Here is a 72089-nt window from a genome sequence, read left to right on the forward strand (position 1 = left end):
TTAAACTCTGAATTTGTAAAATATAGTAATGAAAAGTAAGCAAATTCACTTCCCTTTTACTCTCATGAATACTCACACCAAGAAAAGATGTTGGACAGATGCAAAAAGATTTTGCTGGCTCTTTGGGTTCATATGTCTTTGTTTCTTTTTACTTTTTTTAACTCTCATCTGGTTCAACCTACTGTCCTGCCGTTTATACAGTTTTAATGCTTTAAATGAAAAAAGAAAATGTGGGTTGTGCTGTGTGAATGCTGGTGGAGTGTGAGATGAAGGGGTCCCGCTGGAACAGGAGCAGAAGTGACGGGAGCATCGCCAGAGGACTGGCACAGGTGGCTTCCACAGGAGGGAAGGATCCTCCTTGTTGCACCAGGCCTGGCTAAGAAAAATATTTTTGATCTTTGTTCCAGCCTCTATTTACATCTCATTTACCACTGAGTGTGTGTGTGTGTGTGTGTACAGCAGCAGTTATTGCACAATGGCTGGCAGGGTTGGGTGTATGTTTATTTGAACACTTCGGGGTACTTGGCTGTTTGCAAATTTGCAAATCCCAGATAACTCTTAACAGTCCAGCTCTGCAGCGCCGAGGCCAGGAGGAGTGTTGGGGAGGAGTGTTTTGCATTTGAGGAAATGAGTGCAGCTCTGCATCAGTATAGAAGTCAGCCAACACAAATCAGCTTTGCTCACAGTTGCACAAGGGGATGAGAAGCAATACTGTTGCATCAGCTTCTCTTTTCTAAGGAGCAAATTTTGGAAGCTGAACCAACTACATGTCTTTTTTTGGGATAGCATTTATTAACTAGCTGGGAAAGAGGATCTTAAAATAACCTAGTTTATTAACGTGGCATGCTAAATTTAAAACCTCAGAGCTTGTTAAAATGATCCATTCTTTGTTCATGTGTGTACTTCATCCTAAGCCCATTAATCTTCAGTGTGCATTCAAGTTCAACAAAATCTTGCTTGAGTAACTTGTCAATCAAGCAAACTTTTGGCTCAACAAAATCACCCATTTGTACAGCAGAAATCTATTAGTCATTCTGTGTTTATGCTGGAGTTAGTTTGAACTGTGGCCAAACATATCATTTTGTCTCCAAGTCTAGATTCCAGCTCTGAATTACTAATAGTTTGTGGCTTTGAAACGTTGCCAGATGTTAGCGCTTACAAAAGAAGCTCCTGTCAGTGTAAATTAAAACGGAAGATTCTCCTCTTTTCTGCCATGTAAGTTCAAAGTTTTGTTTTCTAAGAACAAGACAGAGACGTTTTCTTCTTAAAGCAACTAACAGCTTTCCTAACTCTGGTGCTAAACACGTGTGCCTGTACACAAACATCCATGCGTGTCAGATAGCTAATGCAGAGATTGGATATATGCATTATATAGCTGTTGTAGCTAATAAATGTATTAAATAAAGAATTGCTCACAAGATAGCTTAGAAGGAAGGTACCATAAGGTGACAGATTTGCCTTTATGTAAATGATCATGATATAGCAAAGCAGGGTGAATAATTACGTAACAGCAAATCTCCACAGGGAAATAAAGGAGCTCTCAACCCCAACAGTGCATCTTCACATTCGTGTAAGCTTACCAACCTAACTGAGGAGAACTACCCTGAATGTACGTCAGGCAGCAGCACTGAGGCATGCCTGCCTAACGATGATATTTGAATCCCTCATGGATCTCCATTCCTTTATTACTACGTCTTTGCATTAGTTGTTCCAAGCAGCTTGTGGTGTTTCCTTAAATAGGAAGCATGCTTATAGAGATGGTATTTGGCAATTGTTTGCCCTTGTGGTTGCAAACTTGCATACTCCATTGATACTCCACTTGGTATAGAACAGGAGTGGGGTTTCATCGCACCCAACTGTTACTCTGAGCTGATAAATACCAGCTATCCTGACAGTAGGTCTGATATGAAAATTTTGAATTCCTGTAGACCTCCATGGGGAAGTTCAGTTGCTGGGAAGAGCTGGAAGCATGTTGGGATGCTTATGGAAGCTTCGTCAAAGCTATCTTTCTATTTGAGCTCAGTTAAAATCCAGCTTGACACAGAGTTTTTCAGAAGGCATATATTATAGAGCAGTGAGGTTAGAGCTGCTTGTGTTAGTGGTCAAGGGCAGCTTTGAAGCCAGTTAATACATTCCTAACAGTAGAAAACTTCTGTAATTACTCTTTAGGATTGTGTTGTACTTTGACTATTGCATTGAACATATGAAGAGGAACTTATTTTTAGTCTCACGCACTTAAGATTTACTGATATTTCTTTATAACCTTTATGAACTATGTTTGTTATAGTCTATATGGAGTTTCACTACCACACAGTAGTAGCAGCTTCAACTACTCATAGAAATTACTAACTCACGTGGATCAGAGCAAAGTTGGAGGTCCATTTGGAGGAAGAATAAAATAATGTGATGCTCTTCCATTAGCAGCTCAAGCTGGCTTTTAGAAGACTGTATAGCAAATCAAACCCTAGTATGTTGCCATTCTAGGTTAGAAGAGCTACTGCTTTTAACTTACTTTCCTTAATATTAAATATTTTCATAGATTAATTGTCCCCATCTGTATTATCTGCATTTTGAGGTTGACTCAATTCACTTCTTCATATTTTATTTATGTTGTCTTACTGCTTGTCCTTTCCCTAGTGTGACGATGGACCCACTTACTGAAAGAAGAAATAATTTATTTTTACCTGTTAATTTTTCTTTGGAGAAGTGTGCTTCCTAATCCAGGCTTCCCTGGAAGACTTACAAAGTAAGAAGGATATGACTTTAAAATCCCCAGCTGTTTTTTTTTAATTAACCTAAAATGTAGTTTCTTTCTTTCATAAAATTTTTTGTTTTGGAGTATTTCTTTTTAGAGAAAAGACTCGTGTGATTCTGCCAGCTGATCTCTCATGGATAGTGCCAGACAGGCCATTTTGACACTTCTTTTGTTTCTCAGTAAAACATGGGAACACTTAGCCATTTGTGGTAACACTATGGACATGCTGCTTCAGAGAAAAGAAATTAGGTGCATCATTTATTTTGTTAGATGACTCTGTCCTTTGTTTGCATCTATTATCTCTAGGAAAAGAATGTGTGTGTATATATATATATATACTTAAGAGTTTCATTGTTATGGTACATTTTCAGCAGAGTAAGCTTCTGAGTGTAAGCAATGTGTGAAATATTGTTTTACAGGTTACGTGTCTTGCCTGTGACAATAAATCAAATACCATAGAACCTTTCTGGGACCTGTCACTGGAGTTTCCTGAGAGGTATCACTGCAACGGCAAGGAGATGACGTCGCAGTATCCCTGTCTGCTGACAGAAATGCTGGCCAAGTTTACAGAAACTGAAGCTTTGGAAGGGAAGATATATGCATGTGATCAGTGCAACAGTGAGTAAAGGCAGTATGTACTCACACATATGTTCTCTGTGTAAAATATGATGTAAATTGACAGTAAAAGCATAGAAGTAAAATACTATGAGTCTTACAAGTACGTTGCGTTAGAAGGAAAGTCTTTCCTATGTCCTGCTGTGATCACTGTGGCAGCTATTACTGTCTACAAGGGGAATTGTTCAAAGAATGGTTTAACGTGTGATGTTTCTCCTAATCTAAGTCAGATCACACACTCATGGGGATCCTACTACTCCCAGCTGAAGAACGCATCCTTTTTTTTTTTTTTTAATTTAGAAGAATAACCTAAGTGACCCCAAGTATTTCACTCTAAAATAGAATCATAAAATAAGCCTTGCGGAATGGATCTCTGAGTGTATTCTTTCTAAGGAAATGCATTCGGTAGCCATTTAGGTTCACACAAATACGGTGGCTAAATCTTAGAATGAAATACAAGGCTATTAATTAGCAAGATTTGTATTATGTAACTGTGTGTTTGGCCTCAGCAAAACGCAGGAAGTTTTCTTCTAAACCAGTTATACTCACAGAAGCTCAGAAGCAGCTTATGGTGTGTCGACTACCTCAGGTTCTCCGATTACACCTGAAACGGTTTAGGTAAGTACTACCGTAACAGTGTTGCAAACTGACCCATTTTTAGTCCTGCTCTTCTGTTGTTCGGGATCAATCTTGTTCAACAGCAGCTTAATTTTCATTGACTACTATGATGAGTAATAGAAACTTGTTTTCCTTATTTAATTTAAATGTCAATAAGATACAATGTAAGTAGAGAATTGACCTTTTGGATTCCAACTACTTACTACTTTACTATTAAAATTATCTCATCCTTCTTTTCAATCAGAATGTACTAATCCTGCTGTGGACTCTGTTGGTAAAAACAGTGTTATCTTCAACAAGAGCGAACACTCATATTCACTAATGTACAAAATGAGATTGTATTCAGTCAGATGTCTCACGTAGCCATCATATAACCAAGTACATTTAATTTAATGCATTAGCCTGAGAGTAAGGAAGTGAAGATTGCACCTCTGTGAACTCGTAGTCCAGGCATTGGCACAGAATCTGTCCTGAATAGGAAGAAAATTGAAAATGGCCTGGAGTATGTGGGAAACACCAATGAGAGATGATGTGTGGGAAATACTTCCCACTTACCATTACTGTCAGATTTTAAGATGTATCTTTCAGCAGATGAGAATTGTAGGTATCATAGACATGTTCAAGAGGTTTTGAAATAAAGGAGAAGTGAAAAAGGAAGCTTGGGGAAAAATATGCAAATTCACATTTATTTTGTGCACAAAGACAACAGCAAAGATAACTCTTAAGAACACAGCATTATGAATTGTTTTTTTGAAAAAAAAAAAAAAGTTTCCATGTGATTTAATTTTCCAGGTGGTCAGGACGCAATCATCGTGAAAAGATTGGTGTGCATGTGAATTTTGATCAAATGCTGAACATGGAGCCTTACTGCTGCAGAGAATCCCTCAAGTCTCTCCTACCTGACTGCTTTATCTACGACTTATCTGCTGTAGTAATGCATCACGGGAAAGGATTTGGCTCAGGGCACTACACTGCCTACTGCTACAATTCAGAAGGAGGTAGAAACCCAGTTGTGAATTAAGAAGTGGGGGAGAGGGGTGTTGGTACTTCTAATCTGATAAGTTTACTGTCTCTTCTTGAAACCAAAAGGGGAGTTGCTTGTAGCTGAACTGCCTGGGATGAGAATTTCAGTTTTGTAGACCAACACAGTCCAGTTTTTGTATTGGCTAGTTCAACTTGTTCTGGCTATAAACTCCCTTGTAAATATGATGAAGGTGGGCTTTTAATACTTAGATATACTAGATCAACAGAAACTGAATACTATTTCAAAGCAACTCTTGTTAAAATTGACTAAGCACTAATTAAGTACGAAGCAGTTGCCTCCAATCAGTGTCCTGACGTGTTTTTGTTTCTATGGTGTTTTCCTTCATTCTAGGATTTTGGGTACACTGCAATGATTCGAAACTCAACATGTGCACTATGGAAGAAGTATGCAAGGCTCAAGCCTACATCTTGTTTTACAGCCAACGACTTACTCAGGCAAACGGACATGGTAAAGTATGTCCTAGCACAGCTCAAAGTCAGCAGCACACAGAATTAGCTGTCTGCTCTGTGGACAACAGTAGCAGCTAATCCAAAGTCAATTAACTGTGTGTATGGTAAAGTTTGAATTGTCATAACTATATATTTTTAAATGCAAGTACAGTATTGTACTTTTTGACTTTGTGTACAATGTTTATATACTTTTGTATTAGGTAAAATACTCTTTACAGTTGTTAGTAAAAGTTTTTATTGACAGTAAGTAACTTTCTAAGTAACTAGAATTTCAATACAGCTATTTTTTTAAGAAAAAGATTGCCATTTGCATTTAACTCTTACCTCAGGCTGGTTTTTTAAGCTGTTTTTGTATTTTGATAATCTTTTTGAATTGGTTTAGAAAAATGAATTTCAGTGGACAACCGATGTTTCTCTGGTTAATTTTCTATATATGCTTGTGTACATTTTATAGTGTAGTTTTAATGGTATCAAGACTCTTACTGTCTGCAGGAATTGTCACTAGGTCTTAGAATATTAACATTCACCTGCAAAGACTCTTCTACATGTCAAATAGAAACTGAACTTTTTGTAAGAAACTTTTTGTATGTTCTTCATGACTAAAATGAAATTTATTTGCAGGCTTCTCTCCAGGCTTTCAAGGGAGCTACACTAAAGCTACACTGATAGAGTTTCTTAAAATCTGAAATTAAGGAAATAAACACATACTTATTTTCATATAAGTATTTAAGGAGGAGTGTTCAATAGCACAAGAATTCATGTTTACTAAGACTTGCGTGTTTTAGCCTTAATGAGTCTGATGATTTAAAATTCAAGTGCCAAATCCAAAGTACTGATTTTGACAACCAGGGCCTTTTTATTCCTGTAACTTAAGAAAGCTTATTAAGAAAGACAGCTCCACCCTGCCCAGTCATTGTGACAAGAATGTTAGCATCTCCTTTCTTAAATTGGACAAGCTTACTTAAAATTGTAGCATTTTCTGTTTTACAAGCCATTGAAAAGAAGCTGTAAGAGTTGCAGCTGATGAAACCAGTCAGGTGCAAAATGCTTTCATACAACTGCTGTACCTTTTCCATGGTCCTACCACTAGCATTAACAGAAATGTGCATCGAGGAGAATCTAACAAGCAGGAATCATCAGTCTTTCTCCACATGCAGTAGTTAATGCCAAGAAAATTTTAATTGTGAAATTATTTTGCATAAGTCCTATGCAAATTGTTACCTCATCTTCTGCAAAGTTTATACCTCAATAAAATGCCTTGATGTGGACAGAAAGCCAGGTGTGTACTGAAATTATTATTTCTTTTAAAAATTGTGTCTAAGGGGGGTTGAGGCATTAACTACAAGACTGCTTTGGATATCTGTCACTGATTTAACGCTAGTGCCATTGTTATTTATGTTACTGAACAGTGCTATATTTTAGGAAGCACATAATCACTTTATATCTCAAACTTTCTTTGCCTTCTGCTTATCCTAATTAAGTGTGCAACAGCAGCTTGGTTCTTTTCTTTAAGCCAAGGACTAGCTTTACCTAGAGTAAAGCTTAAGCACGATCTAAATCTACCTGCTTATCTTCTGCCTGCCTTCATTCAAGTGTTCCATGGAGAGCTCTGCTGAGCCAAAGTCAAGTTCACTTTGCTTTTGCAAACTGCAGTCAAAAGCTTATGCCTCACCACGCTCCTTTTGCACAGACAGACAGGACAGGCTTCAACAGTGTCAAAAACTGGTAAAGGTTGCCTCAGGCTGGCAGTGCCTCAGGCTGGCAGTGCCTGCTGCCCACACCACGTACCTTGCAGTGCAGTTAAGTCAGCTGAACGCAAGGCAAAGCAGCTTGGTTATTGTAGAGTCAGAAAACTAGCACAAGACTGCATAAAGGTAACAGGAGACTTTATTTGGCTGAAAGCATTCAGACGATCAAAAAGCAGGAAGGAAAAAACCAACCAGCCAACACCCCTAAGAAGAGATGCATATGTGTTGAGTCTAAAATCAATCTCCTGGTTGGAAAAATCTTGAGTCATGCCTTCATCAAAACGTAACAGACCACATGAGGATATTCCCCAGTGACATATCTGTCTCACAAGACCTGCATGAAAATCAACAAGCCCACTGCTTCGACACTTGCAATAAATGTGCTCTGCACACAAACCATTACCATTTCTGGTGCGGCACGGACTGGAGAAGCTTTGTGATGATGCCAATCTTCTGGATACTTCAGGAAGCCAGACTTCAGTATCTGACTCAAAAGTCTGGTTTCATCAAGTGACAAAGACAGTAGTGTCCAGTTATCAAACAGCACGGCCAGGACTTTGTGAGGACTTGGTGATTACTTCCAGCAATAGGAAAAGGCAGCCTGAGGATCATGAAAGCATGGAGGAATATTTTTTGTATGTGATGCAAGGAGATGAAAATAGAGCTTGCTTTTCACCCCTGGCATGTAAATGCAGAATGGGGAGCAGCACAGGAAGCGTGCATCCAAACTCAATTAAAATTAATGGAAACAAATAATCCTCATGTATTCTTCTGAGGCAGGGTGCAACAGATGCAAGCCATTTCCGCTAGGATTCGTTACACGGTATTTACTTCCATGTGTGGATTAGCAAACAGTAAGTACATCAAAAAGTTACAAGGCTAGACCCATCATTCCAAGTAATTCTGCTAGTCTGGATCTTCCTGTTACGTTCTGGGAAAAGAAGAGACAAAGGGAGGAAAACACATCTCTGAGCTGCAGTACCAAGTGTTCTTCATGAAAGTTAAAAAAAAAAAAAAGCTTTAAACTGTAGGAACAAATGCCAATGAGCTGCTAACAGACTAGCGAGAAGTCTGGAAGTAGTGGCTGAGAACTGAGGTAGGTTTGGCTTCCTTGTTTTTAGCAGTATCTGCAGTAACCACGCTTGTTACAAAAATAGGGTGAGCGAGCTGGAAACTGAATTCTAGCAGAAGCTGTTTGTATTGAGTCAAAAAGCACATCAGCAGTACGGCCCTGTTAGCATAAATAAAAATAGCATCAGCCACCGTATCCAGCAACCCTGCTCATCACAGATCCTTTCTAATGCCAGTTTTTACTCTGCAATGTACGAGCACAGGCACTTGCTGGTGTGTGCTTGGAAGTTGAGAGACGTGCCCACACAGCTGCTCAGGTTACTTTAAACTCATTGCCGAGATGCCAGTACTCCCACATGGCAACAACAAATACAAGTTTCAGGATCCTATTACATCCGTTTCTACGAGCACTATAGTTTAAACAATATACAGATAAAACCCAACCACTTGTATCTACTACGTCTAAACAGTAGACAGTACGTGACACTGAACTTCAGCTCCCATAATGTGACCTTAAAAGATAAAAACAGCTTTTAACAAAATGCAAAGGGGGAAATAAATGCTACTTCTAAAATAATAGGAAGTTTGTAAATACAGGCTGTCACTACAAAGGAGCAGGTGAAGTCTCCCTAAACAGTCTTCCTAAGCAGTGAAGCTTAAGGCACTACTACTGAGCTATTAAAGCAGCCCTCTTTTTGTTACCAGTAGCTATGTAAAATTTAATATGAGAGCCCTACGGTGACTATACAGCACGGGAACACATACTGCGATCTAGGCCTGAAGGGCCATGGGATTTAATTCAGGTTTGCAAATGAGATTCACCAGCACAGATAATGAGCTCTCATGTCAAGGCAACACCAAATGTTCTGATCAGTTTGCTGTATGAAATATCTTTCAACAGTAAGGGAAAAAAAAAAGGAACATTATTTTCCCCACAACTCGTCCAATCTAATGTTTACTTTAAGGAGACAGGGAACCACATCAAAGCCAATTGTACTCCATGCCAAAGGGCACGCCAGTGACAAAGGATGTAACGGGATAGAAACTAATACTCACAGGTAGACTTCAGGAAGAAGTTGCACATTGCTGGTAACAGCAACAGAGACCACAGAACGCAGGCACCTTCCAACACAGAGAAAGTCAAAACTGAAGACCAGCACACTCAATCAAATTTCATCACAAGTCTCTAGTTGTCAGGTTCTGTCCTGGAACAAGGTGATAACTTACTGCCCTGAATCCCAAGCACAGACAATATTATTCGAACAATTGTGCTGGGTTGACCTTGGGCAGCCACCAGGTACCCACCAAGCCACTCTCCCTTTCCTCAGTTAGGCAGAGGAAGAAAACACCATGAAACAACTCGTAGGTTGAGATGAAGACAGGAAGCTCGCTCTCTAGTTACACTCATGAGCAAAACAGACTTGTCTTAGGGAAGATTAAATTAATTTATTGCCCAGTAACAGAGTAGGAGAATAAAAATGACAAGCAAACTAAAGACGCCTCATCCCCAGGCTCAACTTCGATCCAAATTCCTTTGCCTCCTCCCTCCCTGAGCAGGGCAGAGGGATGAAGAATTGATGTTGCAGTCAGCTTATAACACCACATCTCTGCCATTCCTTTTTCCTCTTGCCCTGCTCCATGTGGGGACCTTCTGTGGCATGCAGCCCTTCACAAACTGCTCCAGCATGGGCTTCTCACAGGCTGTAGTTCTTCACAGCTGCTCCAGCACAGGTCCCCTAGGCTGTAGTTCCTGCCAGACGACCCACTCCCACGTGGGCTTTCTATGGGCTGCAGTTCCTGCCAGAAGCTGCTCCCTGTGTGGACTCTCCACAGGCCAGATCCACCTGCTCCAATGGTCCTCCCCAGGCTGCAGCCTGGTTATCTGATCCACTGTGCTCCTCCACACGCTGCATGGGGGCAGCCTGCATCAGCATGGTCCTCTCCATGGGCTGCACCAGCACCTGGAGCACCTCCTCTCCTTCTTCACTGACCTTGGCATCTGCAGGGTTGTCTTTGTGTTCTTTCTCTTCTCTCCCAGCTGCTGCAGGGTGGTACAGCAGTGTTTGATTTTTTTTTTTTTTTTTAAAGCCTTTCTTAAACATCACGGAGGCACAAGCAGAATCACCCATTAGCTCATCTTTGGCCACTGGGGGGTCCCCTTTCCACACAGGTTGGAGCGAGCTCTAATCACGATGGGGCAGCTCCTGAACTCTTCTCAAAGAGACCACCCCTGCAGCCCCCCACTACCAAAACCTTGCCACAAACTGAATACAACATCAAAACGCAAAACTTTAAGGGTAAGAAAGTTCCAGTTTTGAGACAAGAAATGGCAAATCAAGTTTGTAAAATATTTAATAGAGCAGTTTCCCAGTAGACTCCTGACCAGAATCATAACCAGACTTCTAAAAAGTATATATATTTTTAGATCTGAAAATTTGTCTTTATTTTTTTTTTTTTTACAAAATGGATTCCAGGAAGTTTAAAAGGCAATATCAGAGGACTTAGGCGCAGAAATCAGGTGTAGTCATTCAAAGCATTCAAGTAGGAATATGGTAATATAAATATTTGAAAAGCATCTTTTATCATAAATGTTCAAAACAAAATGTATAACTCATTCCAAACTAAAAATTGAGCTTTATAGCACATATTTCCCTGAACAGAAAAAATAAGTAACTTTTGAAATATTTCTAAAGGCCTGAAAGCTTTTTCCTTGGTTAGTTACATTAGAAGACTTGCCTTTAATTAAATTACTTCCTTTCCAAATATGGAAAGTATTACATCAGTCCACTGTTAAAACAGACAATATGTTGCAAATTAATTCTGGTATAATATGTTCCAACAAAGCCTAGTGTATAAAGGTGCTGAGGTGGCTTTGAGTTTAGTAGTCATCTCCTCGGCTGACAACCTCTTTGCATGTTGGGCGCAACAGTATAGTGTGCTCAAACTGTGCTGTGTACGAGCCTTTGATGTCGCATAGGGGAGGATATGGATCCACTATACCCAAGTCGCACAGGTTCTTCAGTGCCATTAGGTATTTACTCTCTCCCAGGCGATCTAGCCATCTGCGGCAGAAGGCAAGAGTACCAAAGTTTTCATTGATAACGTTTAGCAAGTGTTTCGCTCTTGGAAGCCTAGGGGAAATCAAAGAAGAACATGTTTGAGAAGAAAGGGCCAACACCAACAAGCATGCACCACAGAAATAAAAAACACTTATTAAAAAGTAGTTCAGGTTCTGAAGCGTGTTAGGACTGTGCAGTCCTGGGATGTTTTTCTACATAGTCAGCTATTCTATTCACAAAAGAAAGTGCATTTTCCTACTGAGAAAAGACATCCTTCAAAACAAGCCTGAATGCTGCCAAGCACACTGGCCAACCATACCAAACAGACGAAGTTTCACTGTGAACATATCGCCCTCTAACTACCCAGGCAAGATGAAAAGCAATGACAGGAATTAGTCTCTTAAATATTAAAGGATGTCTTTGTTTTTTTTTTAGAGAAAAGCAGAATTCCTCCCCATCCAAGGTGGTTAATATTCTGAACTGATTTGGTAGTAAGTTCCGTGGTTTAAAATACTCAAGTTTTCCTTTTGAAGTCAAATACTTGATAAGTTTTTCATTCATATTTCTTACAATATATGAATGTCAACATTAGACATTTGTAGATAGACTAAGAAATAAACTAATGTCCAAACATCAGCGGTTCCTTTTCCAACCACTATGTTAAGTATACTCCCACCCCGTCTTTTTTCATATGATTAGATTGTTCTATGGAGACAGAAATATCTGGAATAGCATCTCCACCTGCTATGTTTCTAACCGTAACAGTCTTCAGAAGTCACAGTCCTAGAAATGTTAAAACATTTACATTTTCAGTGAAAACTGGAAAATAACATGCCATTTCATTCTACAGCAATACACCAAGCCTGAAATTTAAAAACCGCAAGATACCTACACAAACAAAACAAGTGACCTGAATAGCTCAGTATATTCTGGGAACAACACTAAGACAAAGACTATGGCACAAAACCATAATATTGATTTTTTTTTGTGTGTGTATACATTTTATATAGACTGATACACCAACAAGGCCTATATATTATTATAATGACCAAAATTCCTGAAGATCATGCATCTTCTCAATTTTCAGGGATGTTAGAATAGTTCTGCGTTGTTCCAGATTTACAATCTGAGCTCAGGTGCTTGTTTCAGAACACATTTCATAACAAGAACATTGCCGACAATACCCTTTGAATCCTTTGAAAGCATTCTTAATTAGTGAAGAAACGGTATCTTATCAAAGCTGAACCCAAAGAGGGTGGCAGCTGTAGCGCAATAAACTGAACAACAAAGACTCCAACCTTATTGGCACGTGCCCAACATCAAAGTTCTTCATATAATGAGAACACTCCATATCATCGTGAACAACACCTTTTCCTGTGCTACCAAAGGTTTCTATAGCATATACTTCACCTTCCTAAGAAAGAAGGAAAACAAAGGAACATGTTATAGTATGAAAATAAGCGACACCAGGCCATTCTGATAGAACTGCCTCAGTATAACAACCTATGAATACAAGTAATTACATGCAAATAGACTCAGTCACCAAACCAATTCAGAGGAAAAAAGTCAGCAAGGACACCTCACATGGTAAATTTGAAACAAAATTAGATATCAGCATGTTTCTAGTCACAGTTTGTCACGTCACTGCATCTAGAACGTTGAAGCATGTACCATAGCTATGAAACTACACTCTGCTGCAAAATATTTGCTGAGTGGGAGCAATTCTCCTTTGCCATTCAGATAGCAGTTCTAAGAAATGTATAGTTTAGACATAGCAAATAGAAGCTGATGACAAAGAATTACTGCACTGAGGAACTTCCTGCCCAATTTCTGCAAGAATTTTCTGGTAGCAGCTGCTAGCATAAACCCTTAACCTGCTCAATTCCATCCCAGAAGATGAATTTCTTCACCAAATGAAGGTGATCTACATCTGCAAGGGCATTATCAAAATTCTAGCCAAGAACATGCTGAAATGCCATTACATAAACTCCCTTCTGCCAAGTGCATTCACATATCCTTATTTGCAGGACTGTGAAAGGGACACAAACAGGATGGGGCATCAAACAACTGGAACCGTGGTTTTTTTTTTTTTTTCCAATTTATTAGAGTACTTTGAAAATAGGAAACCATATGAAAAAGAGTAACGCAGGCTTCAAATTAAATACAAACTCTTAAAGATGTCACTGAATACTCAACTGATCTAATAAAAACAAAGACAACCTACTCAAAATGTCACAAAAAAAAAAATTCACACCCACTTTTTCAGAATAAAGAAGCTGTATTCCTCTGTCACAAAAAACCTCACTGGGTTGCAGTTCAATACTATACTTAGCACAGTACAGTAAGAGCCTGGCAATGCTCCACATTCTTCACTGGCAAAACTCACTGTCTTTAGAGCTGTCAGACTGTGTCCTAAGTAACCTCCAGAAGCTGAAGATATTAAAAAAGAGTCTTCTCCCCAGTGTCTGGATATGCAATTAAAACAGCCTTAAAGCTCTGAAATCTTTAAGTAAGATTTTCTTAAAGAACACAAGTTTTATACTACTGATATACTAATGACAGATGATAAGCAAGACTTAGCCATTCATAAAGCTAAAACAAGGAGGGCATGATACAAGCAAGGGCTTTTTCCTCCTTGCCTTCCCAGTACTCTTTACCTTTTCTGAACACTCCTAGAAACAAGATGACAGCTAAAGATACATTTTTCTGCTCACAACATTAAAACAATAACTTCCGGGTAATGAGAGCAAGCCTATCTCAAAAACCAATGCTGTCCAGCCCATACCTGCTCCTATTCGGCTCCTACAAGTCTTATTTACTCTGACAGGCTTACTAGTGATCACTGCTTATCAGTGGTCAGGCTTAGAATTAAATTAAAAGCTTCTTACTGCATTACCAATCTTTTAAATCAGCTTTCTCATCTTGTTAGAACACAACCTTACATCAAAACAGTGGATAAATCTGAAGTTATGCATCTTATTACTGTCTTTTTAATTGGTATAGCTTGCTGCATCGTGTACAACAATCCCTCTTCCTCGATCCAAAACACTATTCAAACAGCACCTTTCACCTACCCTCTCACGTTAACTGAAGTATGCTCAACTATTTCACATCCGCAAAGAAAAATACACTGGAAGCTTTTCAAGACAGATGTCATATCTAGCCCTATTTGCAAAAAGTCATCCATAGCTACAACATTGCAGAAATATTTCCCAAGAATTACCTAGCAAGTGAAAATTGTTATTTTGTCTTTTTTACAGAGCAGACAAGAAAAAGTGAGTAACCAGCAAGTCCCAATAGTTTCCGTGCAGCCTCTGGTCCCTCAGGTTCACCCCAGTCTGAGTCCCTGTCCTTATCCCTGCTCCTAAGTGCAACATTCCAACTAACACATACACACTGAGAAATAAACACGACAAAGGTTTCCATAAGCATCACTAAGGGTGTTCAGACTGTTTCTCAGTGTCCATTAAAAAATTAAAAACTCAGTCACAAATCTATCACTCCGTTACAGGAACACTACACATTTGGAGTTTTCCTCTACAGTTATCAACCACCAGGATCACAAATATGACACATTAGGACCACACAGGAAATACTTGTTCTTGAAATGACAGTTGGGAAACTTCACAAAAAATTTACAAACTCTACTTACCTCCATTCTTGTGGCTTCTCCTCCTTTCACAATGGGCACGGTTTTTCCAGCATGTATCCTGTATGGCCCAATTGAGTGTCCATTCAAATTACGAATTGGTTTCACTTTTGAAGGAAAACATTAGTGTTACAGGCAGCTTCCTAACAAATCCTAAACCCTTCAACATAATTTGTCTTATTGGTCTGCATTAAAACTACAGCAGTGCCCCACCATATTGCATAGCAACTAAACACAAAACTACCCATACCTCTTGTACAAATTCCAGCCAAGTAGGACAATAGGAAGAGTTATTGACAAGCCAGACAGCAGGTATCACATTATTTGTGTATTTTGAAACAGTTTCTTATCCTTCATCTTACCTATTAAAGATACACTACTTGGAAGGAGAAGCAAAGAACATTCCTTCCAAGTACCACACGCCAGACAGAAACATGTATTTATGCAAGTTATGCATACCGTGCTTCTAGTACAGAGGTCTTTTCAGCATGATACAAACATATAAACCCTGAGAATCACTATCCTTACACAGTAAAGAAAAGAACCTGCCTTGGTACGTTTTGCCATCAATTTCAACTTCGTAGGACTCCATAACTTCTTGTATGGCCTCCCCCACATCACAGAGACGTACGTCTATTCCCGCACACTGAAAATGAAGCGCAAATATAAATGGAAAAATATTTGCACAGCTCACTGTAAAAGACTCGGTAGACAATTTGCATAACGATCATACCTTTATTCCAGTATTAGTGGCATCCTTTACAGCTTGTAATAGTCTGTCATATTTCGGATTGAATGTGACTGTAAAAGCACAGTCAATAATACGACCTGAAATCAGGAGAAGTTAATTAGTTTCGTAGTTTCTGCATTGAAAAATGTTTTAAAAATGTAATTCAAATGAGAAACTAACCACTAATATGTGTCCCAAAATCTATTTTGCAAATATCATCATACTGCAGCACTGTTGGATCTCCAGCGTTGGGCGTGTAGTGGGCAGCACAATTGTTCAGAGAGCACCCAGTAGGAAATGCAAGGCCTGCATTTAAGCCATTTTCCTTTATCAGCTTACGTGAGCAGTCTTCAAGTTTTTCACTGAAGGGCAGAGAAAAAGAAAAAAAAAAAGATAACAGGTTTCGTTATTTTTTATGATGACTTCAAATAAATTAAAGCAAAAACAAAACCTCAGAAAAATAGTCTTCATTTGAAATCTTTAAGTACTTCTACGCTAATTAGAAAGAGACCCTAGACTGGAAAACAAGCAGTCATTATCTTCGGTTCTGTGCTGTTTTTTCCACTCTTTTGTGGGCAACATCAAGCACTTCACTACTGTTTTTAATCTGAATTGAAAAGATGCATCTTTTATAAGCTACGTTTACCCTGCTCTTCCAGAGTAACAGTTAAAAAAATAAAGTTTGCCCAAACTGAATGCCCTACTTTTTTTTCTTGAAGTTATATCCTGGTAACTGTTAAAACAGCAGTAATAGTCTTCTAATTCATTAAAAAAAAATCCAATTAAAGGAGGACGGTATATTAATTTAAGGAATAACTGCAATAAAAATAAAACCTTACGAGACTAGCACTTGTCCTTGGTTTTTGTCTACTCTGAAGTTTTTGGCCACTGGAAGGCTACAGATGGCTGTCCATCAGTGTGTACCCCTACAGTCACTGTGAATGATGCAAACTGCAACTTGCATCAGTGCGGCATATTCTGATTTCATTTAAGAAAGCTATTCACTCAGAGCAGTCTGGAAAAATAAAAGAGCTTATTTTAATAGGCAAGTCCCCACAGCCTTAAGTATTCTAGGAAGAAAAGTCATGTTTTGAGAAAATCGTTGCTTATAACTAAAATAGTCAAACTATGCACTCAACGTGACAGATTTGTTTCAGCCAGAGTACTGATTACTGAGGCAGCTGTCTTTCGCTTTCCCTGATGGCATATTATTACCTTCCACTACCCCTCACACAGTTGTTTTGGGGCTCAGCTCTGATAAGCTTTCTTCCTATCTTCCTTGTCAGCACAGTCCTCTGCTGTATCAGGCTGAAAGCACCTGTATTTGGAAGCTAAACTCTCCTGGATTTGCGTAATACTCTGACAGTAGACATTCACTCCAGATAAACTGAATGACAGAGAAAGGAATAGCTGGAAGAGTCAAGAGAATCTGTCTAGGCATATTATTTCTTTAAACTGTACCTTAACCAAATTCATGTATATTTTAACCAATTTGTTCAGTTATTTCTTACCAACTGAGAATAATACAAGTAGTTTTTTTGTGTTCCTGCAGAAACGTTTGTCAGGGAAGATGAAATACAGATGAAATGCCCCTGCCCTGGACTGCATGTGTACCTGTGCAGTTACTTCCCCAACTCCCAGCCACAGACTGCACCTGCAATGCTTGTCCATGTAACATTTCACTTACAATTCTGACAGAGTGAGAAAAGCTACTGCTAGCTATCACCGCTTCTCTACACTGCTGCAGAACTTACATGCATGAGTAGCAAGGGCAGAGAACAATAAAGTCAAGCTCAAAGTAACTGAGCATAAATGAAAACTGTTTGGCATTCAGTATGATCTCAGGCCCTGTAGAGCTGCATAAGCCATGAATCTGCTATAAGAGGAAACTTGAAATAACTCCGTGCATACTTCAAACTAAAATCTCTGCAACACTCATGACACAGTCAATTAAGTACACAAATTTGAAACTAAATCCCTCCCTATGCTGGAGAAAGAAGAAAAATCAACAGCAGAAGTCTTTGAGAAGATTTATGTCCTCACCAGATTTCTATCATCGTCATTCCAGGTTTTATCCAGCTCATAACATATTTCCTCACTTGTCTGTGTGCCTCTGCAGCCTCCCGAAAATCATTCCAGATCTCCTCACTGGCTTGGTCTAGCGCTTTCTTTTCTTCACTGGTTATTCTCCAAGCTGCAGTTCGCCTTCAAAATAAAGCATGTCATGAAAAGTTATTGCAACTATAACCACAGTAGAAGTTACAATTTCTGTCTAAACTGCAAAGTGGTTATTAACCAGTCAGGCCTGCATTCTAGCTCAACAGAAGACATCACCATTTATACCATTTTCAGAATAAAGGAAGCCTATAAAAATTAATCAGCACCACATACTGGCACCTGTGAAAGGTGTTAACCCTGCAGCCAAAAGAATTAATTATGCATACATGTAAGTTTAACTCGGTTATACTGCAAACCAAATTATTCCCCTTAGGTTTTTGAAAGCCTTACCTTCCAACCTTCCCCAAATCCCAAAGCAGTGTTTTTGAACGATGCATGCTGCTCTTCACAGAGACAGAACAGGCTATAAAATTCATACCAACGCGCTCAATTGTACCCTGAGTGCAGCAGTACAACTCGCTGCAACACGCTCTGCTCAGGCAAGAGGTTTCTTACCTGCAAGATTTTACTTTCATTCTAGCAGTGCTCAGAGAAGAATCTTGGCACAGAAGCTACTTGCCCAGAAACTGTCACGGACGCAGACAATAAGCTCCTTCAAAATTTAAAAGCCTGCAGTGTCAGCAATGTTTTTGCCCAACCTCAGAATATTTATGCAACTATACTTCATGCAGTGCACAGTAACTATGACACCTGCCAGGAAGCTACTTTCTGGATTTGCTGGACTGTGAATTAACATTTGTTACAGGAAAATACCATTATCCCGGAACTTTCTCTCTTCTCTCTGATAGGTTCACAGAACAAATACAAGAATAATTTTGAATACAACACTAAATATAAGATTCATTTTGAGTATTTTTTATTCTACAAGAGACCATACAACTACAGTTCCAAGAGGAAAAATAATTTAAGCACTCTATCAACTGTCAGAACCTAATTAAATGACTAGTTTTCTGACTATGAAACAGAGATTACCTTCAAATAGTGAAGCTGAAGCCCTGTAATGACAAAGAAAACCCTAACGATGACTCAAAGAGCTTTGTACACCTTGTGCGGGAGGAATACTACTAAAACCAATAAGCATCTGCACATCCTCATGGGTAAGTCATAAAGGAAAAGCAATGGAGGACGAGATAGGCCAAAGATGCTGAACTATGCTAAAGCTTCTGAAACGTGAAAGCAACTTTTACCTTTATACGAAGTGGGCTGATTCCAAGCAATTGAGTATGCAGAGTTAAAGGATTACTTTCTGAAACCCGGAAGTGTAGTAACTTATCAGTGTCATAGATATTTAATTCAGCTCCACTATCAGAGTTTTCTTCATAGCCAAAGAACAGGTATGAGTGAGCAGAGAGACTCAAAGAGTTGTAGTAAATGGGGTTGTATCAGCCTGGCAGCCAGTCACTAGTGGGGTTCCTCCACAGAGCTCCATTTCAGGGCCAGCTCTCTTCTGTGTCCTCATCAATGACTTACATGCAAGACTAAGTTTGTGGATGACACTAAATTGAGAGGAGCTGCTGACTCCTTTCAGGGCAGAGGCCGCAGAGAGATCTCAACAAATTAGAGGGCTGGGTGATCACGAACTACATGAAGTTTAACTACAGCAAGTGCTGGATTCTGCACCTGGGAAGGGGCAACCCTGGACATGGATAAATGAGGGGAGATGAGAGGCCAGAGAGCAGCCCCACGGAAACGGGTCTGGGGGCTTTGCTTGACAAGAAGTTGACTCTAAAGCAAGAGCAGTGCAAGGAGAGAAATTCCATTCTCACCGTTCTGAGCAGTCTTCTTGCTCAAATGAGCGCTGTACGTACTGCCCTTAACTCACAGAACTTGCCTTAAAACTGATAAATTCCACCAAAACAAGGCAACATGGTGCAACACCTGAGTCTGCTCGCTGCACTTCGAAATTGGACTACAGCCAGCAGACTAGTCATGTCACATGAGACAGAGAAAGCACGCTGCAGAAAAATGATAGGGAGATGGACGCAAGGGTCCTTCCCAACTGCCCCGGGTTCCAGCAGGGAACACCCTCCGGGAGCAAGAGCTGCTGCCAGCCTGGGCAGCTGCTCTACCAACAGTCGTGGCCTTAAGTGCAAACTCCAGCACACTGGCAGGAAACTGTTCTCACTCTATCATACTCTATTTCAGTGGACAGTCACTTTGTGCGAGACAACTAGGGGACAAAGTAACCTTTACAGTTAGAAGTATTTTATCAGACCCCAAGTATTTTGCTGCCAAACTGCCACCTGGGAGCTTAGGAAAGGAGGCTACTAGAAATCCTGATCCACTTCAGGACACATGAAGGTAAAAGGAAAAGATAAAACAAAGATCAGTTAAACAGACAGAGGTCCACATCAAATATCCCAACAGCTAACAGGTATAGGAGTAGGTAACAAGCTTTTCTGAAGAGTTTCCTAATGTGCTGGCTACCACATAAATCAGCTTAAGAAGTCCACCTCCTGCTCCAAGCTGTTCCTACCTTTCACTCCAGTTCACAGCCCTCAGTTGTCACTAGTACAACTTTTCATAGGATTGTGCTGTAAAGTAGATTTTTAGTGATCAAAGATACGAATCCTACAAAAGAATTCCTTCAAATTAATTAAACCCAGATAATAGCATAGAGACAGAAACAAACAAGTAGGGACAAGAATTTCTTATACCAGCTTTACCAAATCATGAAAAACTGCTTATAGTTTTCCTGCCCTTCGTGCAGTCATTTCAGTTCTAGCATCTTTAAAAATGCAAGCCTTCAAATAGAACTCAATATCCGAGATATAAAAACATCAGAGCTCTTAGTCTGTCGCCTATATAAAAATTGATTCTTTGCTATTGTTTCCCCTGAAAATTGAACGATACCCATTTTTAGTTCAACTTCCCACACAAAATCAAGAATTCTAGGTTGATGAGAGGTAACTTTAGAAAGTATGTGACATGAAGAGTTAAGAGTACAGACCTTTTTTGAAATCAAAGACAAAAACTGGCTGACCTCAGCACAAACAGCAGAGGTGGCACGAAGATGCCACACCAATATAAAAAAAACTATTAATCTGAATAGGAAATATTTTAGTGTTTATGTCAGCCACTAATTTCAGTAACTGCTTATGCTAGGAAATGCTGAAGTAGCACCATTAAGATTTTAGTATTTAAAGTAGGAATGAAACTAAGCAAATTTAAGCAAATTATAAAAAGAACCTAATTCAGGTTCCTTAGAAGAGTATATTCTTCTTTCACTCTCAGAAAAAGAACATTTTCAGTTCAGAAAAGATGCTCCACTTATATCCTGCTAGAAAAGCTTTTTTCAAATGAATAGTAGCAAACCCAGAGCTAAACATTTAATCTTCAATAGCTGGCTAAGGAACTGAGGTGTAAAAATCGTATGTCATTTGTTAAAAAGCTATGAACATGCTTGCTATGTTTATAATCTAATGTCCTGAAGTACTTACACGATGCCCTTCTGACATATGCATACACAAACACATGACTCTTAGGCAAGAAAGAGTCATTCCTGGATCAGCCCTTCAGGACTACCCTGTGAAAGCCCTGTCATTAGCATGCCGCGCATACAAAGAAGGCAGTCATTTACAAATAAATATGAACATACCTTGTGATCAAACTGGAGTCATTAGAGAGAAGAAAAGGCTTCCTCAAAAAGATGTTTTAATTTCTTGAAAGTGAAACCATATTATCTGTGAGTACCTGAACACCACTTATAGGATGTACTGGACTCTGGACTACATTGCATACTCTCTATAAAAAATAGGCAATGGCTTTAAACAGCTCCTAAGTGTTTCAAAATACTTTTTGAAAAAATAACATTTATATTTTGGAAAGCATTGTTTAACCTCTGCCCTCCCATTTGTACTTGCATTTCCAGAGTTTTGATCCAAAACTTCCTGGGAAGTTTGTGAAATCTTATTTGGTCTTTTCGTTCAGACTTTCATGCGTTTCAAGCTGATTGCCTTCCCCCACCCTCCATACAAATAAAAAATTACCTTCCACAACACTTTCCATAGGAAGAGTCAGGAAGCTCGCTCAAGCTGGTTGGTATATTTTATTTACTAACAAAGCATAAGGCAATGGTAGCACTCTGTGAAACGTAAGGATGCAGATCTCTGTTCTAGTACACCACTAGAAGGTATTGCTTGTTTAGTGAAATTGCACATTATTCCCATGCCACTATGAAGTGTAAAAGACAGTGCAAGTTGTAATACCTACATATCCATACAAAGACAAGTGAATTACAGAATATGGCACTTAGGCTTTTAAATTCAGCTCTCACTAAACTCTCTTCTACTCCGTGACTGACATGTCCTTACAAAGGAAGAAAAGAACAGGAGACAAACTTTTTAGGCTACCTTTTCCTCTTTAGTTTAACCACAGATCCAGTTTGGGACTACAATTATTAGTTTCCATTATCTCAATCAAACAGCCAGAAGTTTTCAAACTCAGGACAAACTATCTGTTATAAATAAATTGTCTCCTTCACTCACTCCAATAGTTTCAGGGAAAAATATTGTTACATTTTAAGAACATTTTCCCCCTCCCATTTTGAAAATAAGGTATAAAAGGCCTATACATAGAGGAAACAAGTATAAGGAATAAATTATATTACTGACAAAACACTAATTAGTGACATAAGAATAGGAGTCCACAGGGGAACAGTGAGCTGACAGCATGCAAATTCACTGCTGTGTATCTGTTACCACCTTTAAGAGCTTAGAAATGGAAGCTACAGAGGCCAGTGAAGTGACTACCGGGCAGGTCTTCCCTCTTTGTAGTGCACAGCAAAGACAAGAGAGTTCCACACATGAGAAGGATAAATGGAGGAACTTCTTTCAGCTGCCTGTTTGTGCAAACCAGAGCTGGAAATGCATATGAAAAACAGCCCTGTTTGAGGAGCTTTCACTAATCATCCCACAACCATTGAAATTCCCTTCTACACCAAACCTACAGTTAGCAATTTGATGTGTGGAAAGCAAGACTAATAATAATAATAATATATATATATATTTTTTTTTTAAAAAAAACAACCTTCAGTAAATGTTCACAACTAGGAAGAAAACTATTAAGTGTTGGAGTACTTAGACATCCATACAGATCATCTGGTGGTTTTAGAAAAAGGAGTATTTTATTATGTTCCTTCTATTCCTTTAACATGACCTGGAACATTTCATTTTTATTTATCTCAAATAGCCACAAAACATGTCCCATAAATTCATTTAATCAGGGGGGAAAAAAAGGAAAACTCGTAGGAAGAATCCTGTTAACTAGGGACTTGACTTTGAGTTGGATCAAATCATTGAAACAAGATTTCCTTCTTAAGCACTGATTTATAAAGCAAAAAAAGAGCAAGGTTTTGTTTTGTTTATGGCTATTAATATAAATTAATGTAATTAATTCTAACAATATAATAATATTTTCCTGGCAGTTTACCACCTGGCACATCAATGAGTACCTGCCAAGAGTCCATCTTTATTATTCACTTTTCCTAAATCCCCCAGGATTGGGGGCATTATTTAGCAAAAAATAAATAAATAAAACAGAAACAAATCAAAAAATTTAGCTGTTCTCTCAGTCAGTTAACATCAGGTTTATTCACACTCCACAATTGCCACCTAAGACTCTCCATACTGTTTCTTCTCTGTCTAGAGTTCTCCCTCTTTTATTTTTTCAATATCAGGAGGGAGGGGGAAAAAGAAATGAAGAAAAAAAAACTGAGCTCATCTGTCATACTAGGAATACACTAGAAAGATGCAGTTATTTTATGATCAAAATCTCTCTCCAACCTCTACCCTTAGAAAAATCTCTTGCAAAATTATTTGTGTTCAGAAACTTTCACCTCAAGGAGTAAATATACTATGAAGAAAAGCAGTTAAAATCATATTCTACACTTCAGTTAGTACTTCCGACTACAAGAAAGCAAACTCCAGAAGTTACTAAAATATGAAGTTACTTCTGGCATGCAACGTGAGAAATTCTCCCCCAGAACTGCTGCATAACTATCTCCCATCTCTCTAAATTTCAAACTTTCTCACAACTCCCAACAAAATTTCTCACAAGAAAAGTTATACCACATTTTTCTTGCAAGCAGTCTACTGTTGGTCCCTTGGCCTCAAGGCTCCCTGCCTCATGGCAGTTCTGCTCATGAAGGCCATACTTCAATTAAAAGGGCAAGGATGGAAGAACAGTTCCGGTCTGAAGACCTCCATTCAGTAAGTTGTTAGATGATCCAATTAAAAAAAAAAAAAGGCACCTTACAAATCAATTCTAAATTTGTTCACTTAGTTCCACATTAAACGTTTGCAATTCAACACAGCTAGATGACAGTATTTACTTTTTACACTTAAAGTACTCACCCATCTTGCGTTGGTGGATATTCACATTCTTCTCCCTTTGGGTATACGTTGCTGGGAAATAACTCACATATTGGAATAGAAGGTGGATCTGTCTGGACTTTAGCTGTTGAGTAGAATTTTTAGAAGTTTTACATACAGTACAGGGGAAAGTCTAAGCATCTTATTTCAACCTTCAAAGTTAAACAACACAAGTTATTTAAGATCTCCTTTCTAGAATTTGGGCTTCTACCCAGAAAACATCCCATCATGATGCTCTCATATGACTTCATTTAGCCAATGCTCAAGGTGGCATTCAGGAACATCAGAAAGAAGAAAACTCAGCCAAAGTCTACAGACCCAAACCACATCCCAAAATTTGTTTCAACTGCCAAGCACAGCACTTACACAGGCTTAACCAAAAATTTATGCGAAGTCTATATTTATTTTTGTGCTTGATACCTACGTCCTTTCTTCTTTTTCTTCTTCTTCTTCTTTTTCCCTGTTGCTCCATCTCCTTCACCCTCACCATCTACAAAGAAACAAAGTGATGAACATCAAACGACTTTAAAGAACCAAACAATTTTGAATGGCATGCAAAAGCATGTCAACAGTCTGGAAACATTTCTTTCACACCAAAATTTAATGGATTAAAAATATCCAGAAGCTGCCACCAAACCTTTAGCATTTTCAGTCCCCACACTAAGCACAAATTTAAGAAAATACTTCCAAAAGTTGACGACTTGAACATACTGCCGATCATGGAAAGAGTTCTCAGAAAGTCCTCCTTCAAATACCACTCTTCTCAATTCACCCAAAATGATGCCTGGGGTGGAGGAGGGCATTAGAGAGAACTATTTTAGACATAGCAGCTAAAAAAAGAGTTAGGAACCAATGCTTCAAACACATCTTCTGCTGCTTCAGCTAAAGGAACTTACTGTACAACACAACAAAAAGCAGTAATGAGTACGATGACAACTCTTCGGTCAGAAGGAATTCAGTCTGGACATAACAGGAGAAGTCACAACCAGCAGCGAGTTGAAAGCACCGATTGTGCACGCAAGCACCAAGAATCGGTCAAACCATATTACATTCACACTTGGGAGTTAACAATAACCCTGCAGACTTCACATTTGCTACATCTGATGCTTAGTTACACAAGGAAGTGCTTATCTAACGTGATGGTATCTGACTAAACATTCTGGACCTACCCACAAGTTTATTTCAAAATGGTTAAGTGGTAGTCACCTACATTGAGAACATTTACATTTATTTAAAGGGAAAAGTAAAATTTAAAGACCTTCTGGAGTCAATCAACTCAAAACGTTACTATTTTTAATGCATTTATACAGAAAATTGCATTTGCTCATTTATTAAAAAACAAAACTGACCAGCTGTCCCAGTCACTAGATGTCGACTCTTGTGATAGTCAGTGTCACCCAAATATTTATGTGGTACTGACTGTTGTAACGCTGCAGATGGGAAAAAAAAATAAAAATAAAATAAAAAAAATCAAAAAATGTGTCTACCCTCAGCCTATTTCATCATCAAGTACTTTTTTTTTTTTTACTTTGAAAGTTAAAAAAAAATGAAGGCATAAATACTTTATGACTACGATGCAGTCCAGCCTAACAGATTCTCCATTAAGCAGTATTTCATATGCAGCTGACAATACTTAACAGTGCATATGTTATTTGTTTATAATGTGGTACGTTTCCACATTTCTTTCGACCCTGAGCTGTGCTCAAACCAAGAAATGAATTAGACATGACTCTAGTTTAATCAGAGGGATTTTTTTTTTAGATCCTTAGGCCTAAACTGCACAAACAAAACATTTCTTTTTTAAATGTTATCACTGTTGCTATTTGCTTATCATGGCTTTTTCATACACCACTGCACATGAATCTGTCATTTGCAAGCAAAACTGACTGGGCCTATGCTTTCATGTCCTTGAAGACTGCTGCAGAATAACTGTGCTGCCAGAAACATAACTACTGCATCTGACTAATACCCCGTTTGTCTTCAGGTTGTTTAGCTGGCATTGAAAAAGAAAAACCTTCACCAGAAAAGCAATTTAAGATCACTGTGAAACTGAAGCCCATCCTTATGTTATTGTGGTATAGATATTTAATAACTTACCCCACCGCTATGCATAAATGTTATCTATTCACTGCAACGGAAACCTTAAAAGCACTTCCTAATTGCTCACGGATTTCAAAAAGCACATAGGCTTATTTCTGAGGCTACCCAGTTATGGATTAAAAAAAAAAAAAAAAAAAGAGGTGGTAATTTTATTGGTTTTGATCTAATGTCTAAAGGAACACCTCTACAACTATGCTATTACTACAACTACACTATTAAGATGTCAAGTTGTGATTACCAGTACAGGCAAGAACATGCAGTTGTCTTCAAAAAAAAAAAAAAAAAGGGGGGGGGGGGAAACGGGAGGGAGAATTTTTCCCCCCCATAAGAAATACTGTTATTTTTCTAAAAATATATGCAGGTCTAATATGTGGAAAATAGAAAATTATTATTTCAGTGACAGCACCACTTTACATTTGCAGTTTTTAAATACTTTCTAATACCGCAGTACTAATCGATAGTACTGTAGAAAGCATAAAGAAAATACTTGTTGAAAGAACACTGTATTTCATCTACTAATAACAATATTTCCCTGAGATGTAGCCATAACAATACTAATCTAAGAATTCTTTCCATTGTATGAAATTTTCACTATCTTCCTCCATACTGCCTAGGGTACTATAGCAAAGCACATATTATCTTTCAACTCTGTAACCTGACATACAGCATTAAAGAAATAATCCATCAGAATAGACTTCTCAGCAAAATTAGTTATATAAAACTGAATGCTGCATGTAGTTTATTACGTTCAGTATATTCAAAGTTTTATAAATGCCAACACTTACGTATCTCTCAAAAGAAGTTTCTGCACCTGCTTTATTCAATTAAACTCTGGAATGCCGAATCCCACCAACAATCTACTAATTAGATTACTGAGCACGATATGGAACGTTTTAGGGTGCTGAGACAACTTTTAGTGCTGATTCCCGAGAAGGAGACTAAATGAGTAACTTGAGAAATATATTTTCTTAAAAGTCCATTTCTATTTAACACCACCCATCAAAATGAAGAAAACACAGCATTTTTTACTCTCTGATATTTCCACAGAAAGTTGCATCCAGCTTGGATTTCAATACCAGACACTTCAAAGTTATTTGTTTTGAACATCACCAGTGTAGCATTGGCAACACGCAAGGTGTACGCCTTGCCTGTGTGTTAATCTCTCCCCAGTTCAGTTCTAATGAAAAAAAAATCGGGATTACAGACAACATGTCAAGTCACTGGTAACGACTCCAAGACATCAAAGTGCTCCCTTGCAATTTTCTATTTTTTGTTCTAAACCAAGAATACAAGAGATAATTTTGGAACATAACTTCATGTTATGTTCCCCATGGTAATGTTGCCCATGGTAATGCAAATAAGAGCAATTTATAGTTTGCTGTATCTTAAGGTTTCTCTATGGAATAAGATCCTTGAAAACAAGATGCTTTAACAACTCCTGTGATCACTTGAACGTATATGGTGATCACTTAAACGTATATGCACGCATGACAGCTAAATTGTTGCAAAAAAATAAGTGTATATACAGCTGCATCTCATTTTTCCCAAACAAAAATACAGACCTCTGTAGATTTTTTTTTTTTTTTAAAGGGAAGTTCAGGAAAACATTGAACCTGGAAGCGTCACATGAAAAAAAAAAAAAAAAAGTTTCACTTGCCTTCATCATCATCATCTTTGTCTTTGTCCTCCAGTGTTTGCTTATCCAATTGTTTTGCTACATCATCGAGGGCACCTTCCGCTTCTTTATCTGTTTCTTGTCCTGTTTGTAAAATTAAAATACGGCTTATGATACAATTACAGCTCTATGGCAGAAGGCGATAGTCCCCAGATATTTTCTAAAATACTGTGCTGTTCTCATCCTATGGATGTCCTATGGATACCGGGCCATAGCAATTTATTTTTTAAAGCAGTGTGTAAAGCAGGGCCCGACGGGCTGTTACTGAAACTCGTGCATGAAAGGCACCTTACCCAAACACTTCTTACTTTTTCCTGCCAGAACCCAACGCTTGCTGGCGCAGCCCCAGCCTGCCTTTGCGAGATAAAACGGGCGCCAGGCTCACAAACGCCCGACCACGGCGACCTGCCGGCCTGCTAACGCAGCCCCGGGCCGTAGCTCCCTCACCCGGCCCTGCCGCAGCTCCCGGGGAGGCGGGAGGGCGAGGCAGAGGGCAGCGAGGCTCCCCCCCTCCGCCGGCACCTGCCCTGGCCCTGCGGCTCCCCCTCGGCTCACACCGGGCCGGCGCCCCCCTCCCCAGGGCCGGGCCCCCCCGGCCCGCCGCCGCCCCGCGCGAGGCCGCCAGCCGGGGCTCCGCGCGCCGTCCCCTACCCGCGGGCCCCGCTCTGCCCTTCTTCTTCTTCTTGCGCTTCTTCCTGGCGCCATCCTCCGCGCCGAGCCCCGCCGCGCCGCCCTCCGCGCCCTCCTTGTCGTCGGGCTCCGGCGGCAGCTCGCCGTTGAGGTGCTTCTCCGCCTCGGCCGCCTGCCCCACGGCCGCCATCTCGCCGCGGCCGCGCCGCCTCCCGCACACGCTGCGAGCGCCCAGCGGCGGGGCCGGCCCTCCGCTCTATGGCGGGCGCGGCGCACGCCGGGAAGGCTGGAGGCCTCCGCCGGGAGGCGAAGAGGAAGAGGAGGAGGAGGAGGAGGAGGTGGCCTCCCCGCAGTCTTCCTCCTCCTCTTCCTCCTCCCCGCGCACCGCCCTCGGTTCCTCCCGCGTGGGGCTGCCGCCGGCGGCCCCATGAGTCCGGGGGAGCGCGGCCCTGCGGGGCTCCTCTTGGCCTCCTGCCCCTCCCGGGGGGCTGCGAGGTTTGGTTCGGGAGTGGAGCTGGCTGGCGAGCCGGCCGCTGCCGTGAGGGAAAGTTCCAGAAGTGCAGGCTGAGAGCCAGGAGCGGAGCGGTACCCGGGCCTCCTCAGCACCGATCTCCTCGGGAAATGCAATAAAATAGGAAAACGAAAACGCTGAAAGCATAGCGGTCCTTCTTCAGTAGGAACACCTGCAGTGAGAGGTTTCACAGTGTTCATAGGCACTACGCTTGAAAAAGGCCAAACATACTATGCCATGTGAGAGGGAACTTGTACAGAAAATATATAAATAAATAAACTTTTTCCAAATCCCATGGATCAAAACAAGGAAAATTGTAATACGCAGTCAAGGGCACTGCCTTGACCCATTTCCAGAAGGACCTGAGATGCTATAAAACCAGGAAAAAATACCCATATTACCACCATTTGCTAATGGCTCATTAAATCAGCATAATTCTTAACCTTCTGACAGGTTTTCTACTGATACACCATTCTTGCCAAAAATACAGTTCTTTTTTCTTCCTTACTAGTACATCTTAACGACTGTTGCTCTAGCTGTATTTACAGTGCGTGGTATAACATAGTGTCAGGATAATTTATAACACATAAAGGTCATGAATGGGCCTTATCCTGCACAGAGGTGGTTTAAAAGGCTTTTGCATCCAGGTCTTGGCTTGGGAATAGCGGTAGTGCCTTGCTGAGGCACAAATTCTCCCCCCTCGGCCTCGCTGTGACCAGCTGTTCGCCTCTGTTTTTCCCTCACCGCTTCCAAAGATGAGGCTGAAGCTCCAGTGCTGACCAGAGGAGCTCCATGCCAGGCTGTGCAGGGTCACAGCAGCATGTTCTCTGGTGCTTTTGCTTGCGAGAGCACTCAAGCGTGGATGCGTGCAGCCGGGCACAGGGAGTTATTTAAATGTTATCTAACACTTCGCTGCTGTTGTCCCCGCTACAGTCAGATTTAACGTGGTCTGAGGCTGATGAAGAGAGCCATCAAGGTTTGGATTGGGTATTAGGAAAAGGCTCTTCACCGAGAGGGCGGTCGGCACTGGAACAGGCTCCCCAGGGAAGTGGTCACAGCACCGAGCCAGTCTGATACGTACCAGGCTGTTCCTCTTACCCCTTACTATATCCCTATGGGTGCTTCTGTCAGCTGGAAGGAGAGAATACTACTCTGTGCTCCTGGTCCGTTTGCTCTGGTACATGCTGAAACAGAAAGTCACCAGGCCATGGATTTTGTTGATTATAGAACCGAAGTCACAGATAAAGGTGGTCACATAGTCTACAGAATCCCAGGGAATTCGTTAGACATGCTGGCCAGAGATAGGCAGAGGTAAAATAGAGCAGGTGAGAGAGCACATCTCATGCACAGGCTACAGACGTGACGTCCGGAAGTAAGGACATCAGAGGAAAAATGTTCATTAAAGCCTTGGGGCAACAAGCACATATTTTTTTTAACGTGATCAGCTGAATTAATGGAGCCAGGTTTCCCAGGGGCTTGTTTCACTCCTCCCCAGAATGAGTCCAGCACCATTCATAATCACTGCGATGCCCCAGCAGAGCGAGGGATGGCTTGTGCTGTAGTCATGTGGGCGCAGTTGGCTGCTGGCTGCTGCCAGAGTTTGTCTGAGCGGCAGGATTTGCAGTGTCTCTCTGCAGCTCGACTGCATACACCAAGTGCTGTGGGTGGACCCAGGAGCACTCCATGGCAGAGGAGAGGGCACGTTGGACAGAGCAAAGTAAAACACCTTCCAGGCTACGCTGTGTCCAGTCCCGGAGTTAACGCTGTGCTCTCTGTACCAGAGTACACATATCCAGCAGGATAATTGCATGACAACCAATATGCAAAAAGGGGAATGCTGTATGGAAAAAAAAAAAAAAAAAAAGGCAATTTGAAGAAGGACTGGCTGCATTAACAAAGTGAGCATTAGCAAGAACAAACTGACAACTGGACAACACATTCCCCACTAAGAGAACCTGGTCTCTTAGAAGCCAGGAGAAGAGCACCATATCTTGTGGTGCCCTTACCAGTTTGGAAATTTTTCTGCTTCCATTACTGCCAGTCAGCTGATCCTAGCACTTAATATGCTTTATATTAACGAATGCTTCATTTTCCAGTTTCATTCTATACCAGCCAGCACGATAGAAAGACAGTATCAGACAGGTAGTCAGCCAGAAGAGGTGCATGAAAGCTATTTTAGCTGGAGAAAGATACTGATTTTTTTGTTTGTTTTCAAACAGTAGCTATTCATTTTTATTTATTTATTTTTTAAACCAGGCAGGCAGGCAGTGGCTGGGGAATCAAGGGAAGGGCTGAGTGCAGTCCAAAACCTGTGGTAACTAAGCAGCAGGAGTTGAAACACTGTCCTGAAAGGCAACACAGAGGCTCACCTCCTATTCTTTTTCTTCTGGGGAAGCAGCTCCCATTGCACCATTTTCCTAGCAAAAGAAGTTATGATCTGCAGGAAAAGGCCTCTTTCAGAGTACGTTATGTTATCCTTTATTGTTTATTTGCTGTTGTTGTTTTTTCCAAGCTGTAGTATGTGTATGCCAAGAAATGGCATGGAATAGAGTGGGGGAGTTGGTTGTCTCTGACAGCTGCAGGTTAATCCTGAAAGGAGGGGGAGGAAGGAGGATTTAGGCAGTAAGTGGCCTACATCAGTCCCAAGAAGTGTTGGAACATTGGGAGGTGATGTTTGTTTTTCTGTTTGTATTTCTGGGGCCAAAGCCATTATTTATGTGTTTACAACACTTTAATACTCTTCTTCCTAGCTTAGGGCGAAAACTCATAGTCCTTACTCAACTCTAAAAATGCACTGAAGCCAATGGGACAATCTTTCTGAGTCAGGGTTTAATATCAGGCCTAAAGGCTGGATGGAAGCAAAGAAAAATGTTTCTTGAATGAGAGCAAAAAAACTTGTAAACTCTAGAAGGCAAACTACTCCCTCCTCACCAATTGCTGAAGGCAGTTGTACTTCCTCTGCCGTCATTCGTAGCCTTTACTGTGGGAATGACAGCTGTCACCAGTGTTTTCCTTAGCATGAGCAGGATAAAGGGCATCCTTCATTCTGAAACCACTCCTTCTCTCAAACCTAGATGAAGTACCTCAATCAAAGTTAAATGTGGCAAAAGCAGATGAATAATTCCCATTAACACTGTTTGCTGTGGAGTTCTTTCGCATCCCATGGTGATTTCCATTTTTTCCATCAGTTTAATTACCGCCTTTTTTTTTCCATCAGTTTGATTACAGTCTGTCAGCCATAATCCAAACATCCTGGCATGCATCAGATAGCGTCACAACATCAACGTCCTTGAGAGGACAGCTTTTCAAAGGATGCAATGAGTGCTTCTGAAAAGAAGCAAAGTTCATCTGCCTTACTCCTTAAAGCTGCCTTCAGAATCACAGACGCTTGTTTGTGCACTCAGACCGTGACATAGCACATGCTCTTCAGTTTGCCTGAATAGATGTATGCCGTGAAATACAAAAATAAGTCAGTTTATTGCCTCCTCTGAAGCTCATTTTTTAAAGAATTGCTTATAAATGAGAAGTTTCACATGAACAGAACAATCTGTTGCCTGGACCTGTGTTTGCAAAAGATTTATTACATTTCTGTGATAAGGAGCTATTGCGATAGGCATGCAGAGAGAGATGTGTGTTAGGTGGTGCTACAGTGAGGGATGCCCCGGCTGCAGATCTCTGTGCCTTTGTGCGATTTTGGTAGAGGATGGAAGGTTGCACAGCGTAAGAGGTCACTACAGTGGTATCTTTGAAATCCATTTTTTATATTTATGATAGAGTCATAAAAAACCTTTTTTGAATAAAAGCCTATTTGATGACAGTCACCGGGTCATACCTCCAGATGAAAGCAGCCTTCTTTTTCAGATAACACATTAGCTGAGACGTTATCTACCCTATGAAGTAACAGTAGGCCATGTCTCATGAAGACACTAGTTTGGAGTGGTGTGAATCTAAATAAGCAAAAACTGATACTTGGTTCCTCAGTTTTGTAATCAACTTCATACAATTTAATCCCCTGACCTATGACTGTATGCCCATTCATACAGTGGTGTTTCCAATAATATTTGAAGCAGATTTTCAAGGCGTCACATAGAAAATAATGGCTTCACTGTTAGTGTAAAAAAACATAAACACTTTATTTTTCACAGCCTGCTGACATACCTATCTTCCTGGGGGGTGCTCCACCCCCTCCTCATCTAGGAAGTAATGGAACCAATACTTACAGCAGCAGCGCTGGAGGCAGGACCTGTATATTTTTTGACTAGGTATTTTCTATAATTGCTAGGATATTCTTCTACTTCCCTTTTCCCCTTCATACATCCTCCAATGTTAAAATGGAAACATTTGTTTTGTTGTAGATGAAAGCTAGAACGAAAGAGAGGGGTAAGCAGATACCAGAAGAACTGTCCTCATATTTCAGTGTGCTCACTGCACATCCTCATCCTGTAAGCTTTACTCCCAGGTAAAGGTGTTGTGCCAGTAGTGGTGGGAAGTTTCTGCCCACTAGTTTTTCATGGAAGACACGGACAGGAATCCTGAGGTAGATGTGGTCAGGGCAGAATGGGATGGATGGGGAAGGCGTGTTACCAGGGGTGGCACCCTGCTATGCAGTGAGAGCAAAGGGGGACAAGTGGGAAGGTGACTGTGTCCTATAGGTACCCCTGACTCTCTGAGATTTGGTACCTAATGTTCATTTCTGCTGCCAACAGTTCATGAGTTTAATATATTTAACATACGGAACACTTGGCTAAGAATACCACATAATGGCCTTGTTCTATTGTTTTGCAATGGACTGGACAACACATTGCTGGGTGCAGAGTTCTGCAGATTTCATTAAGTTCACATGTCCTGACTAATGTAGCGTGAGCCCTTGTCCACAGCATTCCTCAGGGCTATGACTCTCTCGGACAACTGGGTTTTAAATTCATTTTTCAGCACACTTACTTTAAAATGTTCTTTTTGTTCCGACAAGGAGATAAAGAGACAGGGATGACAGAGGTGGAATCTTCTTAATTTGATATAAAAAATACTGTTGGGTAATCACCACTGCTGGCTTGCTAGCAAGTACATTACTATCTCCATTTTCAGTTGTGTCTTATCAGCTTTTTAGCCTTTTTATTACTGATGCTTCATGATGTCTCGGAAACCGCTTCAGAACTAGCTATTAGTTTTATGTTTGTCTGTGTGCAGTTGCTGGCTGACACTTAGCAAGGTGACAAGAGTTAGAGAAGGATTAGAAGAAACTGATGGGGTTTTTAACCTATTTCATACACAGGCTTCTAAAAGTCTGTAAAGAGAAAATAATGAAAAATTAAAAAGTCATGGAAAAAAGAATTTAAAAATATCTTTTTTTTTCCTGCACTGTGCGAGCTTAGGAATTGTAAAGATCCAATGAAACCCTGGTATTTAAGAGAAGAGAGTAGAAGTTGAGCAGCTAGGAAGAAAATTTTACTTAGAGAATAATATTACCAGAAATAGCAAAATAACAAAAATATTGGATTTTTTTTCACTGAGGTCTATCCCCTTGAATGGCCATGGCACTTTTCTGGCAGCACTTTGCTAAAGCCATGAGCATCTAAGATTGTAGACAACAGCGGTTTTGTAAGAAGTAATATCTTTGATTAGGTATCTTCCACAAAGTTTGTCATTCTTTTTCAGTTATGAAAACTGAACTAAGAAAAACACAGCCTCTGCCTTCATACCTTGCTTTGCCTGGCTTGCTTTTGAAATTCAGATTTCAAAAATTTACTTCAGGCTGTTTTAGTCCATGAACACATTTGTATGCAGTCAACTAGAATAGTGAAAGAAGCTGCTATTGAAACTGGAGGGGGTAACCATGTGGCTGTAGCTAAGCTTGTGTGCATTTAGAGGCCTGAGGACTAAGACATTTTGTAAACTTCCTTTGCATTTTACATTTAAAAATTCCTAAAGCTTGTTAATAGATTTTCCACATTGCCTATCCTCTAATTAGCTGCCACAGTTTCAAATAAAGATGGTCCTCTCATAACCATGGAAGATCTGAATTCCTGAATTGAAAAAAAAGAAAACAAAAAAAAAAAAAAACAAAAAACACACAAAACAAAACACAAAAAGGGGTATGTAGAATCAGCAGTTACTGAAAAAGACTCCTTTAGACATTCAATGTTTCATTACATCTAAAAGCTAAATGTCCACTGCATGTCACTTCTAAGCAAGCGAAGTCTTGTATGTATTTGATTTTCTTTTTACTAAGGCAAGAACAAATCATTTTACATAGGAGAGAGGAAATCAATCACCGTGTTATATTACACTGCATTTCAGCAGGCACAGTCCTAAGCATACACTGTCAGCGCAGATGCTCGCTGGTGATGGCTGCACTAAATTGCCTCATGCTGCTCTGTGCAGATACTTCTGAGCTTGATCTAGATGTGCCTTCCTTGGGAGGAAATGTAGCTCAGTCTCAACTGTCAGAGGGACACTGGCAGCTTGTCCACATATGTTTGAGGCAGCAAAACTATCAGGTCTGTGCTTTGTGTGTTCTTTAGCTGTTACTGCTCTCACTGAATGATACAGCTGTGTTTTTTTTCCTCAGCCTGATTAAAAGCAGGAATCCCATCTGTACAAGGACATACAGAAAGGCAAGAAGATGGTTTCTTATATTATGATACACGAAAAGAAAAATATCCAGTCTTGTGTCAAATATCTTGTCATTCTCTGTGTAAAAGCACTAAAGAGGACTCAAAACCAAAGATCTCCCAAGCATCTCAGATCCCACAGGCAGATAAGGACTCGCCACTGAACGTTGAATAAGTCTGCAGCTGCCAACATGTTACAAGAACTAGGTATGAGATTGGTTTCCCACAGGGACTTGTGAAAGTGTTAACCTACAGCTGGAGAGAACTCACTGAGCAGTCTGATTACTGTAAATGGCACCAGAAGTCACTAGAGTACCGAACGGTGAGATCCAGGAGAAGCCAAGCCTTAGAGGAGGGTAAGAGTGGTGCTCTGGCATCCAAGTGTAAGGAGTGTGAAATCATTGCCATAAGAAAAGAATGATACAAGAAAAGCTTTGCTCTGCCAGCCTGCGCTACAAAGGCAAAAAGAAATCCTGAGACAGCATCAAACATGCCTTTAGGAAGTAAAGGTAATACAGTGCTACGTAAATGTGCTATGTTGTAATGTTTGGCCACAAAAGGAAAAAAGTGCTTTCTGTTAAGACTACACTCTCTATTGGCTGGGTAGACCAATGTGCTTCAGTTTATAGGTTGATATACTGCAGTTCTCTGCAAAGCATTGTTTTAGGACATGATGAAATAGCTTTGCAGCTGAAGCAAGAGGTACAAACACTCAGAAGAACAAAGCTGGTGAAACTGGGCAATGTTTCAAATCATTTATCAAAGCATTTTTAGTCTCCTCTTTCAAGGTGAGTGATAGAGTCATAACATATTGCACCAGTGAAGAACATTTGCATCCAGAGTACTACATTCAGCAAGTGTCAGTGATTCTCAGTGCAGAACCTTAGGTCAGGGACAAGCCTGTTCCAGCTCTCCAGGTGGTACTGCAGTCTTCCTCTTTAAAAACAAAATAATTTTTGTCTTTAAAAGCTGATTCACCTTTGCACGTGTGCTCATAAGCTCACTCTGCTTTCCTCCTGTTTAGCTCCTGTTGTGCAAAATGATGCTGGCCAGTCACCCATCGCAATCAGCTTCTCACTCCAGCATTTGTGAGGAAAGAGGTAAGAGTAGCAGGCAGCTCCTCTGAAAAGCTGGCGTTTAGCAGAGGTGGTTAGAATTATGCATTTCCTGGACATGCTATTCTGGATGCCTGAATTAATTAAAGCATAGATTAGTATGAGAATGGAGGAATTATCAAGCAGTAATACCCTGCTTTTTCAGTACAGTTTGTTTTCAAATACTCAGTCTTTCTCTGATTATCTGTGATCATTCGCCACTAAGGTTCAGTACCTGTTTGTTGTACATAGCCACTGCAGGTCCACTACCCTTTGCTAGCAGAATACATGATCAGTCACTGCTTTGGGTTATTTTAAAACAAAAATAATCTTTCTGTGCTGGAAACTAACTGGCCACATGTATTTGAGTTAATAACTTTTGTCTGAATGGCAATACTAATGCATCAACTGAAATGTTCATCACAGGGCATTTATGTAAGTTTTGCCTAAAATGTGGTTAAAATTAAAGATCTGAAGGGATGGGCTGCTTACTTTACACCTTTTGTTGGATTTATTTGAGAACATTGGCATGTGAGAAAAAAATAAAAAAATTGGACATTGTTGAAAGTGCTGCAGAGACATCCAGCATCCTAGCATGGAAGAATAGCTCCATAAACAACTATATAAGGAGAGTCCTATAACCTTTCCTGAAAATGCAGCATCCAAATTCTTCTGGCTGTAAAGAAGCAACAGCACTCCTGGACCATCAGGAAATGTTTTGTTGTAGAATTGCATGCCCTTGGTGTCACTGTGCTGTTAAGTTTGCAATATTATTGATTCCACCTTTAGCTCTTGGGTTCACAGGCAGTTTATTCTGCTCAATGATCTCAAAATCATTGTTCATCTTGATCATGCACACTTCCCTTCAGCATTCCACCAGAGGATCTGTCAGTTAGGCAGCAGTTGGAGATTTCTCAATCACAAATGAATGCCTAAGGGGTGGAGGTAACCAGCTTCCACTAACCTGTCTCTACCCTTTCCTATCATGGGAGGATTATACTACATCCTTTTTCAGCAGCAATCCTGCACTTAACTGGCTAACCAACTAAACAGTGACTAGAACTCAGATGGGAAGTTGGACATAGTTCGTGTCTATGTCTAACTTAGAATATATCAGAATAATGCAGTTTTCTGGATACCCACCCTCTTCATAGGCATCGATCTCTGTTTTTCAATGAAAGGCACCCAGAATACACATTCCTTCTTTCTCCCATTGTTTTCCTCAATGCAAAGAATCTGTTTTAGAAGACAATTCCCAAAGTTCCATATCTGTTCACACCTTACTTTCTCGAGACACATACCATAGAACATGGCTGACATCATCAATCTTATTCATCTGTTTCTGATCTCTTATTCTGTTTGTCTAGGTTTGATTTTCCAGCTTTCTGACTCAAATCTGAAGATACTCACCAGAAGCTGCCTTATGTGTGGATGCAGGAGAGGCTAGAGCAAATTCAAAACCAAATGTAACTGATATTTTTACTTCCATTAACAGAGTTAGAATATATGGCAATGTTTTTATGAAGTGGGACGTAAATTATGGGAGACCATTTTACCAAAACAACAAGCTAGTCTGGAGGGTGTTATTGCTCTGAAAACTCTCAGAGTTCATCTTAGCATTTCACTATTCATGAAAGGGAAACATATTGTTATCTTTGTTATGGGTAATGGAAGATAAGAGTTATCTCAACAGAGACATTTTCAGGGATTAGTGGTGAGACAATATTTTCTGATTATGATTAACCTGCAGATAAACTTCCTGGTAGTTGTGAAAACCTATTTGAATGTCTTTTGCAACAGAAACCATGGCCCATTAAAATCATTTTGCATTTTGATAATATGCTGTGATCTGTAATCTGTTGCCTTGTCAGGGCCTGAGAGAAGACTGCCGTAAGATACAGAGGCCAGAATCAGGCCTTGGGACTTCTTCATTCTGCTTACATTAAGCCTTCTATTTTTGCTCAGCACAAGAGGGCCTTAGCATCCTGGAGGCTCCCCACAGAGAATTGGCCATATGTTTAAAGGTGTCGTAGACTCCAAATTCATCAATCATTCTCTGAGTACCAACTCGAGTGCTAAAATAATATAAAGTGACAGCAGGAGATATCTGAAATACCTGGGATCTACCCTGTCTGGATCAATTCTCAGAAGAAGTAGTGCTGGAATTTATAAAACAGGCTAAGTTTAAATGAAAAAATCTCCTCTGATAACTAATTATAAGCATTAATTAATTACAAGGACAGTTATTATAGTTAACCTGTATAATTTTGTATCTACAGCACAGTTTCTGAATTTCAGCTATTACATGTCCTGCCGTTTAACTGATAGTTCCTGTACACTGACAAAAATTAAAAATGTATTCAAATTTAATGAAATCAGCATTGTATCTTAAGAGAAAATTGATGAGAATAGGTTTAGCAGCTAGTGGCTGTGCAAAATCTAACTGTTATCAGTGTGTAAGAATGTATATGCTACAATGCAGAGTACATTGTAAAACAGAGTACACTAGCACACTTTTCATCATGGTATGGGTTATTTTCACTGCTTTTGTCCTTGGGGAACCAAGTACCCCAAAGTCCAAGAGAATTGATACTGGAGCAAAAACTGGAACTGGGTTCAACTGACCAACCTTTGTCTGCCTCTGATATCTATGTAATGTGCTTGCAAAGCAAAGCAAAAGAAAAGCAACAAACAAGCTTAATATTTGAAGCTTATACTGGAAACAATATATTTTCTGATCATTTATATGAACACTGTTGTCTTCCCACTTGTGAGACATGCCACGTCCTATAATTACCAATTTCAGAGAACACTCTAAAATGTACTTTACTTCTTCCAAATTCAGGACTTTGATATACCCCAGCCTGTAATTGTTAGGAACTAGATAGAACTCATCCAAAGACAGAATACCTTCGCGTTTCTGTGGCACAGCTGTCCTGGGGTCTACCATATTACTGTTCTCAAAACCTCTGCAGTCAGCAGACTTAGTCATCTAATTGAAGACAACATTTATGCCACTAATAGAGTCATAGGGTCTCCCAACAAGCAAGGTGTTCCCTTTCACAGGATCTGAGCATGTTTTCTTTGCAGCATTTGCAGTCCCCGTTGGCCCATCCAGTTGGAAGTAAAATGATGCTCCTCATCTTGCAGTACCCTGATGCTATCACTAGATTCCTGTGTCAGTGCCATGGGAGTTGGCTCAGAGTTCTTGAATATTTGTGCCTAGCCTGGTCAGCAAAAAGTTTATACTGAGCAATATTTAATGGCAAATTTGAAACAGCAAAAAATATTGGCTTGAAGACAAAAATGTTCTTTTGATTTCTATCAGCTAATGTTTTACATAATTAGCTTTCCTCAAAATTGACCGTCTCTTTTGTTCATTTTTTTCCTTTAGTGGTTTCATTTGTTTAGTACTACTGTGTTGACCTGCATATTGTTATAACTGCTTAAAGAGCAGAAGTATGTATGCATTTACTCATATGTACGTGTAGAGGAGTACACATAAAAAGTCTAATTGAAAAGAATGTCAGCCAAAGACTGTCAGGCATAATTAGCTTTCTCCTAGGTTTGAGTCAGTTCAGCCAGCCTCAAACTCTCTGTGAGGTACTGGCGCTCACAGTCGGTGGATGTCTGCTATGTATGTGTGTAGAGGGCTGGTGCAGTCAGTTCTAGTGCCAACTGAATCGTGGGTGACTTGTGTGATCTTGGGCAACTGTTTGACTCCCTTTTATCTGAGAGTAATGCGTAATATTTATCATGAAAGGATTGATCCATTAACATTACAAAACTCTGGATTTTCATGTGAAAGACAATTTAGAAGACTTCAAAATCATATTGTTAACTGTAAAGAGGTCACCCTGAAAGGCTATTGAGGGAACAAAACAGAAATTTGCCACTTCAGTCTGACTGCTTGGGGAAGACATTGGGAGATCAGCAGGTTCTTTTGCTTTAACTAGGAAGGAGAAGATTTAGAGGAGAACAAATATTTGGGCACATTCTCCCCATGGTTGAAGATACAAACCTAATGACTTGCTAAGGTAATTGTACGATAGCTGAGACTTAAAAACAGAAATTTTCACCTGTCAGTCTCACTGGCAATGCTGATCAGGTAAGAAGTCTGAAGCTCCACACTTTACTGCATCTCATGGGCTAAATCCATTGACAAAGCACTGAAATATCTGTAAAAAAAATCAACAGATGTTTGGGAGGCTGCTTGAATTCCTAATTAAATTAGTAGCCTTGATCATTTCTGTCGCAGCTGAGAAGGTAATGTATCAAGGTATATTTTCTGCTTAGGTCAAACTTTATTCTAAATTAACAGAAATCTTACCCAAGGATTCTCCTTAGCAAGAACTAATCAGAGATATATTTTTTCCTTCCTTGTGTAAACAGAAAAGAGCAAGCATCCAAGATGAAAGAAGTTGGGTTTGACAAACCAACTGTTCTATGGCATTATGGTGATTACAGAGAATAAACTTTCCCCAGGACATGGAAGGTTCAGGCTGGCATGACTGTCACACCAGAGACGCCGTATGGCAAACAGCAGAACCCAGTGGTCAAGAAAGCAGACACAGCACGGTTTTGCATTTTAAACAATTTTCAATTAAGATTTAAAATCAAATCCACCAAATTTACCTATACTGGCCAATCTTACATTACAGAAAACAAGCAAAAATACATAGAAAACATAAAGTGCAGGCCTTAAATCCCAGGATTCCTTTTGCTTCTTGCTTTGTCCTTGTAAATATATATGCATTCATTTTCCAAAACCCAGTGAAATCTGAACATATCTTTCATTAAAGGCTCAAATTCAGTATTCTTCAGTTAAGATGTGAGAGAACCCAGCAAACCCTGAACCATCCATGGTACTTTAAGCCCCCAAATTCTCTAATCCCGTGAGTGCAGGGAAGATCTGCCCACCAACACGGAGATTCCACTTAAATTGTTTTGATGACAAGTAAACCTTTTCTATGCGTTACAAAATTTGTATCTTCTCTGCAGCATGCCACGTGTTATTTACTTGTGGGCAGATAAAAGATAATACCATCAGAATATATATTATCCATAATAAATATTAAGGATAGAGACACAAAAATGTTCCTGAAACTTGTCAACTGAAGGTTAAGGCATGAATGCCATCTACATCTGCCATTTTACTTTATTTGTTTCTTCTTTTAAATTTACAATAGAATTTGAAGTGTTTTAGAACTCCTAGGACTGTAGCAATAAGCGGAAATGGCATTAAAATCACACCATTTGATACCAGCTTCTTTTCCATTTGAATTATTAAAACAAGAATTTAACTCTACTCTTTTGTCTGTAGCACATGGATAATAATTTGTACCTGCCTCACAAGCCTACAGCATGAGAAATGCTGGATGAAGGAGTGGATATGCAAAATGGCTTTTTAATTAAAGACTCCTAGATCAAAGAGAGATTCTTGAATTGTTTAGGTTTTACTGAGATACACCAGGAAAAACAGGTTTTGCATTTCTGCTTGTTTATAGCACTACCATAACAGTGATGTTTAATCAGGAAGGAGGTCTGGTGACTAATAAAGATGAAGAAATGGTCAGAGAATGGAAATGGCCTTGGGATGGCAAGCTTGCCCAGCCAGTTATAGCACAAGTAATATTTATTGCTTTACCTTTATTACTATTGTTCTTACCTGTCCCCTCAGCCCCCCACTTTTAGTCTCTCTGAGGTGTCTGAATTGCAAGGAACATGAAGCTTACATTTCTTCTTAAGACATTTTAAAAAGATTGGCTTTCCCAACAACCTCTACATGAGTTACCTCTTTTTTACTCATCTTGCTTCTTTGGGAAGAAAGACAAGCAGATTGCCTAGGACTGTTCTACCTCAAGATTTCAATAAACAAGAAGTCCATCATCCATGCTAAATGCATTTTGGAAGAAACTTTTCTGAGCTTGTAAATATAAATGAGCTATTTCTCACTTTTTGGGGGGGGCATGGTCAGTAGCAGGCAATTGTTTGCCTGCCTTTAGTCCCAATCCAATTACCACTGAAGTTCATGAAAAGACTTCCGCTGCTTTGTAGTTACCAAATCTGGGCCTAGCATGCTGCAAAAGTACCAGAAATTAAGATAAAACATTTGCAACCCAAGTCAGTAAGCATGCCTTCAGGCACAGAGTTTGTGAACATGCCATTATTTACTGTGGTTGGGTCAGGTGATTTGTTCTTTCTTGCTCCTAATACAGAGCTACTGGCAGGATGCTTGGTATTCTGTGCAGGGCATACATTAAGACCCAGACAGAATGACAGGTAGCCAAGTATATAACAGGTTTTCTTTTCTTGGCTCATACTACCCATGCTGTCAGCTGATATGAAGGAGTAACTTCAAACAAACAAATGGCAATGAAATCCTTACAGCTGACATTACTGTTTAATATAGATAAATATTCAGGGCTGGATATTTTCTGTAAACTGACCTTTGTTTATTCGGTAAGGTCTGCAAGAGTTTGAGACTTCTGAAATATCATGCTGTATCTGTGGTTTTGGCTTTTACAAAGTCTGTTAAGGTTATATCAGATAATTATCGAACCACTTTGAATTACTAAGTATGGATTATAGAATGTCACTGCAAACTATGTGCTGTAGTAACCTGATGTTCTTCAAGAGTCACATGAAAATGGAGATGAGTTTAGTAAAGCTGTGCAACATAATTCTTATTTTCTTTGAATGGGTAGGAGTGTCAGAGATGGTGCAAACTGGCTTTTTGTTTAAATGGAAGACAGGAAAAGTGGTTCCAAGTCTCCTGCTTGGTGTCACTAGGGCATTTTTCGTGGTCTGTGCGCACAGACTATGCTAAAGGCTTTAGTGACCAGGATTTTCATAAGTTACATTGTGTGTGTCAAAACACTGATTCTTTACTGGTGGCTAAACAGTCCAAATCCTGCCTACTCTCACCAACAGCAGGAGTTAGAGGGCAAGCACAGACTAGCTCCTCATGAATCTGTCCATGCCTGACTCCAGAGCTTCTCTGCCTCCACTAAAAGTAGGTCCACTTTCCTGTGTGGTTTGAAATGTTTCTTGCACCTTCCTGCCATACACCATCACCTTCCAAAACATGCAGTCTCAGGATGCTCGCTTTGGGCAGGAGTCATCCAGACAAAGCACTGTCTCTGTCCACAGTTCATATGTTAGAAGCTAACTTTACAGGATTCAAATGAGACTGGCCAAACTAAACTTGTTTGGAAGAATAACTCTGATCATTTCCTCACCGATGACCAACTCTCTTGGATAATCAACTCATTGAGGCTTCTTCAGTCAGCCTCTTCCATCTACCATAAATAAGAAAACTTGGTGGAGTTAGCAAACCTCCTTTTTTTTTTCTTTCAGGTTAATGAATACATCACAGTGAGGATTGCAGGGCGCTTTGCAATTAGCTTGGTCGACAAGTGGCAACATGAAAGTGTGTGCTTGTCTTTGTCACCGCTGCAGGGTGCGGCTCTTCCACAATTAGAGGAATCAGTATGTTGTAACTGCTACAGTATTACGTTTTACTAAGGACCTTTGAAAATATTATTTGCTCTGCAAACTCTGGAATCGATGAGCTCTCCTGTAAAGTACACTTCCCAACATAAGCGCTATGTGCAGTGCTACAGAGTGATCAAGTAAGAGCTTCCAGAGACTTGGATATTCATTTCCAGTGGATTTATGCTGAAGTCCACCTACTATAGATCTGGCCCAAAGTGAGGCATCTTTCTATGTGCTTAGGTTCCTATTTCTGCCTTTTTTTCTGGCTTAATTTTTTAACATATTTCCTGCTAACACCTTTTGGTGATTAAGTCCTTGTCATCCTACATCCCGTGTTTGCTCTATAGGTGTAGCTTTAACACTTTTCAAATGCTCATTTTTCCTCAGAAAGGATGGCTAAGTCATATCTATAATTTTCTAGAATTCTGTGGCCTCCCAGATAGAACATTAAATGCATTAACCCAGCCCATTCTGAAGTAGTTATATTGTGCTGCAGATGAGGGTATTGAACAAAGCCCTAAGAAATCCTGATCCAAATCTTCCTTGACTTCACTTCAGTGCAGTGAGCTGGTTGTTGAACTGGGTTAATCATCTGGCCAATGCCCTACATCTTTGTGGCAAATACTCTCTTGTAATTTGAAGTTGGATTGAAATATACTGTTGGTAAAACAGATTTTTTTTTGTGGCTTGGAGGTCAGGAAAAAGATAGTTATGAAATAGTTGTTGGAAAAGCAGAAGAAATCTATCATCCAAGTAAAACAAAAACAAAACAGTCTATGCTTGTTCAGAGTTTATTTCCTTCTTCCTGTTATATATGAAAGAATTTAGACTAGAAAATGTCAAAACATACATTGCAGGTCTGTAAGAGGCGTGTATATGCATGTGGTTGGTTTAAGAGAAAGATTAACTCCTAAACTTCTGAGAAATTAAATTTGTCAGAGTTTTTAAATGGCATTTTGTAAAATCATTTCATTACGTGTAATTCCTAGGCTTAGGTGTTAGAATGCAACCAATGGAACAATTACAGCTAGCATCACCATCTTTAGCAAAAAACCTGGTTTCTCATTCACACATATTTCTGCTGATGTGGGAAAGGAAACATTCTAAATGAGGGAACATAAAAGTAGTAAATGAGCATATTTTAAATCTAACCTATTTCTGATTTGTTTGGAAACAAAAATCATTCAAGCTATGTTTCATGAGATGGACCTTACTTTTTTAACAGTTTGTCAGTTCTTTGTTAAAAGAAAATAAAAACTCTTAATACATCCTATAATACTGCACTCTAACACTGGGGTGAGAAGCTGTCTCTTATTCCTTTTAATTCGAGGAGTGCCTGGGCTATAACAGAGATAGAACTACCCTTGAGTCCTTGTAAGACTGCTATCTGAAATGCCACCAGACCAAGTCTTCCTGAGATTAATAACTCACTGGATATCTTTCTCCCGTGGAGTTGGAAGGGTCACTGCTCTGCGAGATTACAAGGAAATAGGGAGAATTGGTACAGCAGGAGTCACAGTTTTGGCTCATTCACAGCCTTGTGTAGGTGTTTAGAATGTATACAGTTCATAGTTCTGACTTCTTTACACCCAGAGCATTCCTCAACACAACACGGAGGTGGAGAATCTGACTTTAGGAGGATTTGACCTGAAATAGCTGACATAGCAAATCCCACCTGGATAAATTTTATAAAAGAGGTACAGCAGTGGCTAAGGTCTGAGTCAGAGACAGCCTGTCTTCACTTACCCTGCTGGCACAAGGGAGTGTCAGTAAAAACCTATGAAGAAGGTGTGTCCAGGAGCTTTTACTGACTCAATTTCATCTGTTATGGGTCTTCACTCTCTAAGACTCTGCACTGACTCGTTTAGAGACACCTCTGGCACATGCACCAGATGTATATGGTATTCTGCAATCATATTGTCCTCCCTTCTCCAAGCACATTTATTTCTCTTTAAATACTAGTGGGCCAAAAGAACTGATTATTTTGAAAGGTCAGACTTTTTTGAATGAAAAGGTGACATTTCCTTACATCAGAGTTTCAGCTGTAGTTAGTGCCATTTTAAATACTTGTTATTTAACTGTAGATTAACTGACAACAACAAAAATGGTCTAAACTTTTAGATAAATCAGCATTTGCCTTTGTACTTTACTTTCTGTTTCTAATTCATTATCTTTCCCCTTAATTTTAAAGTTATAAAGTGCCTTGCATTTATAGAATTATTACTCTCTGTAGTATATACAAACCGATCATTTTCTCTTCCAAAAATCAAATACTCTAAAAGCAATTAAAATAGTTTTTTGTTTGTTTGTTTGTTTGTTTGTTATCAGAAATCCAAATAATTAAAGACTGCACTGTAAAACCTCACAAAACAGCACATATTTAAATTCCATGCAATGAAAACTGTGAATCGTCATAGGAGAAGTGATGAATACTCTCCTTGCAGCCAGTTAAGCATGCTGGGTATTCGTCTCTCTTTAAGTGGTAGATTCTAAGACTAATAATGTTTTTTTTTAGAGTTAATTGGAGTTCTATCAGTGGTCGCTTTCACGTCAATATACACTCTCTATGAAAGTTATTCTCCCCAACAAGAGCTCTCTCTAGCCATGGTCATCATTATGAGGAGCTGACAGTAGACAACATGATCCACATCCTGCTGCTGGCTTTACTTTTAGAAACCAGTTAATCATTTCAACTCTTTTTGCCCTACCTAAGCATCACAAAATCGGACACCATTAAAACTAGATGTTTTGCTGCTGTCACTCAGTAGTTCACTTCTGGTGTTTTCATCTATGGCTTCCAACAGAAGATTTTTTTTTTTCTTCAAAGCTCAGATTAGTTGGACAAACAATTGGAAAGAGCTGAAACTCAGAAGACATTAGAGTTCATTCTGAGGAAATTCTTCATATTCTTGTCTCTCAAGCTGTCAAAAATGTTTAGCCACAGAATCTTTTTATTAGTTTATTTTGAAAGGGCTAGGTAAAATGTAATGCACAGGGATCTGAAAGAGAAGGATTATTTTCAGGTAGACTAAAGTTAACAGTCACACTATGGCATGGAAGAATCTGTAATGCTTTTAGAGAACACAGAATGTTAGCACGCAAACTAAGATTTTGTTAAGAAGAAAAAATAGTTACATCAACTTTCAGCAGCTAAGCTGACCATTTGCAAGCAGAGAGGCAAGGTTTTAGGCTGTTTTTGATTTTTGCAAGAAATGAATTAGACCAAAACCTAGCATAGAATGAAAAATATATTTTAGTCTTTACTTGAGGTTATCCTACAGCTGGGGAGAAAAGTGGGTTATCTGGTGTCTACTCCAGTTCAAAGAACTAGGGAAAGAAAAATAAAACCACAACAGTCTGACAGCTCCCGTCTGAAAAAGAAAATCACAATAAGGGGCACAATATTTAAAATGTTTTTTGTTGTTGTTGTTTTTATTATTTATTTATTTTTTTAATTTAAGTGTATTTTATTTAAGGTGTGAAGAAGGGATTATATGTGGAATACATTTTATATTAATTCCAATTTACGTTTATATTTTTCAGATGGATATAAAATTCTTAGTTGTTAATTTTCATTTTCCATAGTTATCAAGAACTCTTTCGAGCATACCCTGATAGTTGACTTGCTGTTTGTAAAATGCTCTGACCATCAGAGAATCTAGATACTGCTGGCCTGAGATTGTTTCTCAAATTAATGATCAGGTATTTGCATATGTGGTTCCTCTGAGGTCAGCAGATATTTCTGTGCCGAGTGTTTCCATACAGCATGGCACTATAGTTATCAGTCAAGTGCTAAAGAAGTCCCCTGGATAACTGACAGAGTTAGAGCTGCATCGGTGTGCCACTGCGTTTGGACTGGTCAGTCCTACAGGGACCAGGCAACTTAATGAAGGCAGAGCAGCATGCTAATGGACTAAACTCTTTGCACGGCCAGGCTCGTACCTCTGTGCAGTACTGCCCTGAGCCAAGCAGAACAACCTGTTCAGGGATGTCTGCAGTGAGGTGCAATGCACTGTACACATACCTTGATATTATTCAAGCTGACCAAAAAACAGTGGATTCCAGCCATATATTGAAGAAATTACTGTGGACGCTGGGGCAGGCAATGAATGCCCCATCTGATTCCCTACGTCCCTGATACTGCAGCTTCTGTTAGACTGAGACTGTAGAGACAGAGAATAAAGGTTGGGAAAAGAGGAGAAAAAAGTATGTAGTAACCATAAACCTCTTTGGAAGATTGTTCTCTATATTCATTAGATTTAACATTTGTATGAACTGTCTGGTAATGTAATCCACTGTAAGTACATTTAACTCCTGACAGCATGAAAGCCAGACCTGGGCAGAAGTTAATATAAGCTTGTTTTCAGCCTTGAATGGAATGAAATTGGTTTGGAGAGCTCATGCTGGTGTATTACATGCCATGGGAATCATTCTATGAGTACTTGTTACATAAAAGTCTCCTTAATAATACAAACAAAAGCTATAAGAACATGTGGGTTTACTGAACGTGGGTCAATAGAAATGGCACTGCCTGAATTCTGTATCTTTTCTGATTAATTTAGCAACAGATACATTCCATATATTGGAGCTCTTACATGGGGAAGACAGATTGAGCATCACCATATTCCTTATACAGGATTAATTTTCCCTCTTCTACCTTGTTGTCATCAACACTCATAATTTATATTTTTCCTTGGGACTTGTAATCTACCCACCAGATAAACCTGCCAACCTGCCAATTAGTTATACCTCATCCAACAGTCAGGAACTTGTACAGGGCACGAAGAGGGAAGTGTAAAAGGCTGAGGATCAGATTTAAGATCTACATGTGAGTTAAGACTTTGGCCTTAGCAGGTCAAAGGAGGTGATTTTTCCCTTCTGTTCAGCATTGGTGAGGCCATACCTGAAGTACTGCGTGCAGTTCTGGGTTCCCCAGTACAAGAGAGACGTGCTACTGGAGAGTCCAGTGAAGGGCCACAGAGATGGTTAAGGGACTGGCACATTTTTCACAAGAGAAAGGCTGAGTGATCTGGGACTGTTTAGCCTAGAGAAGGCTTAGGGAAGATCTCAACAATATATACAAATACCTGAAGGGAGCATGCAAAGGAGCCAGGCTCTTTTCAGTGGTACCCAGGGACAGGACAAGAGGCAATGGGCACAAACTGAAACATAAGCAGTTCCATCTGAGCATCTGGAAGCACTTCTTTACTGTGCCAGAGGTGGAGCACTGGCACAGGTTGCCCAGAGAGGTTGTGGAGTCTCCCTCCTTGGAGATCTTCAAAAGCCACTTGGACTTGGTCCTGGGCAACTGGCTCTAGGTGTCCCTGCTTGAGCAGAGGGGTGGCACAAGATAACCTCCAGAGGTCTCCTCCAACCTCAGACTTTCTGTGATTCTGTAATTCTGTGATTGACTTTCATTATTATTTCTCCAGTTTGGATCACGCAGCAGCTGAGTTAAAATTAGAAGCACACAAACACCATCAGTTACCAAATCAGGGCCTACTTTGTTACTGATTTCTGTAGTGGTGGTGTATTTCAGGAATTAACTGCACACACATTCAGGAAACCAAGCTCACAAGTCAGAAAGTCCTCTCCTTCTAGACCAAATGAAGTTGACTCCTCCATATGGTATGCAGCAGGAACGACGCTCTTATCCTCTCAGGTAATGAATGATGAGGGGAAAATGAAAGAACTGCTTTTCCCCCAAGTCACTAAATGGTTCTTTCATTATTGCTTATTTATGCCATACAGTAAGAATTTACATTCTTTTTCCATGCTATCATCAGTACTTCAGAGTCCTTTTTACAAACTCAGCATCTGAAAATGAGCAAAGTTAAAGGAAAAAAGTACTTTTAATTTCATATGATTTGCTGGCACCTCTACTAATGAAGTAGAAATACCATAAAATTCAAGTATTTTGTTATTGCTAATAGTATGCTGAAAGTCTAATCTTGTTTTACATACACGTGTAGCTGAAAACCGGAATTTTGCATATTCTCCCTTTGTTCATGAGATCATTTATGTTCTCTTTTCCATGATCCATTTATTTTAGATTTATTTCCATTTTCCTTCTGTTCCCTTCAGCACATATATTGTGGGCCTCTGCTCCTCACAGGTCTCTGTTTTAATGCTTTTCTCTTGGCACAACCATTTGAGGATTGATCCAATATCTCCAAACACAGCAATAATCTTCCTGCAATCTTTCTGTTAGCTTCAGAAGGTCTCAGGGGAGGCTTGTGGGTTTTAGAGTCCTTCCCTTCCCTTCCCTTCCCTTCCCTTCCTTTCCCTTCCCTTCCTTTCTGGTCCAAACCTTTCCCAGGCTGAGTTCTCACTGTGAAGAAGTTGTGTTCCGAGATAGCATCACCCAGAGCAGTGTGGCAGGTTTTATTGAAGGAATTATGACTTCACTAGAAGTGTGAAGGTAAGTCTCTGGATCTTGGCACTTCTGCTGCGTGCTTTAGTCTACAGGACCAAATGACCTACAGAACCCAACTCCCCCAAATGTCAAAGGACTTCTCAAACAAATTAGTCTTCATCACACCTGTAAAAGGCAAATAAAGCCAGCACACATAGCACATATACCTGACTATGAAAGGAGTATACTATGATCAGCTGTTGGAGGTGCCTATGGTACCTTCAGATAGTTAGAGATCATCCTTTGAAATCTGCTCTCGGCTCTACCAAAGCCTGTCTGTCTAGCCCATCTGGTTGAAGCACACCCCTCTTTCTCCTGGCTGCGTGGTTTCAGAGGCTGTGTTTTTGCAGAAGCCAGCAGCTCTGCACAACTCACAGTTGCATCAGACCTTAAATACGTGAAACATTTAGATGACTGCACACCTCAGATAACAGAGGGTGACTGGCCTAGGCCTGTCATTTATTGAGATGGCTGAAAATGATTCTTCAGTCTGTGCTTGATGTATTTGACAATCTAACTTGCCAACAGTTTCCCATGTATTTTCTCTTTCTTGTGACAGGAACAAGCTGCGGGGCACACCTCAGGCTGCTCGTCCTGCTGGGCTTCGAGGAATTATGGTGGAAGGGGAGACATGCAGGTGCAGTAGTCATCGGATTCCCTACGTGTCAGACCTGGAGTATGATCACCTCATTAGCAACCCAGTGTCCTGTAAGGAGCAGGTTAGAGTGGTCTGGGTCTCATCTTCACAAACAAATAAGGATCCTAGTGAAGGCGAAATACAGCAGCTGTGTGAAAGAAAGAACAGACACAGAAGTATGCCTTGTGCCCAGGTGGGTTTTAACAGACAGTAGATAGTTTTTCCAACATATGGTTGAAAACTTTAAAGATTCTTTGGGGAATAGTTTTCTATTTATCTGGTTGTTAAATATATGAAAAGTGGTCTCAACAGAAACATCTAACTGGCACCAACTCCAAATATGTATTCTACAGGAAAATTAATGTAAAAACAAAACAAAACAAAACAAAACAAAAACTTCCAAAATGGAAAAAAGTTGAGAAATCCTAGATTTTCCTACAAAAAGGACATTTCAAAACAAACTGTTTCTGAAAATGGAATATTATTTGGATCCATATCTTTGAAGACGGAGAAAATCACTATCCCTGTCTTAAAGGAATTCCTCACATCATTCTTTTTTGTAGGAGAGCTGAGGGAGCAACCCTGAATAAACCCTTGATGTAGAGTAGGGGCCTCAAACATTCATTAATAAAACCTAGAAAGGAAATATACAGAAATAAATAAATAAATAAACAAACAAATAAATAAAAAATAGAAAGGAAATATACAGCAAAAAATCTTTGTGTAAGTCTGTATTTAGAAGGACTGGAAATAGGACTAAGATAAAGTTTGGAAGGGCAAAGAAGTAAGCTATAGGTAATACAATAAATTATTTTATAGTAGAGAATGTTTTTTGTTTTAGTCCTCAGGATATTTTTTATTATTATAATTACCTTTAAATTTCCCAATAAAGGTATCAGAGGAAGTGGTAGCATAGACTCAACATTTTTACCATCTCGTCATCTCAACTTAGTTGGCACAACGGTAAACATCAGTGACTGTTGTATTCAAAATCTTCCCCTTGTCACTAGACATTAGTTGACCTGCACTGACATTAAAATATTAAGAAGATTTGAGTTGTAGATGCAGCCTCAATTCCAATTAAGGCATCAAAATGACTTTTTTTTCAGTGTCTTATTTATCCATTCCTTCAGAAACTATTTACACAGTAGCTATCATTTCTGATTTGTATTTGAAAAGTTGGCATACAAGAGGTCATACTGTGGCTTTCATGAAGTCTTTGGGAAAAAGCTATGCATTTCAGCACTAGCAGGATTTTTAATCCAAGAAGCAGAAAATCTAAATTTGAAATAAATACCTATATTTTATGTAAAGAGAAAAAGGAAGAAAGTAAGGGTGTTTTCAGATCTAAATTTTCATATTGTTCTTTCCTCCTGAAAGCCTGGCCTCAAAACCCATTTGGGAAATGGGTGGAAAAAAAACGTGGAAAAAAAACGACTTGTGCATTGTTTCCTTGTGTCACCGTGTGGTGTCCTGTAGGTGGCCCCTGCTCACTAATGGCTTTTGAAAGACTTTTGAAAGTGAGGGTTCCAGAGGTTTATGACAAAGTCATACAGGAGTATCACAGCAACTAGCTACCACCCCTGCTATCATAACCATGGATCTGATTTTACAAATCAGAAGAGCAGTTTCTTTTGAGAGAAACAGACTCACAAATAGAAATTGAGAAATTTAGAAGCTCCTGTCACCAAATACATAGTGTGAAGAACCATTGCTACGTGGTCTGACGGAGAAAGGTAATTCAACTGAGTTCTTAAGGACTTGTTTGGAAGGAATGCACTGGTCAGGCAAAATTGACCACCTACTTCATTATATAATTGTGCTTCCCTTCTTGCTTTAGGGTTGTCTGGATTCCTTTCGCCTCCTCAAATATGACATCGCCTCTGCAGATGCATTTACAGATCATAGAGGTTCCCTATTGAAACAGAGACATAATGTAGCTCCTGGCATGTTTTTGGTATGTTAAAAATATTGCAGTCAATTATTTAACTTCTAATGCTATTACTGTGATCTGGTTACAAATGAGTGACTCTGGGATTGCCACATGTCGTGAATATTTGTGCCAGCAGGAGAGCAGATTGCTAGTCTGCCTTCTGCAGAAGTACAGGCTGTCACCCCAGCAGCCCAAACTCTTTGTGTTAGCAGTTCAGGATTTACGATGCATCAGGTCATTCTCTTTCTACTTGCAAAGGGCAGGAAGCACATGCTACTTGCCACAGCATTAGAAAACGAACATTATTTCTTCCCGTGGACTCCAGTAATTAGATGTATCCATCTATGCACTTAACCCCATTTATGCTTCATCTGTGGCAAAAAGCCTTCAAGCACACCACACAACGCTGTGTTTCAGTATTTAAAACAACAACAACAACCTTCCATTTTACAACATTCTCAGAAGTACCTTTTGAAAATCAGAAAAATGTCTAAGAAGAAGCATGGACTAAAGTTAGTTTTAAGTACTTGTGTATTTTTCATATGTGGTCTGAAAGCATTAAAATTCCTTGCAAGTGTTTAATTCGTTTTTCATAGGTGATTTGTTCCATTAAAGTTTTGCATACAAAACATGGATTGCTTGTCTTGAAATACATTGCTGTTGTAACTCTCTGAGAAAAGGATTCTCCAGGTCTTGTTCACCTCTGTTGCAAGCTGTTATTAGGCTATCTTGTTTTGCATCTCACAGAATTGCGTTATAATTGGATTTTCATAATCCTCACATCTTTTCATAAACAACAGTACAAATGGTGTTTAACTTGGTTATTTTAATCACTTTTTCCCAGTAGGAGAGAGTCCCCACTCATTAATGTTTGATTATTCTTTGTCTACCTTCTTAATAATGGTAAGGAGCACGTACTGCTTCCTGTGTTTGCTTTATAACCTTGTAGCAGCGACCATGGCATTAGAAGATCTTTCAAATATCTTCTCATCTCAGCTACTTCAAAACTAAGGCTATTTCTGTCGGGTAGGAACGAGCTATTCCTGCACCAAGAAACAATTCTCTACATGAAAACACCCATCTGTGATGAACTCCTCTGTCCACTGGGTGACACCAGCAGTCCATCTGACATTGCTTAGCTGCCTATAGAGCCACGGAATACATATCTGAAGATTAAATTCTTAACCACTCAGCTTCTTTTATCTTGACAGTACTAATAATGATTTCTTCCTCTCTGGTGGCAAAGTGATATAAATAATTAGAAAAAGCAAGATGTGGAAAAACAAAACAAAACAAAACAAAACTTCTTCCAATCCCACTACTTGTACAAAGTGGGAAAATAGCCTGTAAAATCACAATCAGCTGAGGGTCTGTTGCAGAAAAAGATAGGGATTACATTTTTTAGTATGAATAACCCACAACTGAGAATGAGAATAATTGTTAGCAGCTCTGAGGATCTCATTTAACCAATTACAGAGGTGTGTTCTGATTCTGTTCTGTTACCTTCTTGCATTCCCACGTGGAAAGGATTTATTATTTTTGAAAGAAAAATCAGGATAATAAGTAATGTTTTAGGTTTCACAAACTGACTACCCTTAGAACAGCTCTTAGCCTTCTCTAGTTTTAAAAACAATTTAAAGACATCATATGGTATATGTGCAGCTTTGATTTTTTTTTTTTACTTCACCATTAATTCACTGCTACAAAGATAAGACACCATCATAAGCTCGGTTTCTGTCAGTACTAAGACAGACAGATAGAAACAAAAGATATATGAGGAGTAAAACCTGAAACCTAATTAGCCTGTTATCATGGTCATAATTACTGCTTTTAAAAACTGAATGATAAAGGCAAGGTGGCTAGTTCTTTTGCTTGAACAAGACACTAACCATTGTTAAAGGAAGAATGGAGTTTGTTTTTAGAAGAAATATGTTAATAGGTTTTTCTTTGATGCTACTAATGCCTCTCAGATGACAAATAATAGAGCAAATAAAGAGTCTCAAGGGCACGAGCCTATTTCACTGTGTTACAACCCCTACAACGTTTCAAATGACAACCAAACAGGGAACATCCTGTAAGGATGGAGCTGCCTTGGCTGTTTCCAGGGAGCTGCCTTGGCTGTTTCCATCCTGAAGCAGGTCCCAGTCAGCCCACCCAGCTGCTACTGTGCTCAGCCAGAACAGATTTACCCACCACAGTTCCATGGGACTGGCTCTGAAGGGCAAGACTTGACCAAAGAAAGCCACACCGTCCGAGTACAAGCGTTCTCTATGGAGCGCAGTACACTGAGGAAAGCTGCCAGAGACAGCAGCTCCATCTCGCCTCATGTTATCTGCATTCTTCATTGACTTGCAAAGACTGTGAGGACGACAAGAAGCTTTAAGTTGCAACTCTGCCAGAAGTCACAAATCAGAAAGGGCCACAGCATTTTGCATAGTTACTTCCACAGCACTTCAGAAGTCAAATGATAAATATTAAGAAGTTATGGAACCTATAATGGGCCATTGCTCTTTTCTACTGGACAGCAGCACTACCTCTGCTGAAGAACCGGGACCAGCCTGCTTGCAGTTTAGAAGTACTAATTGTTAAGAACGAAGTCACTACATTTCGGGTAGAATACAACTCTCACTTTTTTTTTTTTTTTTTTTTTTTTTGTAGTTCTGAAAAATCTGTAGTGTCATAGAGAACAAAATTCCAGGTGACACTCGCCTGTCTGCAATGCTCAAATCTGATCACAGAAGGCTCCAGAGGGATCATGCACGGCCCAGTAATTGATAACCAGTTGTAGTATGAAATGAATTGTCAATAAATTTACATGGGGGAAAAGAATCATAATTACTAGTCAAAGATGGACACAGTAGCTGTTCACACTAAAGAAAGAGGCCTAAGATTCATCTGCAGGCATACCTCTGAAAAATTCTGATCAGTCATCTGCAGTGGTCACAGTACAAGCCAAATGTTTAGTAAAAGGGTGAATATAACAGGAAACATTCTTGAGATTGTGATACACAGCACGTGACTGTCTTCACCACATCTCAAAAAAGGATTTAACATGGAATGGCTGTTCATATAAGGAAGGACTAAATAGGGCAACTTACAAAAGTAACTGAGACGAGGTACAAGAAAGCTTTATGGAGAAAAAATAGTGTGGCAAAAGAATAACAAGTAATCTTTCATTGTTTCTTAAATCACAGGAATGATCAAGCACCAATGAAAAGATAAACAGCAGATTTAAACCAAAAGGAAATTCTTCTTCTCACAGCACATCATTAAACTGTGGAGCTATTTGCCACAGGATGTTGTGGAGGCCAAAAGTATAAGTGTGTTCGAAATGGAATTAGATACATTCCTGAAGGTTAGCTCCATTGGCAGCTATCAACACGATGCCCCAGACACAGCTTTTGGTTAAGGAAATCCCTGAATTGTTAACTACTTATGGCTGGCAGTCACAGAGTAAGACTTTCTTATAAATGCTCTTCCACTCCTCGTTCAGCTACCAGCCTCTTGTAGGGACAGGATACTGGATGAGCCAGATGAGCCTTTGATATAATCCTGTGCAGCTGTTTTCATACCAGTATATGCAATGTTGTTGCTTTTTGGGTAAAACTTCAGTAAAAGTATTAGGGGGCAAAAATGCAGAGTTCATGAAAAGAATGTTCTTTGCCTCTGGAATCATCTTCATCTACATATATCAAACATTTTAATTTTGTATTGTTTTAGGTAGCAAAGCTTCCATAAAGCAAAAGTAATGTCCCCAGGAGGGGAATGTCTCTTTCAAATTGTGTAAAAGTAGGATTAAAAATGTACTTAATTTTACATGTTTTCTTCTTGAGGCACATAACTAGTTTCCTCTGGTATAACACCCATGGGAATTTCCTCAAATGACCAGGAAAAAAAAAAAAAAAAAAAAGATTCAAAATGAAACACAATTGTCCTCTGTGTTTAATGAGTCAAAAGGCTAACCCTAGTACACTCAGAAGAACAGAGTCCATCCTTAATTTCCTACTAAAATAACTATTGTTTAACTAAATAAATAGAAGTGAGTTAGAGAGAAGGAATTTGTGGCTTCAAAAAAAAAAAAAAAAAAAAAGAATTAAGTTCAAGTTTTAATCTACATATTGGGCAAGAAGGAAATGTTGTATGACATTAACCATTTGCTTTTAGTCAGCTCTTATAGTCTTAGATGCCTCGAGGAAGTCATTTTGCAGAAGCATCACAATAACGCACTTGCTCCCAGGGGCAGTTGCTTCTCTCTGATCATGGCATCGACTTCCTGCCATATGGACAACCCCCCTCTCTCCCCCTGCCCCCAACTAAAGATCTCTGGGCAGTTTCTGTGCCTTCAAAATGTTAGGAAGCTGTAGGTTTGAGGGGCAGGAGGTAGAAGGGAACCAAAGTTTTGTTGCTCATTTTTTAAAAATTATTATTATTATTATTAAATTTATTATTATTATTATTACAAGTTTTCGCTTGCACCATGGCCATGCAGCCACAGACTGAAGACAGATACTTTTGATCACAGACTCCGCTTATCCCAGGTAACATCGCAGATCACTGAGCTGTCCAGCAAGGAGCAGTGCACCTGGTTTGTGCCATCGGTAACTCTCTGCTAAGTGTGAAACACAGACAGAAGGCCTCGGAATATGCGAGGAAGCCAGAAGAGGAAAAATAAAAAGGAAACAAAGCGGGGACAAAGGTTTCCCTCAGTAACACCTGTTGGATTAGCTATTAGTGGTAAAACACATGCACACCTAAAAACAGACATCCACAGAGAAATCAGCCATCCAACCATAGATACAAGGCCCAGGATGAAGTGCAGGAGAATTTTATTTTATTTTTTATTTTTTCCCGGAAAATGTAAATATGCACAAGACTCCAGAAAAGTCAGGTGAAACCACAGTCTGACCTTGGTATCTCCTGAACTTCCCTGTCCCCAGCCAGCATTCTGGCATGCATGCTTCAGATGAAACAAAGAATTATTGAAACTCACTAGTGACTTTGCTGGTGCCATTTCCAGACTGCTACAGGTTGAAAATACTGAGGTAGCATAACAAAAAGGGGCATTGCGCATTTCTAGTGGTTGTACAAGGCAAATTAAACCAGCAGTATGAGAAATTTCACAGATGAGGTTTTCATAATTCTTGCCCCCTGAAGAATGGAATACTGTCCTGAAAAAGGTGAGGGAAAGTCACAGAATCACAGAATTTTCTAGGTTGGAAGAGACCTCAAGATCATCAAGTCGCAGCAATCAATTTCATTCCAGCTGATCTCAAGATCCAAAACCTTTAAAGGAAGACTGGGTTCTATAATTGCATTTGCCTTGCAGCTGACTGAAGCCTTGCCAGCTTCTTAAGTGCACTCATTACGATACAGGCTGAATGTTTTCAGCTGATTCTGCAGCTTATAAACAGCATGAAAGGAATTTGTGCTACATCAGGCCATTCAGTGAATTTGGACTTCTCTGGATTCAGGAGTTGAATGGGAATCTTCTGGGAATACCATTCAAAATTCTCTCTGCCATTTTCTGCTGCAGATAATCAAGATGACAATGTTTTTTAGTATTTTTTTTTTTCTAGTAAAAATAGCACTTACAAAATGAGCTCAGGATGTGGAATCCTCTATTTATATGCAGAACCAACCTTTATGCTCAGAAACTATTTGTACTGTTTTCTGTTTCACAAAAGCTATTTTGGAAAGGCCATAATCAGAAATTTACAGGATTATCAGCCTCCGTGCTTCTACTGCTCTTGGCTTCTTTGATTAAGAATGCTGATTTGCTCATTGACAAGTGATTTGCTTGTTTGCTTATTAACAATTAAAGTGTTCAAGATCTAATTCCAAATTATTCAACCCGAGCAGCCATCAAACAATGACTTTTTTTTTTTTTTTTTTTTTTTTTTTTTTTTACTGGCATCCTACTGAACAAGCAGCTCTTGTTTAGATGTAGTTTGGCAGACCTTCTGCAATGACAATGACAGTTCTTCATGTCCTTCATAGTCTAGAAACAACCTCAGGAGGTCACCACCTAGCCTGGCCATTTTCACCAGTACACAATCAGCTGTGTCTGTGCTATTACTGACATGAGAGATGGTGCAGTTGGAAATTCAGAGATCTACAAAACAGACCTCTAGACCTGAATCAGTTTTCTAGAGTCTTTCATAGCCCCTGGCGAGAAACAGGCACTTCCACACTGTGCATCATCTTCTTCCAGGGCATAATGGAAGTGGGTCAAATGAATCACACGCTGGAAATGCCAGTTTTTCTCCGTGGGATTCAGATGTAGGTGAGGTGAATTCAACTCTTGCTGTTCAACCTGTTTGTAAAGTCTTAGTGATAGAGAAGCCATGATATTCTGACAAAATTATATCCAAATGCTTTGTGCTCATATTGCTTGTCAGGTTTTCCTATTTAATTTTTCTTCCTGCAGTTAAAGCCCATTAGCTCTCGCTCTGTTTATCACAGACAAAGAAAACAGACTGCTGGCTGTCTTTCTGCAGCAAATCATACGTACCTTCTGTCTCCCATAACTATGCTCCCACAGTCTTCACTTCTGAATACTAAACAGGCACAGTTTATGCAACCTTTCTTTATAGGTCATATTTTCTGGAGCTCTGGTCATTCTCTCGGCTTTCCTGCAGATTCTTGCTGGATGAAACACCTTTGGCCACTCCAGCCCTGCTAGGCTTACAAGTTATGCTTTGTATTTTACAGGTTAGATACTTATTTGCACATGCCACAGTGATGTAAAAATCATATGTCACCATCAGCACAGATAATCTGAAACACGAAAAGGACAGCTCAACCATCTTGTTTGTCATCACCAGCCCAAGAAGGGCAGTACTACAAAGCCCAAACAGATAACAAAGTCTGCATTAGATTCATTTCAGCTCTGGCAATTACATTTAAATGAACTTTACAGTGATGTTTTTTTTTCTTTTTTTTTTTTTTTTTGCCTTGAACATCTAAATGCATATATCCACATTAGTTTGTCCAATGGCTTCTCTAAGGGGCAGTGTGAATCGATAGAATTCTTTCCATAGTATAACTATGGGAAGATTGCTAATCTGCATGAAGTATTCCTAGACAGAAGGAAGAAGGAAATTAACCTTGAGAATGACTGTGTCAGTCAAGAAAAGAAGGGCAAAGAGACCCTGTGATAACTTTAAAGACAGTCCCATTTCACTCCTTCAGCCAGCTGGAAAGATGCAGGGCACATAAGGAGAAAAGTATGGGCTGAGCTTCCCAAATCCCCTCCTGTGGATTGCCTAATGTCTGTGTTTAACATTTAAAAGTTCCCCTTCTCCAAAAGGTTAAAAGGAATCAGAACTGGTATATATATATATGCTTACAAAACCAACCTACTCTTGCCAGTAACAAAACATTTTTCATTTTGACTTTTTTTTTAATGTTCTGACATATTGCTGCTCTGAAGTTCAGAATTTCATTAGTATTTAAGTTCATCTTTGACCTTTCACCTTTTTATGTGGAAGAATTAATCAGGGAGGAAAAAAAAAAATAAATAAATAATAAAAAAAAAAATTCCTCTTTGCCCTGGCTTGCTTATTATGACTCCCTCAAGAATTTCTGTCTGAGGCCATTTGCCAGAACTATGTTTAGCCCTGAGAGGAGAAAGAACCTCTCCCCGCTCCAAAATGCAGCTCTCCAAATTTATCTCTTGCCCTTCATCAAAGGCTTGATCTTTATAATACTCTGGATAAATGCCCTTTGCTACAGCAGTTTACATCTATGGAGAGAAGTTGACCTTTGGAGATGCCTGCTCACGAACTTTATGATTCTACAAATCCTGTGTGTTTTAGGCATGAACCAAGCTGGAAAGATACCCCATTGAAGATTAAATTCTTACTTATGCCATAAAACGCCAACCTATGAAAGTGACGTGCTACTGAGGCCATAAGAGTGACAGGAACTGGAAAAGCACTGGAAAACTTTGACTGGTAACATTTACATATTATGCAAGCAAAGCAACGTTGAAAGCAAAGCAAAGTTGCAAGCACGCTTGAATTTTATGCTTGGAGGCACAAACTGATGGCTTGTGGTGGCAGGATAAGGAAATTCCTCCACGTTGTAACCCCGCGGAATCAGCCAGGTGAATTGCAGTGGAGGGGCTACATTCCTCTGACAGGGTTGGTGACTGCCAGGGGCAGCCTTCTCTTCTGCATTCTCTTAGAAAGGTTTCAGTGCATTCTGTATTAACGCATCAGATCATCTTTGCAGTAGATTTACCACCGCTCCTGTCAGCCTCTGTGTTTGGTACAATTACAGAACAAATGCAGAAAATAGCAACATTATTTTCAGGCTTTCAAAGCCTCTGTGGGCAATCCTGCAGTGGCAGAAGGTTCCTTCCTTATCTACTTGTTACAGTTTTAATAGCCACACTGGAAGAGAGTCAGAGCTCTGAACCAAATAACAAAACCGGTACCTACCCACCGCGTTTGGGCAGTAGGACAGCGCCAGTGGTTAAACAAGGCCGAGAGGAGAGGAGTGTTGTGTGTTGCTTCCTTATCAATCTGGCAGTGGGGAGCACTTAGATAGGAGAACACAAAGCGTAAGGGCTTGCAGCAGGAAGAGGAAGCTAATTCAGGTTATTGGGATGGGGAACACGATGGCTGGAACAGACCAGGGAGCGGTGCCCAGACCGAAGCACAAATTGCTGGCGTATGAAGCCGAGGCAGTAAGCTGGGCTACGGGTGGCCAGAGGTTTCTTGTCTTGCTCTTTGTGCTCCCCCACCACGGACAAGGAAAGAGCATGTAGAATCGAGGGAGAACAATAACAGACACAGAGGAGAAGTATGAGAAACTGGATGTCAGATTGGAAGGATCTGTGTAATGAGAATATGGTAAGGAAGGGGATGTGAGACCAGCCTAAGAAGGTCAGCTATGGGAAGCAAGATAGCGCATGGATTACAAATAAAAAGGGAGAAGCAGGGCAAGAAACATATGTATAAAGCATGAGCAAGAAACTGAAAAGAGGGTAGGAAAATCAAGAGAGAGTCAGGAAAATCAGATTGTATGAAGGCAACGTTTACCTCAAGAGAAGAACACATAGACATGAAGCGTTACAGCCACAGAATCAGTAGCCAAGACCAAATTTTATTGTACTTTACCCCAAGGAGAGCTTATGGGATTCCCTTTCTTGTGATGCTGACACTACTCACAACATTTGATTTAAGCAAGGGAGCACAGAAATGAAGACCTGTATTATCACAGTGCAATGGTGAGCATGTATGAAACACACTCTGTTCATTCCTTCTGGATCTCCCACGAATGCAGGTAAATAGAGCTCTTCGTAATAATTAGACAAGCTACGGGACTCAAAGAAAAATGTTTCAGTTGTGTAAAACAATAAGAACTTTTTCCCGTAGAACAGAAAAATGTTTGATAAAAATGTTTGTTTCTCTATTACGCACACACAAAAGTGATGTTCTATGTTATGTTCATTACTGGTTACGTTATGGATGAACACATATTGGTGTGATGAAGACAATTCAGTGGTCCTCTGGATTTCCTTCAAGCCAGTCTGTTGTATTGGCTTGAATGTGCATTACCCTGAAGTCTTCAGAGAGTCTTGACTTGGAGTCCTGAGTACTGAGCACTTCCATGGGCTGAGCCAGATGTTTCCAGTTGTGTGACACTGGGAACATCCCACTACACAAGCAGCTTTGGACTGTACGTTAGCTTAAAAGATTTTTACCATTTTAAATTTGGTGAAGCCAATTTTCACTTAAACAAAGGCTCCTTTACACTGCCAGAACATTGACACAGGCCTTCATGTCAGCGAGAATCTGGCTCAGCTATGTCAATGGTCAATGTTTCTTTACTGATTGAGAAAAGGCTGACAATGCTCTCACCTCTGTTCAGTTTATATATAAAACCTTGGCAGGCTTTTCTTCAAGCCTTAATTTTGAGACCATCCGCGTGGATGTTCCACACCTTCCACATCTGTGAGAAACAGTCTTTGCAACATGTTGAAAAAGCATTTGTCTTTTCTGGAACAGGCTCTAGTAGTTTTGAGTATGGGGACAAAAACCAAAGGTACAACCCCCCCAAAAAAATCCCAAACCAACAGAAACACTATAAATCCAGAAGGCTTTCTCCTTGTAGTTTTTGTGATCTTGCTGCAAATGCATCATAAATCTGAGTTGCTCAAGAATTGTAAGTTCCAGCACAAAACCAAATTTGACTTTTAACATTATTTGATTGAGAATACCATGATAAGGTAATCTTCTGCAAATGCCATCTGCATAAAACAGGCAAATGAACGAGGTGTTAAGAAATATACCTCACAATCAAAAATAAGTTCAAAACTGGAAATACAATTAAAAAATGGTTCTAGATTTTTATGAACAGCTCTGAAGCAGCTTTAGTCTATTTTACTTTTCCAGGGAGAGAAAAATGCTGAATTTTCAGATTTTGCCCATGTTTTCAACCCTTATGGCTTTGAACATCAGGCCTTGTTAGTTCCTGTAGGTTTAAGATCTCTTATCCAGGGATATTGCTCATCTTCCTTCTCTAAAAACCTGTTTCTACATGAGATTTAGTATTTATAGTAAGACAATTCAATGCTATTTGTAAAAGTTTAGAAGTATAACACTCTGTTTCTACTCCTCCTTACAGTGTTGGGGAAGGAGTTAATATGTGGAGGGAAAAAAAGTGCATTTTTCCTGTGCCTAGATTATTTGTCTGTTTTCATCTTCAACTAGGTCATGTTGGACATCATGTTGGACAGAGTGGATGGTGCTAGGTTTTGGTAGTCCACGGAGCAGTAAGCAAAACGTTGAGGTATACACTCCAGTTATGAGGGTCAGTGTTTTGAAAACTTTGAAGGACAGGAAAGTTTTTTTAATTTCTTAAATGAAACTGAAGATTTTATTTAACAAAGCAATTAATGAAAGGTGAAAGCTGTATGCCATAAAGCTGTTAGTCAGGCCTGCTAATAACTTGTTTGTTTGTTCCTCAATCTATCATCTTCATTTAGAATAAGAGATTGCTCTTGCCAATTTTTTCTGCATTTTTTCTTCTCTTCTTTGACAGGTGTACATTCAAGGGAAGCTACTCTTTGCCAATTATATTTTCAATGGGTACAGCAAGTCAACTAAAGACCTTCAAAAATAAATAGCTATGACAAGAAGTGATTATCGCGTGGGTTACTGTCTGCCAGATGATTTCAGGTTCAGGTATTTTACTTTCCATCATCATGGTTTTTAATCACTTTATTCTGAGACCTTTGGCATCTTTGTTCAGTATCTTGACTATAAAGCGCTGTAACCAAAGTAGCAAGTGCAGCAGTTTCAATATCAAAGCAGTTGCACCTTTTTGGTGCGTTTACAAGTTCTCCATCTTCTGTACTCCCTACTGTCCCATTCCACGATTAGGACTGTTCAACACCACCTGCTGAGCTACAGAATCATTTTGAGCCGATCCTGACAGTTACCGGCAAAACCAAAATGCGCTAACAAAGGCGAGGGTCCTTGGCACATTCCCCATTCCTTTTGTACTGTTTGACAGACTTTGTTGTTTTAGGGGCTGTTATATTTACTTTTTGAGGTGATCCAAAAAAATTAAATTGCAATTAAAATTAATTACTTTAGTCAGGTGTCTTCTTCATTTAATTAATAGTTGCAGGGAAGCTGTCGAAGCATAACCTGGAGAAATAGCAGCAGAGGGTTAAATACTTCACATCTGCATCCTGAGCATATAGCTCAGGGAGGGAGCACTCCCAGGAACTAAAGCATATGCTGCAGCAGTTAGCTGTCTTGTAGAAGTTCCCAAAGAAGAAACAAAGACAGGGGCAGAAAGGAGAAATAAGTGCAACTTCTGCAATATAGCTACTACAGAGCTTGTGGGAGCCATACCATTATTCATATTTTAGTGGTGCTGCAAACCAGTAATCAAACCTGAACTTCAGAGTGCCTGATTTGATTTAACCAATATCTCTTATAGGTGTGATGCTGCTGATCTATTAAACTCCTGTTAATAACTGAGAAGCAGTTGACAGGATCGATAGCAAAGAGGAACACATGACATACTCCAAAGTGAAGTGTGCAGTCTTTTACTGAGTTGCTTCTAGCTAGCTTTGACAGGTCACGGAAAGTCTGTGCCTTTCCTGCTTTTCTTTTTGACTTAACAAAACAATGCATCGCCTAGAAAACAGCACATGCAATACAGTCCATTCTTCTCCGAGGAAAGCTCGTCACTTCACACGTACACAAAACAATTACTGGTGTTGTAGAGAAAACAGGGCTTAAAAATGGCAGGTAAATGACAGCAGCATTTTCAAACACGGTAATTACTGGCATGCTGTGGTTTCCCTCAAAGTCAGTGATAAGCCTTCTTGATTGCACTCAGGACAGATTAGCTTTAGGCTGGGTGTTTTTGCAAATGCTCCTCTGACTGGAAGTGCTGCACTGCCATCTGCACTTTCAAGTGCACGTTCTTGTCTACACTAGAATTTTCTAAACATTTCCCACTGTGGCATCATCCTTAAATTTAGCTTTACAAGGGAAGGTATGTGGTCACATGATAGGCATTTGTCTAGCCTACAACTAAATATAACTGATGTCACAGGTAGCCTGCGAGGCAGGAGGGTTATTCTGCATGCATGTTTCTGCTCCTTGATACTGGGACAAGAAATCCTTAAATGCTACCACCGAGACATTCCACAAGGTTCTTTTGTGCACAGGCTGGGAACACGCGAGCAGGTGCAACTGGGGGCACAAAGACACCTCGCCTAATGAAGGAGAGGGTGATGAAGAGCCGGAGAGAAAACCAAGGCTAGGTGACATTGCTATTTCCATATACGCTACTGTAATTACGTGGGTGGTGTTAAAGAGGTGGTTAATTTCTTCCTTAAATCAGTGTCTAATTACAGACCAAACAGTAGGTTCTCCAAGAACGGATACTCGCTGTATTTTCTCTTGTGCCAGCCAATCTCCCAACCTCAAAAATTGCCAGATACCCAACAGATAGGTGTATGTGCATGTTCTGTTCACTCTATTTCCATAACCTGGGACCACTGTCATGGACCTGTGAACTCCTTCCTCCTCCATACCACGCCATGAATTCATTAATATGGAGAGTAGGGTTGCAGGCCAAGGAAGATCCTGCACTGCTAAATGGGGATTATTAGCAGTAAAGCTTTGAAGGTTTTGCTTTTCACTGGGGGGATAAACAAAGCACTGTCATTTCTCTATTCTGTTCATGGAGTGATTTCTAGGGGAACAGCATTTTCCTGCTTGCAAAATAGCTTTTTCCCTAATGGAAGTAAGCAAACAGGTCCTGCCATGGCCTTCTTCATTTTTTCCTCCTCACCCACCTGGATGATGAGTTAAGCATGGAGACAGCATAGAGAACTGACTGCCGTCAGTTGAAGGCCCCAATCCCAGAGAAAAAGTACCTTTAGATTCCCTTTCCAATCTCTCCTCAAAGCTTGCTTCGCTCAAGAAGACCATTGGTTTCTTAGCATGTACCAGCAGAAACCACCACCAATGGGACTCACAGACTTCATCTTTTGTGCGTGTGTGTCTACATCTACACATTTTTGTGTATTGTTCATTTGTTTATCCTGTGGGTATCCCATTATAGACCTCTTCTTCACTATCTTATAAAAGTGTGGACTATGCGGCAAAGCTACCCTAGGAAAGCTTAATATAGGAGACTCTCACTAGCAGTATAACTGATGACATGTTGGGATCAGTGGGACAACATAAAGAGATCTGAAAGACTGGCTTTTTAAAACTGGTCTGTCTCCATCTCAGCCCAACCCACTACAGGAGACCAGGTTAGCTGGTACAGTATGAACATTGCCAATATGAAGCAGCACAGAAGGATGAGAAGAACAGGTTTTAATGAGCGAAAGGAGAAATACAGAGATACAGCTGATACAAAAAAGTACACAATGTAACACAAGTGTCTAATAAATTAGCAGAGAACTTGAGAACAGGAAGAAAGGTTCAGATGGCTGAAGAAAGAGGCTTGCTCAAAAAGATACAATCTTAAGTCTTCATAGATATATATACATTCTTGGCAGTATAGGAAACGTACAGTTCTTACATAGAAAATATTGACTGTCTGAAGTGGTCGTATCAATTCCTGAAGAATATTTGCATATGGTACATTATGAAGAATACACACAGGCAATTTAGCATTCAAAAGGTCTCCAGGTAAAGAAAAACATTATGGACCCCTCTTGGTTGACAGGCTTCTTCTAACAGCAGCAATTGGATCTGTTCAGTATCCCATAAGAAAAACCAACCAACCAACCAGGAAACAGCAAAGAATAAGCAAGATCTTTTGTACTACACAAAAAAACGACGCACCAATTAGGCAGCAAGATTCAGTACTTAAGAATAAATACCCTGGCCTCACCAAGCTTCCCCTTGCCTTTCCAGATCAAATAATTTCCTTTCTTCCCCAGTCATCTCTGTGCATTCCTTCCTGGGGACATGGATTAGGTGGGAGTGAGTCCTACCTAAGTGAGAAGAGTGGTCAACAGCTGCCAACCTCAGAGCCAATGCAGGGAAAGTGTGCAGGAAGGGATGCGCATCGGCCACAGCTCCTAACACCAGCAGAAAGTAGCATTTGTTCTGATAATAAAGCCTAAGCATTATGAGGGAGCCACAAAGCTTCAGCTAAAAGGAGCCAGTCTGTTGCCACTATTTTGGCACTCCTGAAGCATACAGAAGTCTGTTTCTTAAGAATCATACAGATAGATGAGAAAATGTAACTCGTGCAGAGCATCTAAGCCCAGTTCCTAGGTTAAAGATCTACCTGCTACTCTCCTCCTAAAGCCCCACCTACCTGGCCACTTACGTGATGCTGAGAAGGATTTTGGTAATAGCTGCCACATGGTTGCACAGCATACAGGTCTCTGAGAGATTATGGGAAGGCGCGGCTGGAAGCATACGACACAAAGAAAAACATTCTTTCTTCCGTCAGCACTTAGACAGATGAGGATAACCAGCGTTCATTACTAAAGTGCTTACACTAACGAGCCAGCAAAACATACTGCAGAAACTATTGCCAAGATTGCTTAAAATTAATTTCATCTTCAGGATGAAAGTGGAATTATAAAGGAACTTCTGCATAAAAGATCAAACAGCAATGCTGATACCACATTTATGCATCCCTGTAAAAGCATCCACTCTTCCATTCAATCATTACTAATCAAAGGATGGATAAACTATGCTCATGCCACCTAGACAGCTGTCAGGGATAAAGGGTAAGGAGAAAAAGTCATACATGCAATAGGAAGGCAGGCTTTTGTTACAGATGCTGAAGAACTAATAGCAACCAAAATTACTTTCAAAATTATTAGCATTACAGTTGAGAAAATGACTCCTGGAATTGGGGAAATTTAGCCAAAAAAAAAAAAAAAAAAAGCTTAGAAATAATCACAGTGGCGCATATCATCAAATGTTTATAAAAAGACTTTAGGTCCTCCTTCATATCTGTGGGAAAAAGGAAGGAGATAAAATGGGAAAGTAAGAATGAGAAACCAAAAATTTGGGAAGATATCGCAGGCAAGAAACCCTCTGGCAACGAGAGGGCAGGAGCCCAGGAACACAGGTGGATCATGTCTTCCAGCTCAACACGCACACCTCCAACCCAGAACTTTAATTCTTGGAGCCTTGACACGGATGGACAGGCCCTGGGCTTCATACCTGCTTTAAAGTCCTGCTGATCTAAACCCACTTGAGGCCAATTTAATCAACGCTGTGCTTAAGCAGTGTCAGCATCTGGCAGGTTCGGTGCGAGGAGGCTCCAGTGGAGCCAACACATGGGTTTTCAGCGCAGCCTAAGGAAAGAGGCTGACATCATACGCAGCTTAAAATAAGAAATATGGAGATTGATTTACATGCAGCTTGAAACACCAGCCCAGCAGGACTCAGGCTTTCTGTGGAAATGACATGTAGATAAAACATAGCTCTTTTTTACAGCTGCTGAAGACTACTCGTCTGCTGAATGTTTCCGGTCTCCACACTGCAGAGGAATCGTAGATCCTTCCCAGCATCTGAACTGCAGAGCCTATCACGTGTGGTTCCCCTCTGTAGCCCTGCCAGAGGGCTCTCGCTGCAGTCTGTTCTTTTAAACGTTTCCTCTTATATTTTAGCTTTCATTTATTATCTAATTAAACAGCAGCTTAGCAAGATTATTTTATTTCTCCGTGGTTTCTTGGGCAATCTGGTGTGCCCTTAGGTCCTACTTTGGGACACGTTACGATTTAGCAGGCAGGAAATGTTGAGGAACATGTATTTGCTTACACGTTTAAGACAGGGCAGAGGGGCATACAGGCACACAGGCACTCACAGCAGCTCAGGCACAAAGCCTTGGTAAGAGAAAACACAGTGAAGTAGCTTTTCTACCTAAGGGTATAAAATCAGTGTGCATTTCAAGTAACTCCATGCAGCCTACGTAGTAGAGCAGAATTAATTTTTTACCATTAGATAGCAAGAATTAAGTCTTTGCCTATTTTCTGATTAACTGAAAAGTTTGATTTGAGAAAAATAAGACTTCTTTGCTAGACAAGGCTTTCAATGTGGTAGCTGGCAATGCGCATGTACAGTATGAAGTATGTGCATATATATATATAAACGCAACTTCTCCCTGAAGTTGAGGAACAATCCATTAATGCTGCTAAACAAACATTCAAAATGGTTTGCTTCAGAGATTTAGTAGCAATTGTGTTTTGAAAACACACGTTTTCTGACAGTGGGAAAGGTTTAAGCACAACTGCCAGATCCCCAGGCTTCCAGAGCTCCGGGCCAGGCAGCTGTGGATCCGAGGCGGGCGCATTGGTGCAGCGGCTATAAGGCAGGTTTTCAGCCCTTCCTGCAGCAAGAAGCAAGCTTATTTAGGAGAATGCAGACTCAGCCTTAACTGTGCTGCCTTCCTGTTGGAAGGAACAAGTGAACCTCATGTACTGAAGAACACACGTTTAAGGGTCAGGCTTGCTGGGTAGATGTTACCGTCTTATGGTCACTGAGGAGTGCTCACTGGACGTGAATGCTCTGACATCCAGAAAGGAAGAGGAAGCCAGGTTGAAATGCAGGTGAAGCTCCCTGGAAGGAAAGTCAGGACGGACAAGTTACCAGCCCCAAGAATCCTGTTTATGAGCTTATGGCTAGGAACACACATCAGTGCTTGCCATTTCAGGTTTAGGCAGTGGGTTCAGAAACAAAGGCAGAAAGCGGCCAAGTTCCTACAAAGTTGGTGGCAGGATGCTGGAGGAGAGCTGAAGACTGCTAAGAGGGAAGAGAGACTGCTGGAGGAAAGCAAAGACCTAGCTACAACCAGAGCTGTGCAAGATGCCTGCAGGGTCATCAGTCCCAGCTCAGCCCCGAGCCAGCCATCTCAGAACAACTCTTGCCAGAGGTGGTCAAAGCAGAAGAGTTTCTCTGACCCTTGCCAGCCCAGGCCCCACGCCTTGTGGCGTGGTGACTAATGCTCGTGCTTCTGTTAGGAACGTGTGACCTGGTGCATTACAGGGTCACAACCTGGGTGAGAAACTGGAAAAAACAAACCAAACCAAAACACCACTGGTTTGTGTGGCCTGTGAAGAAAGCTGAGAAGGAAAAAAAATGTCTGGAATTGCATGACACGGGTGCCTCAGTAGAGCAAGACAGAGACAATAAGGCCAAAATGCTTTTGAGCCTGCCTGCTCCTGTACAGGTTTCACTTAGCACTGTTGTGTGGTGTCTGCAGGTCTCTACGAGCCTTGCAGACCTGAGCACACAGGCACACGCAGGCTGTGAACACTCACATCGGGATGCTAAAAGCCTCGAGCACAGCTTCATACCGAGCTGCACAGCAACACACAGCACAACCTCGTTTGCGTTTGGCCACCTGTGGCTTTGGGTGAAAGATCCTAAGGACAATTCATAGACTTCTGGCTGTTATCCCATATTACATTTAAAGCCTTTTATTATTATTATTTTTAGAAACACACACCAAACATAAACAGCCCTCTTTTATAGTGCTTGTATTGGGATCAAATGCATAACTGTTTGTAATGACTACTGAAGACTGATACTAGGCACTGACTTTTTTATTTACATAGGAATGGACCTCTTTTCAATAGCACAAACTCATGGAAAGCATTGGTCACTCTCTACTTGGAAATTCAAGATTATTTTCATTTTTCATCCACGCAGCCGAAGGAGGCCAGGAAGCAGTCTTTAAATATTAAGATTTGTGCACAGGTCGAGCCAACTAACGACAATTATTTTGGGACCTTGTACTAAAATCGCAATTATTACTACAACACAGCCTGGTGTTTTTCAGCAAGACAGAGTTACTTACAACAGCCAATACACACTGAAAATGTGTTGCCATGCATTATTATTTCTGTTTTGATTGTAGTACTGCCCATTTTGGCATCCATCTTCTGACTCAGTTCTCACCTGGGAAAGCCAGGACACGTTTCTGGATCTCGGCATTCCGATGCTGAAGATACAGAAGATCCAAGCTGCGTTACAAACACACCACAGAAATTTGGTGTATTTTAAAATCTGAAACTCTTATGAATGGTGATACAGGGAAAGGACTGTGGGCGACTTTTTTGCCAGAAAGGTAAAAATAGTAAGAAAAAAAAAAAAAGAAGGAAGGAAAAGACATGCATGATAGTTTTAATTTTACTGAATTTTACTGGCAGTATAACAGTCCTTAGAGGCTGTATTGGG

At 40.0% G+C, this 72089-nt stretch overlaps 2 protein-coding genes and 4 long non-coding RNA genes across 7 annotated transcripts in view; 5 read left to right on the forward strand and 1 right to left on the reverse strand.

Moving 5' to 3' along the window:
• The window catches only part of USP44 (ubiquitin specific peptidase 44), an 18669-nt gene extending 11913 nt beyond the window's left edge, over positions 1–6756 (forward strand). Inside the window, exons 3-6 of the mRNA XM_035336897.1 lie at positions 3175–3373; positions 3880–3988; positions 4781–4986; positions 5364–6756. Coding sequence (XP_035192788.1) covers positions 3175–3373; positions 3880–3988; positions 4781–4986; positions 5364–5560 — 711 coding nt within the window. The 3' untranslated portion in view covers positions 5561–6756. The remainder of the gene's footprint in view (positions 1–3174; positions 3374–3879; positions 3989–4780; positions 4987–5363) is intronic.
• Positions 6757–10635: 3879 nt separating this feature from the next.
• Positions 10636–29000, reverse strand: METAP2 (methionyl aminopeptidase 2). The gene is made up of 11 exons (XM_035336910.1): positions 28715–29000; positions 28046–28147; positions 24713–24778; positions 24271–24373; positions 17783–17944; positions 15920–16101; positions 15743–15837; positions 15559–15655; positions 15013–15116; positions 12659–12774; positions 10636–11432 (listed from the first exon to the last, which is right to left on the reverse strand). Exons 1-11 carry the CDS (start codon positions 28881–28883, stop codon positions 11180–11182), a joined length of 1449 nt encoding a protein of 482 aa, XP_035192801.1. The 5' UTR covers positions 28884–29000; the 3' UTR covers positions 10636–11179.
• A 2535-nt stretch (positions 29001–31535) lies between these two features.
• LOC118172843 lies at positions 31536–39082 on the forward strand. Of its 2 annotated transcripts, XR_004753878.1 has the most exons (4): positions 31553–31665; positions 36840–36915; positions 38277–38375; positions 38875–39082. It is a non-coding gene; the product is annotated as an uncharacterized LOC118172843 (long non-coding RNA). The 2 variants fall into 2 exon arrangements; XR_004753879.1 differs by lacking the exon at positions 36840–36915 and having other exon boundaries at positions 31536–31665.
• A 3335-nt stretch (positions 39083–42417) lies between these two features.
• On the forward strand, positions 42418–51517 carry LOC118172833. The gene is made up of 3 exons (XR_004753876.1): positions 42418–42537; positions 44269–44400; positions 51381–51517. It is a non-coding gene; the product is annotated as an uncharacterized LOC118172833 (long non-coding RNA).
• A 110-nt stretch (positions 51518–51627) lies between these two features.
• On the forward strand, positions 51628–56717 carry LOC118172850. Its single transcript, XR_004753881.1, has 3 exons — positions 51628–51651; positions 53299–53415; positions 56586–56717. It is a non-coding gene; the product is annotated as an uncharacterized LOC118172850 (long non-coding RNA).
• A 2820-nt stretch (positions 56718–59537) lies between these two features.
• LOC118172837 overlaps positions 59538–72089 on the forward strand; it is a 30772-nt gene continuing 18220 nt past the window's right edge. The window contains exons 1-3 of the long non-coding RNA XR_004753877.1: positions 59538–59674; positions 61209–61346; positions 64444–64586. This is a non-coding gene — a long non-coding RNA (uncharacterized LOC118172837). The remainder of the gene's footprint in view (positions 59675–61208; positions 61347–64443; positions 64587–72089) is intronic.

This window comes from Oxyura jamaicensis, chromosome 1 (genome assembly GCF_011077185.1).
Source record: "Oxyura jamaicensis isolate SHBP4307 breed ruddy duck chromosome 1, BPBGC_Ojam_1.0, whole genome shotgun sequence".
NCBI classification, from domain to species: domain Eukaryota; kingdom Metazoa; phylum Chordata; class Aves; order Anseriformes; family Anatidae; genus Oxyura; species Oxyura jamaicensis.

What these genes read in the sequence shown, in the direction of transcription:
- METAP2 (XM_035336910.1), bottom strand. Translation starts at nt 28,883, where the DNA reads ATGGCGGCCGTGGGGCAGGCGGCCGAGGCGGAGAAGCACCTCAACGGC. An exon ending in GAAGAAAAAGAAGAAAGGAC is followed by an intron (nt 24,374 to 24,712) that starts GTAGGTATCAAG and finishes TCTACTCAACAG; the next exon opens with CTAAAGTCCAGACAGATCCA. An exon ending in ATGACGATGATAGAAATCTG is followed by an intron (nt 16,102 to 17,782) that starts GTGAGGACATAA and finishes TCTGCCCTTCAG; the next exon opens with TGAAAAACTTGAAGACTGCT.